This window comes from Puma concolor, chromosome B1 (assembly GCF_028749965.1).
Source record: "Puma concolor isolate L17-30 chromosome B1, mPumCon1.1.hap2, whole genome shotgun sequence".
In the NCBI taxonomy this organism is placed as follows: Eukaryota; Metazoa; Chordata; class Mammalia; order Carnivora; family Felidae; genus Puma; species Puma concolor.
In genome coordinates this window covers 188,932,263-189,004,351 of record NC_141670.1, presented here as the reverse complement: position 1 = coordinate 189,004,351, position 72,089 = coordinate 188,932,263, and the positions used below count along the sequence as shown (strand labels likewise).

Sequence of the window (72,089 nt, the reverse complement as noted above, 5' to 3'; positions counted from 1 at the left end):
CTTGCTTCTGTCCTCCACTCTGCCGAGAATACTTCCACCTGCCTATCATTAGATTTCTCCTTGTATGCATTAAGGTTCTAATTTCTCTGGTACAGACTTCCCATTCTATCTGTGTAAGAAGCGGAGACTCAGGATTAAGGAGACGACGTAAGTTCACACAGTTGGTGAAGCACGAGGGCTAGGGCACAGAAGGGTTGTTTCCATAGCATCACAAGGTCTATGATTTGTAGCATCCTAGCATCTTTTGCTCCAAGGTTTTAAATAGAGTACATTATCCATCACCTGTGCCAGACAATGCATACCTGGGTCAACATAAGAAACAAGAAAAGTTAGTGGAAATCCATTAGATTATAGTTACCAGCAAATGAGAGGCAAACAAAGAGCTGTCTGCTCTATTTATGTCTTCCCAAGTATGCTGAACGAAGTCGATGGAAGAAAACTCCAAAGCAGTTGGTTAACACAAAAATAGCCTAAAAGTGCATAATATGTGATAATTCATAATGTAAAAGGATACATTTGCAGGGTATGCAAAAATATTGGATGATTAAATTCCTATTCAACTACGAAGTGATTTGCAAAATAGTATGAAAAGCATAATCTTGGGGTGATTTTCTTTTTTCCTTAAATACTCAACATAACCCCATTGATTTTAAAATGTAAAACTTTCCTGTTAAGGGAAATTCCTGTTAAGGGAAATTCCTGTTAAAGGAAAGCATACCCATGGGCATCTCAGAGAACATTCAGCAGTATTTTTAATTTAAAGAGTAGTACAGTTACACAATATAAAATCAGTATCCATTGGTTATTAAAATGTTCCATTCTGGTTTGATGTTTATAGAACTTGGTCGGCATTTTTCATTTACTTTATTTGAAGATCTGAATAGGTGACTAGAAACTATAGGAACTTGTTTAGGAAGTACATCTTAGCATAATAAGTTAAATTTAATGAGTTGCCAATAAGGATATTTTTTTTTTGTCTCCCATGTAATTGAAGTGCCCTAGTTTCATAAATGGCTTAGAAAATAATAAAGCAGAACATTTTTATGACTTGACATTTAAGAAAAAAAAATCTGTTTCTCTAGAAAATAGGAATAAGAGGATTAAGGGGAATATTATAGGAAACAAAAAGAGATTTCCTGATAATTTTGTTCTCTAAGACATAAAAGAAAACTTCACTATACAAATATTTCTCCTTCACTTAAAGTTCTTTGGGTTGGAAAACACCTCAGAATACATACATAACTATATATAGTCTCTCTCCTTATTTGCATGTGTATACATACATATGCTATGTATTCTATATTACATGTAAGTATATGTAAATAGCATATATAAAAATTAAAACCACATATATAAATAAAATATTTCTATATGTGTTCCTCTTTCTCATTTTTAATATATAGAATCAAGTTAATCCTTATTGGAATATCTCCTCTGAGGGCAAAAAATTCATCATTTCCTGGAAGTGCTTATAGACACTTCCATCTACTCATTTATACCTCCATTTATTTGATAAGCATTTATCAGCATCTGTTATTGGGTACTTCAGATAACACACACACACACACACACACACACACACACACACCAACAACAACAACTTACAGTTCCTGTCTTCAAGGAAAACAGAGCTACTATGGGAAGGCATATATAACAATGTGAATGCAGGGCACCTGAATGGCTCAGTCAGTTAAACATCTGACTCCTGATTTTGACTCAGGTCATGATCTCATGGGTCATGGGATTGAGCCCTAGGTCGGGCTCTGTGCTGACGGCACAGGGTCTGCTTGGGATTCTCTCTCTCCCTCTCTTTCTGCCTGCCCCCCCCCCCGACCCATGCTTTCTCTCTCTCTCTCTCAAAATAAATAAATAACATTACAAAAATGTGAATGCAATAATATATATTATTTGAGAAAAATGCTACTGAAGTAGGGAGAATACAGTTGGAGGTGGAGTAGACAAAATAGAATCTTGTAAGGAAAGCTCACCTTCTGGAAGAATCTCAAAAGATGACATAATAGACCAAGTAGGCTTTTCAGGAAAAAGGCTTGGAGTCTTGGCACTGTGTGGGGCATGACAATTGCAAGGCCTGCCCCATGATTTGAATTTAAAATAAAACGCTTAAATATAGGTGAAGTTAAATGATTAAAAACAAAGAATGAGCAAACATATTGTCAAGTAAGTGTAAATATCAAGTAAACAGAGTTCACACAATTAATAGTCAAATAAAGTTCAAGGCAAAAAAGCATTTTACAAGCCAAAATAGCTCTTTACAGAAATGATGAATTACTGTAATACAAATTCACAATAATATAAATGTCTAATACTTAATAAAGTTGTCTCAACATTTGTATGAGAGGTTAAAATACATGAATGTGAGTTAACGTACTTACCTGTGTCTTTGACAAATCTTGCTAGCAAAAGTTAATCTGGATATGAAAGTCATGAATTTATACTATATACTGTATATACTCCATATTATTCTGTTATATAGTAATTGATATTGTATTTATATAATTCTTTATATATTACTATATATTATTTTATCATATGATGGAGTTATTATTTTATTATATAATACGATAGAATTTTTGAAAAATTTTTTAATGCTTATTTTTGAGAGAGAGAGAGAGAAAGAGAGACAGAGCATGAGCAGGGGAAGAGCAGAGAGAGAAGGAGACACAGAATCTGAAACAGGCTCCAGGCTCTGAGCTGTCAGCACAGGGCCTGATGTGGGGCTCGAACTCACAAACTGTGAGATCATGACCTGAGCCGAAGCCGGATGCTCAACGGACTGAGCCACCCAGGCGCCCCTAATATGATAGTATTTTTACGTCATATGATAGAATTACATACCACACATTCCAACCTACAAAGAGAAAATATACCTTGTTAAGCACCACAGATCTTTTATAAACTGAACAAAAATTAAGAAAAAACAATTCAACAAATTTCAGAAGTTAGTTAATGGGTCATATTACCTGAAAATAATACAATGAAACTAGGTATTATTAAGAAAACTTTATGTTTATAAAAAATGCTTGGAAAATAAACAAAAATATCATAAGGAACTTTGAGGTCAAAGCAGAAATTAAATTTGTCATAGCATTTATATAGAATACAATGTGAGAGTACCACATGTTACCTTAATGGAATACAGCCAAATCTCCACCTAGATGAGAATTTATGACTCTAAATGCACATATTTTATGCAAGAAATACTAGGTGTGAAAGAATTCAACATGCAACTCAAGTATTCACAACAAACTAAAACAAACATTAAATGAGTAAAGCAGGATAAAGGAATTAAAAATAAGAAATACAAACAGAAACGCATGAATTAGAAACCCAAAAGGTAGCAGAATGGAAACATAAATATGAAGATGATTAAAAAAATAGTCAAACTTGGCAATGTCAATTGAAAGAGAGGAAATAAACTTGGAAGAAATCACAACTATGAAACATTATGAATAAAAGAGGATTAGATTAAAATTATAGGCAGTATTATTTTTAATGTAAAATCACTATGAATTAAAAATTGGAAACATTGGGGGCGCCTGGGTGACTTGGTTGGTTAAGCGTCCGACTTCGGCTCGGGTCATGATCTCACGGCCAGTGAGTTCGAGCCCCGCGTCGGGCTCTGTGCTGACCGCTCAGAGCCTACAGCCTGTTTCAGATTCTGTGTCTCCCCCTCTCTCTGACCCTCCCCTGTTCATGCTCTGTCTCTCTCTGTCTCAAAAATAAATAAACATTAAAAAAAAATTGGAAACATTGTCATAGAATGTGAAAATACATTAATTATCAAAACTAACTTAAGACAGGAAAATCACATGAAGACATAAAACAAGTATAAAATTTAAAAAGACAAACCAAACATATCTCCACAAAATGTGGCCAGGGAAGCATGATTCAGATGAATTTGTGGGAAAGATATGTCAGGATCATTCTTATGCTATTTAGACTGATTCAGAACATAGAAAATAGTTTATGAAGTGGAGAAAAGATTGATCCCAAAACCCTCAAAATACCATGCTGCAACCTTGTTTAGGATTACAGGTGTGAAAATCTTCAAGGCAACACCATCAATTTTGGCCTCATATAATGTTAAAGATGTAATATAAGATGATGAAATGGACTGGGTCTGAAAAATTCAAGGGCTTATCTTACACCGCTTACATTGTATTGCTTCTATTACATTGTTTATATAATATTACATTGCTTGTATTAATACATCATATGCATATATAATCAGTTGTTCAAAAAATATTTTGAAAGTTGCTCAAAACACACTTGATAAAAATTAAATGTTCACTTATGAACATTTTGAATAGAGACTACTTTTTTATACATTAAAGAATCATATCAAAAGCATTTTATTAAATAGTGAGACAACATAAAGAGAAATGGATGCACAGATATTGGCAAAGAAGAAAAAAATAATTATGTATTAATGATATTATATCCCTAGACAAATGAATAGAATCAAGTGAAAAACAATTACCAACAGATTGAAACGCTTTTAGAATTATTAGAGGGGTGCCTGGGTGGCTCAGCTGGTTGAGCGTCCGACCTCAGCTCAGGTCATGATCTCACGGTTTGTGGGTTTGAGCCCCACATCGGGCTCTGTGCTGACACCTCAGAGCCTGGAGTCTGCTTCGAATTCAGTGTCTCCCTCTCTGCTCCTCCCCCGCTCATGCTCTGTCTCTTGCTCTCTCAAAAATAAATAAACATGAAAAAAAAAATTTTAAGTATTATTGGAATAATTTAGTGGTAAGGTACATTTTTGTTTTGTGATTTCAATGTGACTGCACCACACTCAATATTTAAATCTGTTTATTTACATTTCCAAGAGAATCTCATCCTTTCAATTTCTTAAATTCTACATAATTCTAGTTGATTCCACTTCATTTGCTTTCTTTTCCTATTAATCCTCTATCTCATTAGAAAGCTGTGTTACAACATCAACCTTTTTGCCTGCTCTTTTATTCTTTGCACCTGATCTTAATTACAACGTGGTCCTTCCTAAAGGGTTCCATTTTCTTAAGTGGCAGGTGCTGTAAAACTCTCCTGCAAAAGATCTCAAGGTACGAATTCAGTATCCAGCTCACTCCAACATGCTTCGTATGACCTCTATGTGTTCATCTCCATAAAGAAAAAACGAAACAAAATAAAACCTAAACCTGCTACTTCAAAACACATGCCATCTGGCTAAATCATTCTATACTCCTCTTCCTGGTTATCATCCACAAACATCTGGGTTAATCCTCTTATTCAACTACAGACTTTGGCCCTTAGTTCACAATGCCTTTCCATCTGAAATCCTACTGTGGTCCAGGGTGACTTTTACACGACAGAGAGAATGCATCCAATATTGGCCAAAAGCCACAACATGGCTATTACTTGGACTTCCTCCTTTTCAGGGAAAACCTTCTCTCTGAAATAAATAGCTCAGCGCCTTCACTCTCTCTCCTTGACCTCCCATTCTTTCAGCTCCTGAGCTCAACTCTTTTTAGATCTCTTCTTCCACCTAGTTGGAGCACCCAAGTCTGTGACTGTAACTGGCTGTACATTCAAATCACCCTGGGAGCATTAAGAAAGTGTGGATGCCTTTTGTCCCATCAAAGATCAATTGTTTCAGAATCTCTGAACTTTGGTATTAAGCAGCCTATGTACAGTGCAGGCAGGTTAAAGAACCACTGCCCTGGGGTTCTTCTGTCTCTACTTCCATTTCTCTCTTCACTGTATTTCCTATCCAGCTTGGATTCCAACTGCCATCCTGTAAATTTGCTCATTTGTCAGTAACTCCCTCTTCTGGGTCCCTTTTGTTGTTCCCACCTGGCAAAGTTTAACCCCCATTGAAAACTAATGCCCTGAGCTTTTTAAACACTGCTAGAGGGAACACACACAATCTTGCACACTGGTATCATCACTAATTTGTAGGCACCAATTTACATAGCTGCTCTGTGGTCTTACTGTGTCCACAATAAGCTCTTTTTTCCCCCTTTTCTCTTTGGTACTGTGATAAACCATCTCCATTTTTTTTTCAAATCTCTAACCCCATCACCTCACTCATCTTTTATGGATGTCCTTAAATGACAACTTGACAGTAAGAACAGAATCCTTTATATGGAAACTCCTGAACTACTACAACCTCAATAATATGCTTCTGTACAAGATTGCCTCTTTCCTTCTATTGCAATGTAAGAAGTGTCCTTCTTCCTATCCAAGGCTCGCCTCTCAACTTGTTTCCAGAGTCCCTCTGGCTCGTTTTCAAAGGTTTTGCTTTGAAACTTATCCATAGATAATTTGTCTAAGGGAGCAGTTGCAGCTTGGATTTGACTATGGCTCCTCACTAATTGCTTGAATGACCAATAAGCATTTGACCTAATATCTTCATACTCTTTTTTACCTGTAAAATGGGGGATAGAAATATTCTTATTGCATAGAGTGGTGGCGAGAATCGAAAAAGTTAATATTTATACACGTTGGAAGAATAAGGACAATAACAGTGGTTGATAAACTATCCCCTCATTCCTATATACTTAATTTCTATGACCATATTCACTTCTTCTAATCAGAATCTACACACACCCTTTAGAAAAAAAATATCATCTTCACGTTCTCCTTCAGTAACCAGCATATTTTTCTCTTCGCATTCACAGCCAAACATATCAGAAAAGTCTGAATTTTGTCTCCACATCTGTTTCTCCTTTTCACTCCACAACCTTCTGAAATCTGGATTCAACTTCCCCCACTCTGCTGAACCTGCTCTTGTCAATGTCAGCAATGATGGCCTTGTAGTTAAATCCAATAAATAATTTCCAGGCCTTATCTACCTGAACACTTGGCAGAGTTTGACACTATTGACTGCTCCTTCTTTCTTGAAATGCCCTCTTCTTATGACTTATCTCTTACTGCACTCTCCTTGTTTGCCTTATACTTCTCTGACCGTTTCATTTTCGTCTCTTTTGTGAGCTTCTCTTTCTCCTTGGTCTACCCTTTAATTATTGGCAATCTTCAGAATTCTGCCCTAAGCCCTTTTACCTTCTTATTTTAAAAAATCCCCCAGCTAATATTTTCTGTGTCCAGGGCATCAATTTCCATCTATAACATGATGGATCCCACCCTATCAATCTCCAGCTCAGAGGAGGAAATACAGGGCAATGTTTAAGAACATGAATTCTAGAGATTGTAGACCTATGTTCAAGGTTTGTATTCCTACTCTGCTAGTTACTACATATGCGATGGAGAAATCACTTCACTTATCTAAGCTTCGGATCACTTCTTTGTAAAATAACGATATGAATTATTTGCTTTATACACTGTATGATAAAACAGGTATACATTGCTTAGGAGACTTGTTTATGTATAAAAAATATTTAATATATTTTATCTATTGCTGATTACCTCTATCTTTAGATCTTTCTATTAGCCTGTATGACAGCTGGCTATTTGGCACAACCATTTGATTGCCCATGAAGTCCCCGAATGCCAAATCTTAATATATCTTCCCTAGCCCCCTTCTCTTTGTATATTAGGTGACATAGTGACCCAATAAGAAGTTCATTCCCAACACTATCCTCTTATTTGATATCTTTTTCATATCTGTGCATTTGTAGTTATGTCACCCTTTCAATTTCTAATACTGTTTATTTTTTCTCCTTTTTCTTTTGATGATTCCTCCCAGAGATTTATTTGTCTTCAAAGAGCCAACTTTTATGTGTTTCAAAATAATTTTATAATTGTTTTGCATTTATTGATTCTGTTCTTAAGTTTATTGTGTCCTTTCTTTTTTTGACAAAGTTTCTATTCCATATTCTTTAGTCTCACACTTAACTCATTAATATTCAGCTCTTCTTTTTTTAATAGGAGAACAAGTAAATTGCCTTCTAAATAAGTTTTTTTTGTAAATTAAAAAAAAGTTTATGTATTTTTGAGAGAGGGATGGAGGGCAAGTGGGGGAGGAACAGAGAGAGACAGGGAGACAAGAATCTGAGGCAGGCTCCAGGCTCCATTCTGTCAGCCCGGAGCCCAATGTAGGGCTTGAACTCAAGAACCATGAGATCACAACCTGAGCTGAAGTTGGACACTTAACCAACTGAGCCATCCAGGCACCCCTCTAAATAAGTTTTAATAGTTTTGTCATTTAGTCATAACAGTATCAGAATAATACATGAATTATTTATGGGTGTGTGTGTGTGTGTGTGTCTAATATATTTTTTTCAGTTAGTGGCCTTTCTTATATTGACCATAGTTTGAAATTTGTTAAATCCTACATTATTATCCTGTATATAATTTTTATAAATGCTTTATATGTTTGCAAAGAGTTCATATCCTCTTATTCTTGGGTGCAGGACTCCATAGAAGCTTATTATCTCTAGATTAATAATTTTGTTCAAATTTTCTACATTTTTATTTATTACCTTTCCCAGATTAATTTGTCAAAAATTGAGAAATGTTAAATTTGCCACAAGGATGAAGGATTTATTAACTTTTATCAGTAACTTTATCAGCATTATATTTATTCTGAGATAGTTTTATTTGGAGCATATGAATATATCATTATTAGAGATCCTGATATATTGAGCCTCTTATCAATATGTGAATACAATTTACATTCCTAAAAGTATTTTAGGATATATTTTTATTTTAAGATATATTATATTATATTTTAAGATATATTTTTCTCCTATTAAAATAGTTATGTCAGCTTGCTTTTGGTATTTGTTTTGCATATCTTTTCCATCATTTTACTTTAAGCCTTCCCATGTCTTTTATTTTACGCCTTGTCTCTATAAACACAATATAGTTCAAATTAAAATCTCTGTTTCATGATAAGTATAATACATGTATCTTTGTATGATATATTATGTCTGTTTCTACTCTTCCTAATTTTTGTTTTTCTTTTACCATCTTTCTTACTATTTTAAAATTTGAGTTCATATTTTCTTTTTTTATAAGACTTTATCTTTTATCATTCAAATTTATTTTTAGAAAGTCCAAACTAAAATAATGTCTTCATTTCCTTCATAACAATTTAACAGCCATGGGACCCAATAAATTGATCGTTCTCCTAACTTGCATAATTTGTGCATGTCATGTTTTAGTTTCACTTTCCCTCCTCCTTCAATATATTCTTTAAAATTTTATTTAATCCAGTTTCTTGTGTTGACTTCTCTGTTTTATTCATCGGCACATGGTTATTTTACACTCTTCTTGAAAGATAAATTTTGCTGGCTATACCATTCTAAGTTAACAGTTTACCTTGCCACTTAAAAAATTTTTTTAATGTTTATTTATTTTTGACAGAGGGAGACAGAGCATAAGCAGGGAAGAGGCAGAGAGAGAGAGGGAGACACAGACTCTGAAGCAGCTTCCAGGCTCTGAGCTGTCAGCACAGAGCCCAATGCGGGGCTCGAACTCCCAGACCACGAGATCATGACCTGAGCCGAAGTCGGATGCTCAACCAACTGAGCCACCCAGGCACCCCTACCTTGACACTTTAAAGATATCTTACAACTACCTTCTGGCTTCCACTGATGTTCTAATTATTCATTTGTCAATCATCTGTTCTTTCTCTTTGGCTGCATTTTAATTATTTAAATTATTTTTATTTTATGGTTATAAAAGAATTATATTCTACTTTTTAAGTTGAAGATAATTTAATGTAGGAGTCACTAGAATAAAGAATAAAAGATGGATCACCACGATGGACAATGGGTCTGGAATCAGAAGTCCAGGATTTGGGTCCCTGCTATGTCATTTCTTAGCTGTGTGATGTTGAACAAATCACAAAACCTCTTACGTCCCAGAATCCCCCTTGTTCAAGGGAACAATATCAACCTTAAACAATTGTCAAGAGAACTGAATGAGACAGATGCAGAAACAAGGAACTCCGTGCCTAGTTCAGAGAAGTACTCAAGAGATTATGCCAAGTCAAGAAAAGTCCACTTATTATAAACCTCTAATTTGGATTGAGAGTTGTGCACTGTTCATGAGCTGTTAGAGTTGTCGAAGTCCAGGGAAGCAGTCTGATAAAGTTATATAAGTCAATCACCCAAAATAGCTAACATTGTTGTACACTTACAATGTCTCTTAGACCCTTTTTAAAGGTTTTTCATTGTCTTTATTCTTCTGTAATTTTACTGCAATTTGTTTCAGTTTCAATTTTATGTTTATCTTGTTTGAGGAGCAGGATGTTTCCTGGATTTGTGGATCTATATTTTCATCAATCCTGAAAAAACTATTACGACTTTAAATATTGTCTCTCTTCTATTCTTCTCTTCTGGAACTGACTTACAAGCATGCTAAAACTACTTGTATTATCCTTTATATCTTGTAGCCTCTCATTCATACTTCTGACTTTTTTTTTTTCCTCTTTTTGGCCCCTCTGGTTCCTATCAACTATTTTTGGATATATATTCTAGTTCACTAATTCTCTCTTCAACTCTAATCATTCTTTTTAATTTAGTCAATTGAAGTTTTTATTTCAACCACTATATGTTTAGTTTTAGAAGTTATGTAGTTAAAAATACATGTATCCAGGGACGGCTGGGTGGCTCAGTAGATTAAGCATCTGACTTTGGCTCCAGTCATGATCTCAGGATTTGTGAGTTCAAGCCCCACCCATGTCAGGCTCTGTGCTGACAGCTCAGAGCCTGGAGCCTGCTTCAGATTCTGTGTTTCCCTCTCTCTCTGTCCCTCTCCTACTCACACTCTGTCTCTCTCTCTCAAAAATAAGTAAATGTTTTAAAAATTAAAAAATATATCTGTTCATTTCTAATAAACTTTTAATTGAGAAATTTAAGACTGAAGTGTGTAGCTCATTATGTCTGAAGTGCATGCACTTCTATATTCAGTGCCTGAAATTTCCAACAGCTGCAGGGATTTTTAGTTTAATTTCTTGTTTTTGTCTTTCTGCTGATGCTCAGACATAAGGGATTGCTTTCTTTTGTTGAGTTATGTGTTTGTGGTTTGAACGTAATCAGTGACAGACCTATGAGCGTAAATTAAAAGCTGGAAAGTAGTGGGGCTAAAGAGCCAATGAAATTCAGAAATCTGGGAGCATTTCAGCCCTTTCTGAGGACCTAGGCTCAGCACTAGGAGCTCAAGTCCCTCTTCCCAACTTCTTAAAATCTCCTGATAGCATTACTGCTATCGCTGATTCCTCAGGGGATCAAAATCACTCATCTTCCAGCAGCTGATTTCCTCCTGGTCTTTTAGCCTTAGCCTCGTCTTCAGTCCCAATTTACACATGCTCTTTGTTTCTTTGTAGCTTCCTTCCTTAGTTCCTTGATTTCTGTGTTTCTGTCTTTCTTTTTAATAAGAAGAAATGGAGAATTTTGGAACTGTCTCTCCTCCTGAAAAACTACAGATGCCTCAAATATATTCATTGCAGGCTTTAGTTGTTTTTGCTGCATTCTGACTCTTTCTTCCTTAATCCCCAGATCCAATCAACTATGTATTTATATCAATTCATCTTCCAAACAAATGAACAAACAAAAAGTCAAAAGCCATGAACCTCTAACATCTACCGTTTCTCCCCTTACGTACTGCCCATATTCCTGTAAAGATTACCACCATCTCCCACCTGGATTGTTTTAACAGTCCCCTAATTTACTTCCTGTTTCCAATCTGGTTTACATCCAATCCATTTTCTTCCATGCAATTAGAGTCCTCTTACTAAGGTGCAAGTCTAAACATATATATTTACTACTTAAAACCATCTAACATCCTCTCTTTCAGACACAAGTTTTTCATGGTTTTCTCCTGCGGTCCCAGATTAAATGACCGTTGCTTACATTCTGATGTTATTTCTTACCAGCACGCCCCCTGCCTCTCACATTCTGTACTACATTCAATATAAACCCTTCATCTTGTTTTCTTGTATTATGCATTCACTCTCTTCCCTTTTGACCTCTGGGTAAGCTATCCCCTCTTCCTGATATCGTCCTCCTTACAGATCACTAACCCCATCTCAGTTTCCCATTGCTGGTTAACTGCTCCCCTGAATAGACTCTATTCATCTTCCATGGCCGAACTTAGTCTTCTGTTACAGCACTTGCCACACTTTATAGTAATTTCTCTTTACTCGCATGCATTCCCAGTTAGACTATACATTCCATGAAGACAAGAGCTCTCTACTTCATTTATTCTTGTGTACCAGATACTTAGTCAAGTGCCTTGCCTTTGGGCACTGGATAAATATTTATTGAATGAACGAATGAATGAAAGTAAGGATAGTTGCACAAATAGCAAGAGAGGAGCTCTGAAAAGAAACAGAAATGAAATTTCCAGTTACAACCACAGAGTCTCTAATTCTTACTTCTTTCTTTATCAAATATAGATTCTTTATCAAATAATCTCCATAAAGATTTCTTAAATAAATGCCTTGCATGTAATAAGGGTTCATTATTTTATTCAAGAAACAAAATATTCCCTGGTTACAATTGGTGATATCCCTGCATTTCTCTAGATAAAGCTTATAATAAAAATGAAATGGTGAAAACCCTTGGTTACTTGATGTATTGAAATATTTTTTCCTTATCATTCAAATATAGCATAGTCACCATTATTTTATCTTAGGTCTGTTTTCACACAAATTATCCTAATTGGTATTTGAATCCTATGATTCTCACTTAGCCAGAGTCCAGCTTAGCCACAATTTCCCACATTCTATACCACCCACTGTCTCTATCCATTTTGTGCTGTCAGAGGCACATCAAGCAGCCTCTGAGTGTAATCACATCAAAATCGATTTTCATGGCTGAGAGAAAAATAATGGAAATTTCTCTAATGTAGTAAATGTATGTGTTCCTTTTGGTTAACCAAAATAGACTATATATCAGACCTGTCAAAATTAAGTTTTCTTGATTCAGTGCTCTCGCACCGACTTGTATACAAATTATAAAGGCATGCCGTGGAGCACCATGACGCAATCTTCCTGCTTCCCCGGTCTGCTTCTGCATGTCTCTCAAATGAATAATCTCACCAACTTATCAAGCTACAACCTGATGTACAGTCTGAATCCCCAAGCGACCTGCTCCATGTTAAGATAGAACCTTAAGCTTATTCTGTTTAGATCAATTAATTCTCCTATTAAGAGATGTGCCCAAACAGTAGCCACGGTGACATTTGGAAGGGCTCAGGACCAAATTCAAATACCATCTTTTTGGACTTTTTCCAGAACCTAATTTTTCTTTCCTATAATCATTTGTCCCAAGGATCACATGCTTAGGCTTTTATTAGTGTTCAGTTCTCTGAAACCATTCGAGGTGATCAACCATGTTCAAATTATAATATCGAAGGGGTGGCCATCCTGCATATATTTTTTTATATCATGTTCTCTCAAAGCAGATATATCTTGAAAACACTTAGGACATATCCCTTTTTGGTTTCGTGGTAGGTGTAGTCATAGCTGCATGATGATGTTGGGAGTGAATTTTAATCTGAATGATGCAGGTTAACAGTCTACCTTATTTTGTGTATAACAATCTTCTACTAAATTTTGAGTAGCAAAATAATTTTTAAAAGATGGCTTATAATAATTGGTAGTGTTTGCATTACAAAGGATGGAAAAAGGATTCGATATGTTAAAAAACTGACTCATGATATATTTCTGAAAGTTGCTGACCAATCAACCAAATCTTTTATTAGCATCTAGCAGCCATTTATAACCAGCAAGAGGTAAACCAAAAATTTCTTTGAGTTTAGTACCCCTAATGTATTATGCTGAAATTCCAGGTTTTTATTTCTTTTGCCTAAAAGAGGCAAGAATGAAGGTACACTAAAATGTGCATCTTATAAAAAAATGCCAAGATGTGTTCCAAAGAAACTTCAAGCATTGTGGATAATCTCATAAAAACAAAACAAAACAAAACAAAACAAAACAAAACAAAGCTTTTCTACCATCTATCCTGTTAAAAGCATGGTTTATTTCATAGTTCTATTTTCTTGAGTTTAAACTAATTCTTTTGAGGCTCATATGAGAGTAAAATCAATTCTTAGAGTTTGGTAGTCATGACCAGTAATGAGAAATTAGTTTGCATGTTTGGTAATGGAAACCTTTTTAAAAGCCAGATTGCTGTTTTTAAACTCTTGGGATTTTTGAATAAGGTGACATGGGAACATATATAAGTAGTCAGTGACGGTGTTGTTTATTTAACATTCAAATTTATGAATCTTCAATCATGTGATTGTACAATTAATATTTAGTAAGAGTTGTTTTGTTTTGTTTGTTTTTAAATAGCAGACAACGTGGCATAAAAAACATGAGACTTAGCATCGAGAGTTTTGTGTTTCAACTTACGCTTTTTAAATCTGGCGCATCAACCAAACAACTCTTACCAGTGCACAAACCCCTTTCCAGAGCTTCTTTTTAAAACTTAAAAAAAAAAAACCCACAAATTTCTTGAGCTTTAATTCTATATGTAGTTAATAAAATATATCTTATTTGTTTTTATATCTTTAAAAAAACCTTTAATTAATTAATTAAGTTTTTTTGGCCTTTCTTTGAAACTTCTTTGAGGAATTTAGGATTTTAAACACCTGATGGCAGAACTTTTATTTTACATGTATAATAATTAACTGTAGACGGAAATAAAACCTGAATGAAATTTGATAACATTCTCCTTCAAAGATCAATGAAAATGTTGTAAAAGGCTAAGCTAACCTAAACAGGGTGATAAGCAATCCATTCTTACTCCTTAACAGACCTTCAGTTCCAGACATCCCCACTTCTGGGTGGCATGCCTGATGTAATGCACATTAGCACAATTGATAGGAGAATTGATCCAGTACAAAGGCGAGAAGGAAGAACTGACAGAGGAAGGTTTCCTTCTGGTAACCTTCTTAAAGGTTTCAATTAAATTTGAAAAATATAATTTCCTAGCTAGTATTTAACAGTAGAAATTGCTTTACCTGCCCAGGTGTCATAATGAAAAATGTCCCTTGTGATCTACAAATACTTTCTAACTAGGGTAGTTACATAAATTATTAGTAAACCACCATTATAGCATAATTCTTTTGTGATGTTTATTTTTGAGAGAGATAGAGACAGAGCATGAGCGGGGGTTAGAGAGAGAGGGAGACACAGAATCCGAAGCAGGCTCCAGGCTCTGAGCTGTCAGCACAGAGCCCCACACCGGGCTCGAACTCACAGACTGAGAGATCATGACCTGAGCCAAAGTTGGACACTCAACTGACTGAGGCACCCATGTGCCCTTATAGCTAATTATTTTACTTGTAGATCCTTTGGTGGATGCAGGGATATATATTTCAGTCCAAGTGGCCCAATCATACACTAAAGCTCTGGCAATCCCTGGAAAACTACTATGTGAGTTCAATACATCAGCATTATAAAATGGATCATATGCGTTTTATGCATTTAGTGAAGTTGTTAAGTGACCATTTACTCATTCATTTACAAATATTTATTGGACATTTACTCCTGCAAGCTCAGTGCTAGGTGCTCTCATTTAAATTCTATATTAATTTTACAATGGGGAGAGTTGGGGATATTTCTGGTGTTTGCTACCTAAGTTCAAATTCCATTTTCATCAATGATTTATAATATTAAATTGGACAAATTACTTAACCTTCCTGTGTCCCTCTTTTCCCATATATAAAATGGGACAACAAGAGTGTGAAAAGTCACGGGAACTCTGTGATGATTAAATATAATAATGCATTCAAGTGTTTCTCATGGCAAAGTGTTATACACAGTAACTACTATTATTTTCTTCATTTTATATATCCCAAACTGGGGCTATGAAAGGAAAACACCTTGCTTATGGGCAAATAGTAATAAGTGGAGAAGTGCGGATATAGATTCTATTTCTGTAAGTTGAAAGTCTCTACTCTTATCTTTTTAAAAATTATTTTTATCAACATAACACCTATGCATCATTTTCAAAAGTTAAGTGGTACTGTAAGACTTAAAATGAATGCAAACGACAGCAACATTTTTCCTTTTCCTCTTCACTCTTAATTCCAAAAGCATGGTAATATTCCTCTTTTTTGATTTATTAACTTTGGACATTATTTATTGCCTTGCTATTATGAAATAGGAAGACAACACCCAAATGTCCCCACCATCTACTTTGCATTCTTTCCTTCTCCCAATGCAGTTTTATCAAAATTGTTCAGATAAAGCAATTTTCAGTGTTTACATATAAGTAATTATTTTTTACTCCTGAGCCAAGTCAAGCACTATATTTCAATTACCTTTCCTGTGCAATATTTTGGTTTTTTTTTTTCTGGATTTAAATAATTTTCTTGAATTAATTTTGCTTAACTTTCTATGTCCCTATCATTAATTTTTCCATTAAATCTTCAAAAAATATCAAACCACTTTCAAAACCTCTTTTCTATGTGTTCTAAAACATTACGTCATCTGTTTGTTTCTCCATTCTCCCTGGAGACATCATTCCTAAAGTCCCCATTCTTCCACCCCTTTCTCAAATTATATCTCAGGCCTGCTGTGCTGCTCACCTCTCTTCATGGAGGATCCATGCTTTCCTTGATTCAGTATCTTCTTTCTCAGTTACCTTCTTGTTTTGATGGAACATAATTTGAGATGCCTAAAAATAGTCCCCTAAAAAGAAGGTGACTGGTGATAAATAGTTTGAAACTTACCGTTGAAAATTGTTGTGTACTCTCAAATTTGATTGATAGATGTCTAGAGATAGAATTCTCTGTTGACAAAGAAAAACATATTATTTTCAAGATTTTTAAAGCATTACTCCACTGTTGTTTGGTTTATAGTTTTGAGATGTCAATTGCCATTCTGTTTCTCCATCCTTTAGGTAAGACTTGTTTGTTTTCTCCATGGGAGTATTTGGATCTTAATTTATTTTAGTGTGAGAAATTTTATGATAATAAGCCTTAGTGTGGGTGATTTTTTTCCTTCTCATTATTCTGCACAGAATTGAAGTGGGACTTTAATTCTGAAAGATTTCCTTGCATTATTTCTTTGGTGATTTCCTTTTTTTTTTTTTTTAATTTCCCCTGTTCTCTTTTCCTGGAATTTATATTAGTCAGATGATGGACCTACTCATTTATCATTTATCATTTAAGAATCTCCTTTCTTACCTATTTTTGGAAAATCTTGGCCTTTTGATTCTATTTTCTTGAAGATTTCTGTTGAGGCCAAAAGGTATATAAAAATATTACTCAGTGACACTAATCCCCTGGGAAATGCAGATCAAAGCCACAAGGAGATTATCACTTTACACCATTAGTATGGTTATTACTTAAAAAAGGCAGCAAGTATTAGTGAAATCAGAACCCTTGAACACTGTTTTGGGGAATGAAAAATGGTGTTCCTACTAAGGAAAACAGTATGGAGGCTCCTCAAAAAACTAAGAGTAGATTTGCCCTATGGTCCGGAAATACCACTTCTAGGTATTTTTCCAGAATAATTGAAATCAGGATCTCAAGAGATATTAACTTTCTCATGCTCACTACAGCACTATTCACAATATCTGAGATGTAGAAATATGTGTCTATTCATGGATAAATGAATAAAGAAAATGTGACATGTACATATATGTGTACATATATATATGTGTGTACGTGTATACATATAGATATATATGTTTATATATGATGGAATATTATTCTGCTTTAAAAAAGAAAGAAATCCTATAATATGACAACATAGATGGCCTTTGAAGACATTATGCTAAGTGAAATAAAGCAATCACAGAAGAACAAATACTTCATGATTCCACTTATATGAGGTATCTAAAATAGTCAAACTCATAGAATTAAAAAAATAAAATGGTGGTTGCCAAATGGGGAGAAAGAAATTGGGAGTTGCTAATTAATGTGTATAAAATTTCAATTATGAAAGATAAATAAGTTCTAGAGACCTGTTGTATAACATTGTATCTCTAGATAATAATGCTGTATTGCACATTACAATAGGTAATTTGTAGGTATTTCATGAAGAACATAGGTTAAGCATACTTACCACAGTAATAAGAAAAGATTTCTGTTGAATTTTTAACTGAAACTATCCTGTAAAATCATTTTTTGTACTCTAATTATTCCCTTTTCACTTTTTTTTTAAATTTCCTTTTTCTATAAGTTTATCCTCATTTCAAGAATGTAATATCTTCTTAAACTCTTTAAGGTTGAAAATTTGTGTGTTTTAAGATTTATTCAGACAGACAAGAGGAAGATGGCGGCGTAGGAGGACGCTGGGCTCACCGCGCGTCCTGCTGATCACTTAGATTCCACCTACACCTGCCTAAATAACCCAGAAAACCACCAGAGGATTAGCAGAACGGAGTCGCCGGAGCCAAGCGCAGACGAGAGGCCCACGGAAGAGGGTAGGAAGGGCGGCGAGGCGGTGCGCGCTCCACGGACTGGCGGGAGGGAGCCGGGGCGGAGGGGCGGCTCGCCGGCCAAGCAGAGCCCCCGAGTCTGGCTTGCAAAAAGCGGAGGGGCCTGACGGACTGTGTTCCAACAGCAAGCGCAACTTAGCGTCTGGGAAGTCATAAGTTAACAGCTCTGCTCAGAAAGCGGGAAGGCTGGAGGACAAAGGGAAGGAGAGCTGCTGAGCCCCCGGACGACAGAGCTCAGTTTGGTGGGGAACAAAGGCGCTCGCCAGTGCCATCTCCCCCGCCCATCCCCCAGCCAAAATCCCAAAGAGAACCAGTTCCTGCCAGGGAACTTGCTCGCTCTGCGCAAACACCCAACTCTGCGCTTCTGCGGAGCCAAACCTCCGGCAGCAGATCTGACTCCCTTCTGCTGCCACAGGGCCCCTCCTGAAGTGGATCCCCTAAGGAGAAGCAAGCTAAGCCTGCCCCTCCTGCCCCTGTGCACCTTGCCTACCCACCCCAGCTAAGACGCCAGATCCCCAGCATCACAAGCCTGGCAGTGTGCAAGTAGCCCAGACAGACCACCCCACCCCACAGTGAATCCCGCCCCTAGGAGAGGGGAAGAGAAGGCACGCACCAGTCTGACTGTGGCCCCAGCGGTGGGCTGGGAGCAGACATCAGGTCTGACTGCGGCTCCGCCCACCAACTCCAGTTATACACCACAGCACAGGGGAAGTGCCCTGCAGGTCCTCACCACGCCAGGGACTATCCAAAATGACCAAGCGGAAGAATTCCCCTCAGAAGAATCTCCAGGAAATAACAACAGCTAATGAGCTGATCAAAAAGGATTTAAATAATATAACAGAAAGTGAATTTAGAATAATAGTCATAAAATTAATCGCTGGGCTTGAAAACAGTATAGCGGACAGCAGAGAATCTCTTGCTACAGAGATCAAGGGACTAAGGAACAGTCACGAGGAGCTGAAAAACGCTTTAAACGAAATGCATAACAAAATGGAAACCACCACGGCTCGGATTGAAGAGGCAGAGGAGAGAATAGGTGAACTAGAAGATAAAGTTATGGAAAAAGAGGAAGCTGAGAAAAAGAGGGATAAAAAAATCCAGGAATATGAGGGGAAAATTAGAGAACTAAGTGATACACTAAAAAGAAATAATATACGCATAATTGGTATCCCAGAGGAGGAAGAGAGAGGGAAAGGTGCTGAAGGGGTACTTGAAGAAATAATAGCTGAGAACTTCCCTGAACTGGGGAAGGAAAAAGGCATTGAAATCCAAGAGGCACAGAGAACTCCCTTCAGACGTAACTTGAATCGATCTTCTGCACGACATATCATAGTGAAACTGGCAAAATACAAGGATAAAGAGAAAATTCTGAAAGCAGCAAGGGGTAAACGTGCCCTCACATATAAAGGGAGACCTATAAGACTCGTGACTGATCTCTCTTTTGAAACTTGGCAGGCCAGAAAGAATTGGCACGAGATTTTCAGTGTGCTAGACAGAAAAAATATGCAGCCGAGAATCCTTTATCCAGCAAGTCTGTCATTTAGAATAGAAGGAGAGATAAAGGTTTTCCCAAACAAACAAAAACTGAAGGAATTTGTCACCACTAAACCAGCCCTACAAGAGATCCTAAGGGGGACCCTGTGAGACAAAGTACCAGAGACATCACTACAAGCATAAAACATACAGACATCACAATGACTCTAAACCCATATCTTTCTATAATAACACTGAATGTAAATGGATTAAATGCGCCAACCAAAAGACATAGGGTATCAGAATGGATAAAAAAACAAGACCCATCTATTTGCTGTCTACAAGAGACTCATTTTAGACCTGAGGACACCTTTAGATTGAGAGTGAGGGGATGGAGAACTATTTATCATGCTACTGGAAGCCAAAAGAAAGCTGGAGTAGCCATACTTATATCAGACAAACTAGACTTTAAATTAAAGGCTGTAACAAGAGATGAAGAAGGACATTATATAATAGTGACAGGGTCTATCCATCAGGAAGAGCTAACAATTATAAATGTCTATGCGCCGAATACCGGAGCGCCCAAATATATAAAACAATTACTCATAAACACAAGCAACCTTATTGATAAGAATGTGGTAATTGCAGGGGACTTTAACACCCCACTTACAGAAATGGATAGATCATCTAGACACACGATCAATAAAGAAACAAGGGCCCTGAATGAGACATTGGATCAGATGGACTTGACAGATATATTTAGAACTCTGCATCCCAAAGCAACAGAATATACTTTCTTCTCGAGTGCACATGGAACATTCTCCAAGATAGATCATATACTGGGTCACAAAACAGCCCTTCATAAGTTTACAAGAATTGAAATCATACCATGCATACTTTCAGACCACAACGCTATGAAGCTTGAAATCAACCACAGAAAAAAGTCTGGAAAACCTCCAAAAGCATGGAGGTTAAAGAACACCCTACTAACGAATGAGTGGGTCAACCAGGCAATTAGAGAAGAAATTAAAAAATATATGGAAACAAACGAAAATGAAAATACAACAATCCAAACGCTTTGGGACGCAGCAAAGGCAGTCCTGAGAGGAAAATACATTGCAATCCAGGCCTATCTCAAGAAACAAGAAAAATCCCAAATACAAAATCTAACAGCACACCTAAAGGAACTAGAAGCAGAACAGCAAAGGCAGCCTAAACCCAGCAGAAGAAGAGAAATAATAAAGATCAGAGCAGAAATAAACAATATAGAATCTAAAAAAACTGTAGAGCAGATCAATGAAACCAAGAGTTGGTTTTTTGAAAAAATAAACAAAATTGACAAACCTTTAGCCAGGCTTCTCAAAAAGAAAAGGGAGACGACCCAAATAGATAAAATCATGAATGAAAATGGAATTATTACAACCAATCCCTCAGAGATACAAACAATTATCAGGGAATACTATGAAAAATTATATGCCAACAAATTGGACAACCTAGAAGAAATGGACAAATTCCTGAACACCCACACTCTTCCAAAACTCAATCAGGAGGAAATAGAAAGCTTGAACAGACCCATCACCAGCGAAGAAATTGAATCGGTTATCAAAAATCTCCCAACAAATAAGAGTCCAGGACCAGATGGCTTCCCAGGGGAGTTCTACCAGACGTTTAAAGCAGAGATAATACCTATCCTTCTCAAGCTATTCCAAGAAATAGAAAGGGAAGGAAAACTTCCAGACTCATTCTATGAAGCCAGTATTACTTTGATTCCTAAACCAGACAGAGACCCAGTAAAAAAAGAGAACTACCGGCCAATATCCCTGATGAATATGGATGCAAAAATTCTCAATAAGATACTAGCAAATCGAATTCAACGGCATATAAAAAGAATTATTCACCATGATCAAGTGGGATTCATTCCTGGGATGCAGGGCTGGTTCAACATTCGCAAATCAATCAACGTGATACATCACATTAACAACAAAAAAGAGAAGAACCATATGATCCTGTCAATCGATGCAGAAAAGGCCTTTGACAAAATCCAGCACCCTTTCTTAATAAAAACTCTTGAGAAAGTCGGGATAGAAGGAACATACTTAAAGATCATAAAAGCCATTTATGAAAAGCCCACAGCTAACATCATCCTCAACGGGGAAAAACTGAGAGCTTTTTCCCTGAGATCAGGAACACGACAGGGATGCCCACTCTCACCGCTGTTGTTTAACATAGTGCTGGAAGTTCTAGCATCAGCAATCAGACAACAAAAGGAAATCAAAGGCGTCAAAATTGGCAAAGATGAAGTCAAGCTTTCGCTCTTTGCAGATGACATGATATTATACATGGAAAATCCGATAGACTCCACCAAAAGTCTGCTAGAACTGATACATGAATTCAGCAAAGTTGCAGGATACAAAATCAATGTACAGAAATCAGTTGCATTCTTATACACTAACAATGAAGCAACAGAAAGACAAATAAAGAAACTGATCCCATTCACAATTGCACCAAGAAGCATAAAATACATAGGAATCAATCTAACCAAAGATGTAAAGGATCTGTATGCTGAAAACTATAGAAAGCTTATGAAGGTAATTGAAGAAGATTGAAAGAAATGGAAAGACATTCCCTGCTCATGGATTGGAAGAATAAATATTGTCAAAATGTCAATACTACCCAAAGCTATCTACACATTCAATGCAATCCCAATCAAAATTGCACCAGCATTCTTCTCGAAACTAGAACAAGCAATCCTAAAATTCATATGGAACCACAAAAGGCCCCGAATAGCCAAAGTAATTTTGAAGAAGAAGACCAAAGCAGGAGGCATCACAACCCCAGACTTTAGCCTCTACTACAAAGCTGTCATCATCAAGACAGCATGGTATTGGCACCAAAACAGACACATAGACCAATGGAATAGAATAGAAACCCCGGAACTAGACCCACAAACGTACGGCCAACTCATCTTTGACAAAGCAGGAAAGAACATCCAATGGAAAAAAGACAGTCTCTTTAACAAATGGTGCTGGGAGAACTGGACAGCAACATGCAGAAGGTTGAAACTAGACCACTTTCTCACACCATTCACAAAAATAAACTCAAAATGGATAAAGGACCTGAATGTGAGACAGGAAACCATCAAAACCTTAGAGGAGAAAGCAGGAAAAGACCTCTCTGACCTCAGCCGTAGCAATCTCTTCCTCGACACATCCCCAAAGGCAAGGGAATTAAAAGCAAAAGTGAATTACTGGGACCTTATGAAGATAAAAAGCTTCTGCACAGCAAAGGAAACAACCAACAAAACTAAAAGGCAACCAACGGAATGGGAAAAGATATTTGCAAATGACATATCGGACAAAGGGCTAGTATCCAAAATCTATAAAGAGCTCACCAAACTCCACACCCGAAAAGCAAATAACCCAGTGAAGAAATGGGCAGAAAACATGAATAGACACTTCTCTAAAGAAGATATCCGGATGGCCAACAGGCACATGAAAAGATGTTCAGCGTCGCTCCTTATCAGGGAAATACAAATCAAAACCACACTCAGATATCACCTCACGCCAGTCAGAGTGGCCAAAATGAACAAATCAGGAGACTATAGATGCTGGAGAGGATGTGGAGAAACGGGAACCCTCTTGCACTGTTGGTGGGAATGCAAATTGGTGCAGCCGCTCTGGAAAGCAGTGTGGAGGTTCCTCAGAAAATTAAAAATAGACCTACCCTATGACCCAGCAATAGCACTGCTAGGAATTTATCCAAGGGACACAGGAGTACTGATGCATAGGGGCACTTGTACCCCAATGTTCATAGCAGCACTCTCAACAATAGCCAAATTATGGAAAGAGCCTAAATGTCCATCAACTGATGAATGGATAAAGAAATTGTGGTTTATATACACAATGGAGTACTACGTGGCAATGAGAAAAAATGAAATATGGCCTTTTGTAGCAACGTGGATGGAACTGGAGAGTGTGATGCTAAGTGAAATAAGCCATACAGAGAAAGACAGATACCATATGGTTTCACTCTTATGTGGATCCCGAGAAACTTAAGAGAAACCCATGGGGGAGGGGAACAGAAAAAAAAAAAAAAGAGGTTAGAGTGGGAGAGAGCCAAAGCATAAGAGACTGTTGAGAACTGAGAACAAAGTAAGGGTTGATGGGGGGTGGGAGGGAGGAGAGGGTGGGTGATGGGTACTGAGGAGGGCACCTTTTGGGATGAGCACTGGGTGTTGTATGGAAACCAATTTGACAATAAATTTCATATATAAATAAAAAAAAAAAAAAAAAAAAAAAAAAAAAAAAAAAGATTTATTCAGATCTCTGCTTGTCCCTATTTGTGGCGAATTCCCTCTGGTATTTGCTTCAATCTCCTTTTTTTCATGCTGAACCTTCCCATATATGTCTGATGATTCTTGACTACTGTCTCATACTTAAAATTAAAGCACTAAAGAGATGATTGGAAGCTCTGTGTGCAAGACTTCACTATAGGGTGATTGGGTTGGCGTCATAGCACTCTTTGTCCCAACATATTTAAATGTCCATTTCTGCACATCTTTCTGTTCACTCTTGAAGCCATTACTTGCTTAGAAGTCAACCTCCTATTTCCAGAGAAGATCATCATCTGTAAAGGTAGAGGGAAAAGGATGAAGAATAAATTTCCTTGTCAAAGTTCTTGGAACTAACAAGAAGAAAGATGAGGATCTTAGGTTCTATGTGTAGACTCTTTAAAAATATCTCTATTTTCAATAATGTGCTTCTTATTTGCCAGACCTTGAGAATCTTGGCTTAATGTCTCCACATAGCAAGTTATGTCCTGCCAGGAGTGAAAGGGATGCTAACTCTGTTATGGCAGATGAGGAAAGAATCTCATGAACTAACTGCTCTTTAATTCAAACTTTCAACCAGTTACAGATATTAAAGAAAGCTTTAATGTAGCTGATGCTTCAAATTCCTAAACTTTCTAAAGTTCTACAACATGGATTTTTTGGCCTCTTTTTTGATATTTCAACTGTAGATAATTACCATACTTACTGATTCTAAGATAAATTTTTTTCTCATTTTAATATTTTTGAATGTGGGGAACCATATTACATTCAACTGCACTGTGGAAGATTGTCTTTTCCAAAAATAGCTATAATAATATCTTCTTCGAACATGCTGTTTTTTTCACCGTGACCTTACCATTCTTCCAAGAAGGTAATGAATATATGTCTTTTCCCATTGAAGCTGGTTGAACCTTTGTGGCTGCCTTGTTCAACAGTATGGAGTGAAAGTGAGACTATGTGACTTGAAGATAGATCTCAAATAGCAATATGGCTCTGTCCGGCTATCTCTCTTGGGATATTTGTTCTTGTAAATACCTTGTATGCTCTGAGGAAGCCCAGGCTACATGTATAGGTTGCATATACATGTTCCAGCCAATAGGCCCACTTAAAGTCCCAGATGACAACTAACAGTAATCATCATCCATGTGAGTGAAGAAGCCTTTGAGATGATGCCAGACCTAGCAACTATGTGGTCTCAACGGCATGATATTTCCTGATCCAGCCCGGTATAGGCAGCCCATAAAACTGTGAGAGATAATAATGAAATTATTATTGTTGATCTAAGCCTCTAAATTTGGGGTGGTTTGTTACATAACAATAGATAAGTAAACATTCATAATCATAAATTTATAATTATATTTGGCAGTGAGTTTTTTCTTTCTCAATGAAACAAACTAATGGTGCATCTTATAATAGATGGAAATTCAGGTTAAAAAATATATTAGTATTCTACTTTCTCTGTCTTGTTAACTCTTCTTTTGTTTTCTATGTTCCAAAAATTTGTTGTCCTATCTCGATTACTGATCCTTCCCCTGGAGATTTTATACCCTTCCTTTCTTTTCATTATAGTGAGATTATTAGAAGAAGTGGTGTTGTATGTTCAATCTGCTATGTATTGTTCTGTATATAAGGTTCTAAATCTACAGATGTAGTTTCAGCACTAATCATAAAAACAGTGTTATAGGGTTTTGGTTTGTTGGTTTGTTTGTTTGATTTTGCATTATTATCCAGGTTTTAGTTCTTTATTTTAGTGTTACAATTTAATGTCATTAAAACAATTCAGTGAAGATACTCTGCACAAATAATAGAAATATAACCAAAAAATGGACCAGAATTACTTGTGGGGTGACAATAAAGAAGTCAGCATAACTTTCTGATCCTTAGTTTTCATAAGCACAAAGTAGAAATGTTAGTTCGAACAGGAATTTCTGGTGATAATTTCATGAGATAATACATAGAAAACTTATACCTACTACATAATATATCTCTAATAAATATTGGCTCAATATGAATGGACACAATATAATTTTCTTCATTATCTTGAATGGAGCAGAGATAAATTAAATTCTAAAAAGCATAAATTATTTCTGACCTATTAATCATGTTGAGTTTTTCATAATATTTTATACATTAATCTCTCACCATGAATGTATTTAAGCATAGATTTGGTTTTTTGTCTTCCTGACATCTGTTTCCTTTTCTTCTGGTAACAGAAGCTCAAATTCCCTCATTGGCTAGTCTTGGTAAACTGACCAATCCCGTGGCTCAGCTTTCCCATTGGCAAAGGGTACATAAATGATTCAAAGTAAGCCATAACTAAGTTCTCTACCAGGAATTTGAATATTAAACTGAGCAATCCAGAGATTAAAAATGGTCAGATTTCACTCATCCCAAGGCCAGCACTTTGAACAAACTGCCCATTAATTCTTGTTGCTTGGATTCCTGGAACTGCCTTATCTGTCCTTACTGGTATGTTTCTTCAACTATTCCTTTGAATTACTGAGCAATTCTATATTCTTCCTAATAAATTTCCAGTTTTGCTAAAATTAATCAGAATTTGTTTCTGTTGCATGGACCCAAAGACTATCAATTGATACATTGATATTCTGAGAATTCATTTTTTTTTTATTTAAAAAAAAATTCAACGTTTATTTATTTTTGAGACAGAGAGAGACAGAGCATGAACGGGGAAGGGTCAGAGAGAGAGGGAGACACAGAATCTGAAACAGGCTCCAGGCTCTGAGCTGTCAGCACAGAGCCCGATGCCGGGCTCGAACTCACGGACCGCGAGATGGTGACCTGAGCCGAAGTCGGATGCTTAACCAACTGAGCCACCCAGGTGCCCCCTGAGAATTCATTTTTAACAAAAAGATAAGCCATATTTGAAGATAGATCTGACTTGATATAGATGAGGGTAGTTTAACCAGCTTTTATAATTTTCCATGTCCTTTCCACAAAATATCTCCTTATTCTCAGAATAGGCTGTTCTTACGTACATTAAAGCCAAGATTATTCACTTTCCATATCTTTAAGATTTCAACAAACACAAGGATACATAAGGATGTATTTGAGAATATATGAAAGTAAAGTCGAAAATAGAGTAAGATCAAATGGCTATAACTTGAAAGCAAGATTTATTTCAAATATGTTAAGATAAACAAAATTGCCTTCACAGGACAGGTAAACATCTTAAGTACACTTATCTGGAATTCCGGTTGGAGAATTTGCTGTACTTTAAGTCAGCTGATAATTTAAAATTTACACATCACTTGGAGGTTTTCTCCTTCGACAACATTTAACTGGTATGGTGGTAAACTGAAGCAGTTCCTTTGTGAGCTGTTGCTTAAGTAAAACACAGGAGACACATTCATGGGATGGGCCTCTCTACACTTTGCCAAATTGTAATTATCCATAAACAAAGACCGGAAACCCAGAAAAAAAAATCTATTCGTCTTGCCATGCCTTCATAAAGCCCTTCCTTGGATTATTTCGATTGCTACCCAGAGTCATATTATTACCAGCTGATGGGTGTGGCACAGATGGCTCAAAGCAGAGAGGTTTGTACTATTTCTTCGTGCCTTTTCTTACAGAGTTTTGGTGGCTCTCAGTTTTTTTTTTTTTTTTTTAATTTCTCGTGTAATTGTTTCACTGTTCTTGTTGTTGATTTTACTTAATTAGTCACGATGTGGTTATGTGTATAGGGCCCTTGCCTGGCTCTCATTGAACTCATGGTAACTGAAGATGGCTCTGTTTACTACTCTTCGGCTGTTTGTTTGAAAGATGCCCTGAACCATTTGGGTTTCATCACGTGGCAGGAAGCTGGCCCTGAGTTCTGAGATTTTCGGCCTGGTATCTGAGCATTTGTGCATATAGTATCTTTGGCTTTCTAAGGCTTTTGCAGCTTTGGTCTTTTCTCTTATCCTCCCTCCCATTTTCTCCCTTTCTCCACATTCCCTGCTCATTCACATGTGTGTTGTCTTGCTCTCTCTGTCTACACACACACACACACACACACACACACACACACACAGGTTTTCACCATTCATGGCCTTTTTGATCATTATGTATGAGAGAAGTCCAGTAATAAACAGCAAAGCTATTACCCCAAACTCTCCTACTTAAGATTACCTTCCGATTTTTATGTTTGCTATTTGTTTGTTTTCTTTTCCACGCTCTCATGATCCTTATGAATTCCTTTGCACTGCTGCAAATTTTCAGTTTGCCTAGGAATTTGCGGAAAATCGTAACAGAAGCTTCAGGCCTCTCCTACCTTCATGAATCCACAGAAGGTGTTAGGGAAACTTCAGTGAGTCCATGTTTGCCCCATTCCCGTGATCTTTGGTAGAAATTTTCCAATGCCAGCTAGCGATTCAGACTGCTTTCTCTCTCCACAGACTTTCAGCTCTTTTACACTTTAAGAATCAATTTTAGGCCCTAGGATTATTTTATTTCACCTTCCTGAAAGTTTCATTTAATATACTCTGCTTTTTAAACTTTATATGTATTCAAAAGTTCATAGGCAATGAATCTGTAGATCATGTGCGTATACAGTATTTCCATGTAGTTTCCACCATATCCTTTATATGTGAGTGTCAGAATTATATTTCAGAGTAAGGACCAAAGGGGCTTTTAGGAGAATGGTATTTCATTAACTTACCTTCTGGCATTTTAACTGTTATCAGCTGTACAGTTTAGTTTTATTACAACAGACATTATTGTGATAACTTTTCCTACTTTATCTTTGCAATTTATTGGAGCAGTTAATTTCTCAAAAAGTAAGAGCATTTTTTCTCATTAGAAATGCCTTCATGGCCTCTTTGATACATGTTCCTTGCTATTTAGAAGAACTGCTGATAAGTGATTTTGACTTGTATCCTCAATAATGTGAGATGTTTAACAGAAACTTGGCAGACCACTTAGGGGCTGAGGCCATTTCTTAAAACCAGCCCCAACTGATTCATTTCTGTCCCATTACTGCCACCAACATTCAGAAAGTTCCCATATAGCAACGGCCAGCCAAATATACTTAAGAACTTCCTAAGGACAAAGTTTTTACTTTGTTTAATGAATCATTTTTTCCTCTAAAATTATTGTTTCTCCTTTTAGTTATATAACTCCAGTATTTGACAGCATTGAGCTTTAAGGACAGAATCTATTAGCTCAAAGTAAGTGAGAGAGATTTCAATTATCCAATAAATATGTGCTCTGTGTAACTCCAAACCACGCAACTCAATCATCCAAATTATCTTCTTTGACCAAATGAGCCAGCAAAAGCCACTCTCCCTTTCTCTTTGTCACATTAAAACTACTCCATCTGTACAAATTTTGTATTTGGCCTCTCTTTTGTACCTTTCTCTATTTTCTAATATTTTCCTCTCTTTTGGACTTTGATGTTCTTGTGTGTGTGTGTGTGTGTGTGTGTGTGTGTGTGTGTGTGTGTGTTTGGTTTTGGTTTTTGGGGTTTTTTTGTCCAGAGTGTTTTGGGTATTTTTTTCCTCACAGAGCTCTATGGAGATAAAGGAGGAACATTTACATCTGAAAACATGACCCAAAGGTGGCAGCCATCAGGGAGTCTAGTAAGTGGTAGATAGGAAGCAAAGAATAAACAAGAATCTAGTGATATGAATAGGACAGGAAAAGGAAAGAAAAGGTTGATAGTGGCTGAGATGAAAAGATGAGACTATTTTAATCACCTAAATATTAGAGCTGCTTGTAGACATGACTCTTCAAATTTCTGTTTTTTCTCTTTCTACAGGGAGCACTTGTCTTAAAAATCCACAGAGTGGCCCACATTCAGAGCTTCAAGATTCCATCCCTTACCTTCTGGGCTTATAAACAATGTCCAGTTGGGTAAGTCAATGGTAATTAACTATATGATATTAACAACAACTCCAACATTCCTGGATGTCTACCATAGGCCTACAGAGCTTAAGGTATTTTCCATACATCATTTTATTCATTCCCTTCTGCTGTCCTTTAAGGTAATCATTGTCCCTGGTTTGTCATCAGGGAAACTAAGGTGAGAGAGATAAGGTAACATTTTCAAGATTACACAGGCACTTTGTCACCTTTAGGTCTTTGGATTTAGGTCTTTAAGATGGTTTCTGTACCTCTTCTATTCTCTTTGGCATATGTCCAATGATGTGGGAAGCAAACACAAAAGGAAATGGTAGATAAAATTAAATTTCCTTATAACCTGCAGCCCACTGACAAATACTTGAGGCAGGCAGGGTAGTACTTTTCTCCAGGAACTCCCTATTGTCTTAATGTCAATGCTTTGCTAGAGGGAAAAACAACCTTAGCTTGACAATAACTAGGCCTCCGCCTCTGCCTTCATATCCTGTGAGTCTTCTTTAGTATATGAAACTCCCTTTGGAAACTTCCGCTTGACTTTATCTCCCCCAACTCCCAAGTATATAACCAGTCTCTCCTTGGTCTGGTCTGGGGCAGCTCTTTCTGCCCACAGGTCCTGTCCCTGTCTTTAATAAAATTACCTTTTTGCACCCAAGACATCTCAAGAATTCCTTCTTGCCCATGGGCTCTGGACCCCTACCACCACCATTTTAAAACCCCATCATCCACTATCCACCAAAATTCTACCCAAGATTGTACTCGATGCTTTCCAATTGAACAAAAATAATACAAAGCTTGGGTGCTCTGCTTAATTGAAGTTATAACTTACCTTTATTTCATTGAAAACTCACTTTAGGCTGTCACTCATATTTGTAATGCAAAGCCCACCTATCAGTAACATTATACCTTTTTTTCTAATCTAAAGGTTTGGTATTCGGGTAAACTTTATATCTATTACAGTGCTACCTCCAAGGCACTGGGTGATAAATAAGACCCATAGAGTCCTGCTTCAACTAGCTTACACACTAAGATCCCAATGCAGAGAAATGACAGAACCTGAAGTAAGTCATCAGCTGAGCACCGGTGAGTTTTGTGGGCTTTTTCAAAAGAGATGAGCTTCAAGAATGCTTCTTGAATATTAAGCAGGAAACAAACTTGGCCTTCGGGAAGGCAAGAAACAACACCAAAAACTGAGTTTGCTTGACACAGAAAAAAATTCAGGAGGACAATGGAAAGAAAATATAGAAAATCAGAAGGGTTAGAAAAGAAAGAATCCAAGAAGCACCCCATTTATGCAAGGCAATGCAAATGGGGTACTGCAGGCTTAGGAAGAATGAATGATTGATTGGCAGAATGGAAGACAAAAGCAGCCTTGATAGCCTTATTCTGAATTGCTAATGAAAGGGCCCTATGACCTCCAAAGCCAGAACATTCCTAAGTGGCTCCTACACTGATGCTGCCTGAGTATTGGGAGGAAGAGTAAGGTGTGCTTCAGCCTCTGATTCCACACTTCAAACCATGGGGCACTTGGACAAATCTTTATATCTTCTGAAGTTTTGAAGGTCAACGCTGGAAGGCTCTTTAAGGATTTGTCTAGTAAGACTCCATCATTTAGTAAGCAGGGAAACTAAGTTTCATGAGGTGAAGTGTCTTGATTGACATCACAATGGGGGTGGCTTTTAAAATGGAGCACTTTACCATTTAAGCTACTAAGCTGCGATAACAAAGAATTTCTAAAACTTACTGACTCAGTTAACACTCCAGGGAAGGGAGATCACAAGATCACCTGGGGACCCCACCTCCTTCAACGTAGAACTTTCAAAACTAATCTCATCTTTACCATGTCTAACCAATGGGAAGTACAATGTTGAACTTTACCTGAGTCCCATGATTCTGGAAAAGAGTGAAGGTTAAGAAATCTCTCCATTCTTTTGTGTTCTGAGAAATGGCTTACTCAAAGAGTCACCCTTTCCAATACGATTTCCATACGACCCATGAACACCCCTTTGTTTACCTATGGCAGGGCTAGTACAAAATCTAATGTCTTATTCCTTGCCTCATTGATAATTAGTTGAATTGCTTATTCTCAGTGATCAATTAGAACAAAATATTTGCTAATCAAACTTTGGTTGAGTTTCTCTCCTCCTGTAGCCCCTGGCCCTTTTGACCCCATCCTCAGTTTCAATCTGTATACATCTTACTGCTGGGAATAGGCTGGCCTCAGAGGTAAACATTCTTTACTCTGCTATCAAATCATAAACCCTTGTATCCCACGTGGTTCCTTTTAGCTCTGGGGTTTGTCACATAGCTCTATGATCTACGTCAAATTTTACCTTCATTATGTATCAACTTCCTCATTTAAGAATAATGATAAAAGTACAATCTGCCTCACAGAGTTTGGGGAAATACTAAATAAGAAAATGCAGGTAGAAGGCTTAGTCTACTACCTTTGTACAGTAATCACCACCAACGATAGTTTTCCACATACTAGAACAAGGCATAGTATTTTGATATCCATTGTATTTCAAACTTCTCATAGTGACATGGTAACAATAGAGTAAGGTTACTATTATTATCATTTTACATAAAGGGGATCTGAGACTCACTAAGATTAAGGAATTTGTCTCGTATCAGAGTAGTAGGGTATTTGGGATTCAGAATTTGGTTTCTCCGACTATAATCTCCATCTCTGTCATCTCCTTCATGTTACAGAATGCACTTTCCTAACTTGCAGAGTACATTATATAATGAACATCCCCTGATTTTAAGGGAGAAAACACTGTTTTATTGACACAGTTTACTCAAATGAAATATAAAGATGCACTTCTCTAATAATGCGTGCAAAAGTAAGAAATATCTTATTTTCCCAAAATAAGTTGTTGAGTAACAAATGTTCCACTGGAGTTTTTGAACCTGTTATGCTTGGTCAACCAGACCAATGTCCATGGCATGAAGTAGTCCAAAAAGATGTGCTGAATGTGTTGAAAGGAAGGAGGAAAATAGGGCAGGACTTTTGGGAAAATGACAATCAAATAGACCACAGAATGGTTGGAAATGATGTTAATGAAAAGGTATACTTCTGTTTTGTTCTCAGATTCATGATGACTGCAGCCTTTCTTTAAATTCCAACTCTGTTCTTATCCACTTCAATTCTATCTAACTTGAGGGAAAGGAACAGCATGTTAAAATGGTTTCGTGGGGGATTTGGGGCTGCCTTTTTAATGAAATTAAGGGGAAAAGTCAGGAATCAGTACTCTAGGGGACTTAAAAATCAAACTTCAGCTGACTTAGAAGAGATAAATATTTAAACTCTAAATATCCTATAGAGCTCTTTGATGGTATCTTTAGGATCATGGTAAGATTGTGGCACTACAACAGTAAACATAAATTGAAAAGAGATGATAATTTGAATGTTGAAAAATATTTCTAATTAACCATGTATACATGATCAGCATTAGATTATAGGATTCATGATGGTAGGAAAAATTTTGTATTCAAGTCTGTCTCCATCCATTCATCCATCCATCATCCGTCTATGCATTCACTGGTTCATTCAGCAATCATTTACAGAACCCCTATTATATCTGTGCCATTGGCTAAATGGAACATAGGAATGAGAACATAATTTCTTCCTTCAAAATGCTACAGTCCAGGGGCGATTGGGTGGCTCAGTTGGTTAAGCATTTGACTTCAGCTCATGTCATGATGTTGCAGTTGTCGAGTTCGAGCCTTGCGTTGGGCTCTGTGCTGACACATCGGAGCCTGGAGATTTCTTCAGATTCTGTATCTCTCTCTCTCTGCCCCTCCGTGCTCGCACACTCTCTCTCTCTCCTTCAAAATAAATAAACATTAATTTTTTTTTTAAAAGTTAAAAAAAACACAAAATCCTGCAGTCTACTCGAGGATACTTACACACACAACACCCAGTGACAGAAACAAACTGTAAATGTGTTATAAGGAGGTACAGGAAAATTAGGATAAGTATTTAGGAAAAATGATTAATTATGATGAAAGAATTACGTAAGGCAAATGCTTAGTACTGTGGGTTCCGTGGTGCTGATAAACAACAAATAATTACGAAATAATTGAGTGAATGAACGAACACTAAAAGCCATACTCATTCAAGGTGCTGATTTCAGGCTTGACTGAATTATTCATATTTGGTATATTTTTAAAAGTCAGACCAGATGATTTCCAGGTCTATGAAGAGAGCCAATTCAATTCAACAGAATTTGCTTTCATAAGGTCCTTGTTCATAATGCTTCATTGGTTCTCCTGGAAGTTGACTGATGGTCAGACCCTCTCTGTAGGATGAAACAGTCAGGAACCCTGTGCACATAACTGAAGTTATTAAGAATGTATGTGGTTGGAAAGCAAATAACCCTGCATCAAGTCCCCAAAACGTATTTTCCCTTGGGAGCCTTTTCATATACTGACCTTCTTACCCAGTAAACCTACACACATATACACACACATGCAATACACACAGTTTGAAGCCACTTTGTATGGGAAGTTTGTGGTGGTTGTTGTTCTTATTGTTGTTATTGTTGTTGTTGTTTATCCCCAAACTAGAGAAGGTATTCCTCCTAGGTGGTATCCTGTACTTCTTCTCTTATAGTATTGGTGACACTATTCAGTTTTATGTTTAACTTTCTTAATGTTTATTTATTTTTGACAGAGAGACAGAGCATGAGCGGGGGAGGGGCAGAGAGAGAGGGAGACACACAGAATCCGAAGCAGGCTCCAGGCTCCGAGCTGTCAGCACAGAGCCCGATGCCGGGCTCGAACTCACAGACAGTGAGATCATGACCTGAGCCAAAGTCGGATGCTCAACCGACTGAGCCACCCAGGCGCCCCTAGGTTTAACTTTCTGGATTATAAATTCTTTGAAAGCACGGAGTGAGTCATTTTTACCATTATATTCCCATTGCCTCGTATAGGTCTTGGCACATGATAACAAGAAAATAATTATTCATCAATGGAGTAGCAACAACAAAAAAAAGAATGAATAAATGAGTGTAATGTGTTGCTAGACTGATCTTCCCTAAGAGAGCTCTGACCATTTAGACTTCCACTATGAAACTCTACTGAATTCTTTTTTTAAAAATTTTTTCGCAATGTTTATTTATTTTTTAGAGAGACAGAGACAGAGTGAGATTCGGGGAGGGCAGGGAAAGAGGGAGACACAGAATCCAAAGTAGGCTCCAGGCTATGAACTGTCAGCACAGAGCCCGCCGCAGGGCTTGAACTCACAAACCATGAAATCATGACCTGAGCCAAAGTCGGAGCTTAACCGACTGAGCCACCCAGGTGCCCCAAAACTCTCTACTGATTTCTAAATACAATTTAAACTCCTTGGAATGACACTAAAGATCTTTTGTAATCTACTCCACATTATTGCTCATTCATACGTCAAAAATTCCAGCAACACTGGCATCCTGAAACATTCTTGAAGACATTACACATCACCATTTCTCCTGGGTCTCAAATTTATCTGACTGTTGAAACTTTACCCACTTTCCAAACCCAGCAGAGCTGTTTCTTCCTTTAAGGAGACTCTCTGACCCCTCTCTCCTCTAACTCAACCCCAAATTCTAAGAATTGTTTTCTTTCTTTTACACTGTCTTACCACAAACCACCATAAATTATATTTGGATTTTCAGTGCATATTTCATCTCCCTTTAAGACTGCAAGTTCCCACGGGGCACCTGGGTGGCTCAGTCGATTAAGTGTCTGACTTCGGCTCAGGTCATGATTTCATGGTTCATGGGTTCGAGCCCCGTATCGGGCTCTGTGCTGAACTCTTGCTCAGAGCCTGGGCTTGCTTCAGATTCTGTGCCTCCTTCTCTCTCTGCCCCTCCTCCATTTGCACTCCGTCTCACTCTGTATTTCAAAAATAAATAAATGTAAAAAAAAAAAAGACTGTGAGTTCCTGGAGGGCAGGGGCTATATCTTTTTTATCCTTATAATCACCACACTGAAAGGTAAATTTGATTTTATCATTGTGTAAAGGATCAGCAAACTTTTCAAATAGATGGAGTTTATAATATCTTTTGATTCATTGTGCAAGTGGCCACAGATTAATGTACAAGAGTGTCCATTAATCCATCCTAAATACATTTTATGTCTTCACAGGTAGATCTTCCTTATTCAAGTCTACTCTAAAAATATAGCTAATAGTATCAAGTCCCATAATTCTTGAGAGAATCAAAAGAGATGATGCTTCTAAAGTATTTAGCAAATTCCTGGTATATAGTAATTAGTAATTAAATATTATTTCTACTTATTACTATCTTTATTCTTATTATTACCATCTCATCAACATCAATTATATTACGATGCATTTCGGCTGACATTTCAAAGAGAATTTGAGCATGATCACATTGGCTTTTCAATCTTTTCATTTTATATTAATTTTTTCAAAGACTCCTATGTTGTATGAAGTTATTATTGGCAAATCCAGGCCCCCATGTCTTACTAGGGGAACTGTATGATTCTTGACTCCATAATGCTTGGGAGATGCATGCTTCACTGAAGTGCCATTGATTTTCAACTAAAGTGAAATGCTTTCATTTAATGCTTTCTTAAGAGAATTACAGCGGAGGTTGAAGAGAGTTTGGCTTCAGAGAAATCCATTATTAATTTTACATGGCAAAATTGGGATTTATATATCGAAATTTAAATTCAAAGGTCCCTTATAGCTGCTAAATCAAAATGTTGTTCTAAAATTCTTTGTCTTTTCTTTCTATGAAATGAAAAGGCTGTTTTGTCCTAGACTTTTAAATCACCTGCTTCACTCAAACAAGTCTTAGTATTTGCTCTGAGGTAGTACAACCTCTTTGTTTAGCATATTGGGTACAACCTCAGATTTCTCATCTACATCATTTTTTTCTGAAGAATCTTAAAGAGCTTTTTATCAGCTTAAAAAAATCCTTATCTCTAGCCCTCCCTTCATGGTAAGAGACACATTAAGTTAAGCCAGACATAGAAATACATTCATAGTCTACCTTGAGTGGGCCCCATTAATTCAGTTTGTCTTAACTAAACACTAGCCTTAACTCCAATGACTTTCACCTTGAAGGTTTCTAACATGAACTGGTACATCCTCAGAAGTATGCTGAAGAAACTTCAGTCCAATGCAGCCCCTTTAAACTACGAAGAAAGGACTTTAAGAACATTATAGCTTTAAAACAAAAACCAAAACTTACCCTTCTCTCTTCATTGGCTCAAACAATAAGGACTACAATGCCACAAAGCTGCATTTTTCATTGTTGGGCTCTCTCTAAATAATAGGAATTTTTCTTTAAAAAGATTGAAGTAGAATGTGATATATTTTGTCCATGTCTGCATAGCTGAAAGGCAGAAGGAATTTTGCTCAGACTACTCTCTCCCTTCTTAGTCCCCCCAAATTTTCCCTTGGGCTAAATCAAGCATAGAAAAATTTTGCTTAAATGCATTTTTTAAAGGAAAAGTCATAATCAATTGGGAAAAAAAGGCATCTGATAATGAAAATGGTTTTTTCAAGCATAGCGATAACATTTGCTGCTGTGCATTCTATAAAAAGCCTTTAGATTCCTATAACAGGGACAGTAGTATTGCTTTGCTTCCTGCTGCTGATTATAATTTTAAAGATGGAAAATCTAGATGTTCTATTTTGTCCTATGAAACAATCTCTGACTCTGTGGTCAGCCTGGTGTCATATTTATCTGGGACCGAAATTTTCCTAGGCAACAAGAAAATGTGCATCATTCAATTCTTCAAATATTACTATGCAACTTCTATTCTTGGTTCTGGGATACAGTCATTAAAACATTCTGGCTACTTAGAGGTTGTATATGTAGGTAAACGGTTAAAATATCATGTGGTTAGAGTTACATTTGATGTTATTCCCAGAGCTATGGGGATGTGAAGAAAAGAGATCCGCATCCATCTTGAAAAGGAATTTCAATCTTGTAGAGTCTTCTAAAAGATAGAACTCTTGGCCATGGTTATTCATTGCCTTCCTGCCTAGAATGCAGGATGATTAGACTGGATGATGCTTTGGGGGGTTAAAAAAAAAAGTTGTCTTATAGAGTCAGCAGGCTGCTTGCTTTGCATGCCTCAATAAATTTGGATCTGAAGGCAATTTTAAATGGCAGCACCAAAATATTCTGAGCCAAGGTGGCATCACCTGGCATTAGGCTTTAATGATCAAAGATCAGTAGCACAGGAGAGAGGTTATATGCATGTTTTAGGATTCAGACATTTTGTTTCCAATCCTGTGTAACCCAAGTTAGCAGTTACTTAGGCCAGTTACTTAACCTCTATACAAGACTCAGTTTTCTCATCTATGAAATGCAGATTATATCATCTACTTTAAACAAATAGTGAAAATTGAAAAAGATTGAATACATGTGAAGCTTTACATAGTATCTGGCACATAGTAAGTCATTAATATATGGTAGCTAATGTTATTCTGACATCATCATATATTTATAGTACTTTATACTTTACAGAGCATATCTACTTATGTTTATTTATTCAGTTTTTACCACAACCTGTTTAAGTATTATTATTCCCAGATTATAGATGAGTAGAGCAGAGGTCAAGGATAAATAACCAGCAGGAATAACCACACCACTAGAAGGCTGTAAAGAGGGAACTGAGTTTAGTCTTTGATGGCTGTATTGGGTCATGCTCTTTCCTCCCAGGATGTCAAAGCTGAGCCTGTGTGGATGATGACCAAAAAGGGAAACACAGGCTTACAGTAGAGATTATCCTTGTCTTTCCTCACCATTATTTTTTTTTTCATTAAAAAAGTTGAAGCCTGACTCATGACAAAAGGTAGGGATGGGTCTTTTTTTTTTTTTTTTTTTTAAGTAAGTCATAAGTATTAATGCAACAGCTTTTAGTAAATTACTGTTATTTAAAATTCTTTCTATGTACCTCCAGGATGTGTAATAGCTTGCCTCATTTATGTTTTTTCTTATTCGTTCATTCTCAATGGACAAAAATTCTAATTCATTCAGTCTCTCCTGACACATTGTACTTGGCAGGTAATTCGTAATAAGCTTTAATTTTGAAAATGAACATTTGTCATCTGGGACCGTCATTTAGATAGTTTAAAAACACTGAACCCGCTGTGCAAACATCTGGAAAACTTGATGATAGGGGATTGTTTGTTGCAGTCAACATGTCTACCAAGTAAATGACAGAATCAGACATAGAAAGGTCTGTTGTCAGAGATCACCAATAATGATGATTTGTCTAAGAAGAGCTGTTGGTGGAGATAAAAAAGAAAAAAAGTCACTTTCCAACAATTTGGCAAGTCCATTTGCTATTTTGGGCTACTTTCTAATTGATGCTTTAAACCTATGATCCAGTGTACTGTTAAATAGGAAATCCATACACAGAGACTTATAACCATGTGAAGATAGACATCTGAGGTAAATTTAGAGATGCGAAAATTAATGCAAAATGCCATACTTTGAAAGTAAATCCTTTGGGAATTGTCAAATGCCAGTCAGTTCCTTGTCTAAGTCAGCATTCTTATGAAGATGATAAAACCAGGAACAGGGTTCTAAGAATTTAGACCACAGTTTCTTTGGCAATATATGCAGATAATTAGGAAAGTAACTTGAAGGAAAATTATGATTTTAGTTTTAAAATATGATAATCTATTCATCTGTAAAAAAAAATTTATATCACAGGACCTAAAGCCTTCTTGTTCACCATTTTCTCTGATAAGCTTCATTCTTAAGAAGACTGAAAACTTTAGGGAGATTCATGAGGAAGATTCTGAACTTGAAATACATCAGTATCAGAGACTAGTTTTCATAGTAATTGAAAGAGGTCAACAATGCCACTGCAAAGCATCCTGGGACTTACCTTGGAATGGGAGACTAGGTGGGCAGCAGAATCTTACAGGAGCATGTCCAATATATCCTTGTAAAATAAACTTGATGTACCTAAATTATGACTGTTTTAAGTTGTGGAGAGAGACAGACATTTAAAAAGTTATTTTAAAAATTACACCATGCAACTGCTCCCGTAGAGGCACAGTTAAAACACTAAGGACAGAGTGTCCAACTGCCAAGTGGAATTATAATCTTCATTGAGGAGCTGGCATTTTGACTTGATCTTGAAGAAGGCATAGGAATTTTCCTGGTGAAGGGTTTTTCTAGGAAAGTGGATAGTATATACAAACGCTGTAGGAAATGATTTGAGGACCGGGGAAGTTTTCTCTGGATGTGAGTCCAGTGGGATTACTTGGTCTCTACTAGTTTCTTTTGGTAGTAAGTCCAAATTTTAGGGAATCAATGACTCAAGGGAATTTCTTTATTAGTTATCATTGTGTGTGTGTTTGATGGAATGTGCATAGAAGAGGGATGTTTTTGCCATTTCTCAGAGGCAAAATCTACCCCAGATTGGAGTAGTCAATGTAAAATTGTGAAAACAAATGTGGGAGATAGGGAGAATAAAAGTGGAAAGACAAAGGAAAGAGTTATACCTTTGAAAATAGATATGTTCTGTACCTTATCCCTTTAAAAATGCTGGAATAGTCACCCCTTCAGAAGAATTAATGTATTTTCCAATGGAAGAGGTTTTTGCAAATGTTAATTCATCACTCCATTTTCATAAACAAGGAAACCGAGGTCCAGAGAAGTTGAAGGGCTTGTTCCAAACCACAGCTATTTGCAGGTATAAAGGGGAATAGAACCCAAATGCTTTGGCTCTTGGTACAAAATTCTTTCCTTTAAACCAATACAGCTTTTAGGCAAATAACCACCATATGAATTCATTGCTCAGCCAATGTTTATCGATTGCACTACAGTGGCTCCACATTGTGTTGGGTTCTACAAGGAATGAAAAATAAAAAAGAATATATGATACGGAAACAATGCATTAAAATACTAGAAAAATAAGGTGATAAGCAATATAAAATGAAACCCTGTATTAATAATTGCTATTGTAGAACCTGATGTTACCAAATGTTCCTTCAGGTAAAGGTGGATACCTGAGAATCACCGCCTTGATTTTTAGGTCATCTGACATAAAAAGTAGATTTCTATTGCCTATGATCATTATAGTTGATTTGCTGTGTCTTCTTAGAGCCTCGACTGAGAAGGATTTTGCTTTTGTTTGATGTCAACAGGAAGGAACGCCATGTTCAATTAGTAACGACTGCCATGGCGTAGTAATGGCAGTCAGGCTGGGCTTTCTCACTCACGGTTGAGATATTCCAGGATATCTCCAAATAGTTTTAAGAGAAGCATCAAAGACATAGCCAGCATAGTAACAAACATCTTACACTGTATTGTCTTCAAAGATCAAAGGTTTTTCCAAACTAAAGGCACGAAACTGAAGCAGAAAACCATACTTCTTACTCCAGAGAATGACTAGATGCCAGAAGATTATGTAAGCATCACTAATGCGCTCACATGGGGAGATATTGCTGCCAATTGTATTTCCAACCTGACTATATTACTCAGATCTTAAGATGATGTCACCCTGTGTGTATGTGTATAACTTATGATATGAGACCAGGAAAGCAAAAGAAAAGATCTAAGCTGATCTGAATAGAAGCTTTGGCATCTGTATGCCACTCACCTGAATCATTTTTAAATCGGACTGTCCTTCAATCTTACGATTCAATCTAATAGCTAAATAGCTAAATACATTTTGTCAATGCCATGGGTACTCTCAAAGTCTTCTAAAAGATGTTCTGGGCTCACGACGGCTGAATTAAAAGACATTCACTTGTGGTGGCTTTAAACCACATAGGATGACTCATCATATCAGTTACGTCTACTTGTGCTGAAGTTTGTCTTGAGTAACTATTGTGTTAAGTGCTTTCCATAAGTAGCATTCATGCAAATCTATTTTTTTCCAGATCATTAAGGCACTTTAACACAAAGGGGTAGAACTGTACCTTGTAGCCACATCCTGGGTTTGTTTCTCTATAGGAAGATTGCTTTGTGCCTGAAAGCTATACAGGATATTTAAAGACTTGAACAAATGATTAAAATTACCCACATTTATTTTTCCTGGCAGCCGCAGCCCTGTGCTTTACCTGTCATTCAACTCATCTAAAAGCCAAAGAGAAGCACTGAGTCAGAGTAGAAATCCTGTCACATGACATCACCCTCCCCTCCAATCTCCTTTTTAAGATCTCCTGCAATTGTCATTTACATTAAAGCTCTGTACTCTGGCTGCAGGTAGAGAATTGCTCTTTTGTTGAGAGTTTAATTTCTTGTTCCCAGTCAGAAAACAAAGATTTTGCCAGACATGGATCTGCTTTCGAAAGCATTTCATTGCTAGGACTTTCTAAACAGGAGAAGAAAGCCGGAAAGCAAAGCACTCCTTGAAATGTTAGTACAATATAAAGTTGTCCTTAGGGAAATGAACAACTTGGCTCTCAGGTTCTTTTGGAGTCCCAAGTTTAAGAATTTAACAGCACCCACACTTATGACATCAAACGAGACTTGGGGAGCAAATGGCAGCAGCTCAATAAATTCTACAAACATTTTGTAGAGCACGAATAGGCCAGGTTCTGGACAGGCACCACGGATATGAAATTCAGTTAGACCACGTCTCAGGCTTCATGGAGCCCAGGGGCTGGTAGGAACAACTTATGTGTCAGTGATTATAGCAGAAGTACACTCTGAGTATACTTGGAAGGAATTGAAGGGCAGTTCAGAGTAGGACAAAGCAAAGGAAATAGAACGTTCTTCTCAACCCTCATCATATTCAAGTCTATTTTGATCACATAAGTATAGACAGTGAAGTGCAGAGAAATTAGTAGGGCCCTGTAACAAGTGAACAGTCAAATCATTTCTTATCTGTATGATGTTGAGTTGGGAAAAGGCTAGACAAGAACTAGAGGATACTTTCTTTGTTTCTTCAAAACAGAGCCCATTGTCTTAGGACCATGGAAGATATCAGGGCTTAGCTGAAAATGTGGTCCATATTTTAGCTTAGGCATGCATCTTGTTAAGTTACATAATCTGTCATTTTGTTTGAATTTATTTTGTAGTGATTACGCATATCCTCATTTCTTCAATCTTGCTAATAATTTACTTTATTGGATTACAAAACAACAAATGCATATTTTTCTTGAGATGTTCAGACAATATAGAATAGTTCAAAGAAGGAAATTAAAGTAATCCATAACCCTACCATCTCACTATGCAGACTCACTATTAACATTTGAAGCATTTCCTTCCATAATTTTTTATAATCTACTTTATTTTTATAAAATCGATCATGTCATGATTTGTTATTCAACTTGATCTTTATTGATAGAAGTATTCATGCTTATAATTTGTTTGACCAACCTTATGTGGTTGACTATTACTGTTCCTTTTTTTTTTTCAGATTTATTTGCCGACATTATCATTCTTCATGAAAGAAGGAGAACTGATACAGCATTGCCAATCAAAAGAAAGGAGCTGATTTGATGCATTCCAGAAAAAAAGCTACAAAAAACCTTCATAAAACCCTCAAACAATGGCAATATACTTGAAGCCAAGGTCCATGTCCTATATTTTATATTCTCTGCGATGGAAAGTACAGACCAAGCAGGCCATGGAGGAGCTCATCTAAATTACTTAGAGTTTTCAGGAAAAAAAATTATGGGATATGAAATGAACTACTTAGCACTCACTATGCTAAACCTCCTTTGTAATTCAAGTGCATGTCATGCTGAAAACACGACAATGATTTTACTATGAAAATAGAATAAAATCTAAGTGTTTCAAGAGGGGAAATAATATTAACAATGATGATGATCAGATAGCAGCAGTTATTGAGTGCTTTTATGTGTAAGGCTTTGTGATGTATATGTATTAACTTATTTACCTACTACAACCTGTTGTTCTTATCCTCAGATAGTAACTGGAGAAACAGACTCAGGAAGAACAAGTAATTTTCTTAAGGTCACATAGTAGGTAGTAAAGGGGTGGAGTGCTCATAATTCACTCCATCCAGATCTTACTGTCTTTTAGGTCTTAAATCCAATGTTGCCACCACCCTCTGTCATAGACACCTTTTATTACAAGAGCTATTTTCCTCAAAGTAATTATCACTGATACTACTATTTTCTCCCTAATTTGTTTATCACCTTTCTGCTTGACTAAAATACAAGCTTTTTAAAAGCATGGCCCTTATCTATTATGCTTATTACTATATCCTCAGCACCTTGGAGATTATCTAATGACTAGCCAATGATCCATAAATACCTTGTAGAAAGAAATAACACGTGGAATAAAGGGCATGGTGTCTCTCCTCAAAGAATCATCAGCCTAGTCAATTCTAAGATATGCGCAGAAGTTGAATTTGGTAAATGGTGTTTTTGAGAGTCTCTGAGAATCGCAGTTCTCTCAACTTTGAGAGAGAATCTGTCTCTCTCAAAGGGGAGACAGAGTTCATATCCCTCTATGGGTACTTAGAAAAGGGCCCAGGCAGAAGCCATGATTAAGCAGGGCCCTGGACATTTAAATTGCTTGAAAGAATATCTTTAACTTTGTCCCCGTTATTTAAGCTTGGCCCTGGTGATTCAAGAAATGAAAGAGCTCCCCTTCAAAGAGAGAGTGAGGAAACCCCATAGCCTTGATAAAAACCCATCAAATGAGATGCTAACGCCCCACATTGATCACACTCAGAAAACCTGACTGAAGATGTTTATCCTAATCCTCCAATCCAGACACTTCCTGAGATATGGTCAGGAGGGCTAATTACTCCAATACATAAAAACGGAAATGCTCTCAGCCCAAACAGCCGGAGAGATCTCCATTAGCGGCAACAGCAGTAAACCCTGATGCTTCATCCTTGGTGAAAGAATAAAGCAATGTCGGACCAGTGACAGCAACATCTATAAAATCCAAATTGGATTCCTCCCTTGAAAATGAGCCACAGACTTCATCTCTCCCCCGATTGCCGCATATTAACAAACATGTAAAAAAAATACAACCGGGAGAAGAGATTTGCCTTGCTTTATTAGACTTTAAAATCACCCTGGACTCAATCTGGCTACAGAAGTGAAGCCACAACAGCTACAAAGGGAATGGATGGAAAAACAAATGACGTATTTAAGTTTCTATATCAATCCATCAATTGAAGGATGAAAATAAGCATAAACGGATGCTTTCAAGCGGGAAAGTGAGACAAGGACTCACATCTCATAGCTTAATAGATACTAGGATGAGTTGCTCCCAGGGCTGGAGCCATGCCCAAGCTCAGGGTCTCTGATAAACCAAAGAGAACAGGACTATTGAGACATCACATTGGGCTGGATTTCTTTGTGGCATTTAGATCATTCACGGGGGGGGGGGGGGGGGCTAAAGGAAAGAGGTTAGTCACACGTTAGTGACCCACCTCTCTGGATCTATCTGCAGAGCAGTTCTTAGACCGTTTTATTGATGGTCTGATAGAGTGCTGATTGATAATAACACACAATATAGAAAACAACATGCCTGGTTGATCATTGGAATGTGAATGCCAAGGAATAAAGAATTGCAATGTACTTAATTCCATTATTTTTTTTTCTGTTACCAGAAATATATGACACAGTTCTAGCCTTGAAAGAGCATACAGTCTTTTAGTAAAGAAAAATATAGATGTGCAAATCTTAACAATCTCTTTAATCTTCTTAACAAAGAGATCCTTGATATTTCTGAGGAATGCTTCCAGAGTGTTTCTCCAAATCAGGAATACCACTGGAGCATATAAAGCTGCCCAATTCACTTGAACCTAATGGAATAGCTCTGAGCTGCAGTTTCTTAAATCCGAAGTTGCACAAAACCTGCGTGGCACCACCATAAAATGAACCATGTGATCGATGTGCCAAAGTTTGGACTACAGGTTCTTATTTGTGTCCCTTAATGCCTTATGATTTGAAGCAGAGTTTTTAAAAATCTAGATTGGATGAAAAAGGCTGCCCTGTGCTCACAAAGTATAACAGTTAATATGTACTTAGCCACCTTATACTTAGCCTTCCCGGACAAATGCTTTCATGATGACAATTTCATTCCAGTACAGGTCTGATTTGTTTTCAATGAGCACTTATTTTGCAGCCTATGCTCCTTCACCTCAGTGTACATCTTAAGTCTAAGTAGAAACACCAGGAGCAACATGAATTCAGTTAAAAAATACCAAACTCCTGCTACCTTCCAGGTATTGAAAGGAATACGCAGACAAACACTTCTGCTCTTACAGAAATGTCGCTCCACTGGGGGAGAGCCAGCTTTTAAACAAGTAAATAAGGAAATAAACAAGAATTTCACAGAGTGATAAATGCTTAACTGAGACACAGAATACATGACATGTTAGAGAATGACCAGAAGGTTGTTTTTATGAATAGATACTAGGATGGTCAGAGAAGACTTTTCTAAGAAGCTGACATTAAGATCTGAATTACCAGGTGGATTGAGCCATCTTCAAAGGAAGGATAAGAGCATTTGAGGCTAAGAGAAGAGCGAGTGCAGAGACCCAATGGAGGGACAGACTTTAACTTCCTGTGCAGAAGAAACAAGTCCAGTGAGAGAAGGGGAAGAAAGGCATGACAGAGAGTTAAGGATTTAAGCAGGGATTTATACAGGGGTCCTTCAGAGCTTTAATCAGAATAAGGAGACCGGGTTATACTTTAAGTGAGACGAGAAGCCATTGGAGATTTTTACACAGGGAAATTACGTGATCTGACTCATAATTTTAAAGACTCTCTCTGACTTGTATGTCGAGAATACACAGCATGGATGCAAAAGTGGAAGGCAGCCATTGCAGTGGTCCAGGAAAGAGATAATGAAGGCTTGGACGAGGGTGAAAATGGCAGATTTGGTGATAAGGAGTCATATTCAGGATATATCCCAGAGGTAGAACACAGGAATTCCTGGTGACTTCACATTATCAAAAAGTTTTTTTAATATTAAATGTTAAGTCAAATTCTACATGTCATAAGGGTTCAACTCTTAGAAATTTATCTAAATTGGGCTAGTACAGAGCGATTGTATATGAATAAAAATATTCATCAGTTTCAAGGTTAAAAAATGGGAAATCAAATGAGGAATTTTTAGATATCCATCCATCAAGATGAAGGTACTTTGATAGATTGTGGGTAAAATTTTATACAGTTAATACTGGTGGCATGAGTTTGCATTTATCGATGGGAGAGTATATCAGTGGTATATTGTTGGGTGAAAACAGTAGGTTAAATAACAGTATGTGTATATTAAAAATAATGGAAGAAATTTGAATATATACAAAACATGCAGTATGTCCACAGAAAAATGTGGAAGGAAATATACAAAACTATTTCTTACTGAATTTTTTATGAGTGCATGTTAATTTATCGTTAAAAATAACAACAATAACTATATTTCTCTTGGGAAAAAATGGGGGTTCAGTACCTACATTAGTACCTTCATTACCCACGGCTTTGTTTAAACTATTTGTTCAGACTTTTGATTATCTAAGTGTGAATTCTTTGTCAATTTAAGTTTTCCTAGTTTCCATGTGTCTGCTAAGTAGTTAGTAATTTGTCGCCGGATACCAATGCCCTTAAGAGCATGTTTTAAAAACAGAAGTACCAACAAAACACTCTCTGACAAGACTCTTCAATGATATTTAATGGTAAAAAAAGTGAGCACTAAGTTTTTATTTCTTCGGTAGGACACCTTATGTTTTCTACAAGAGACTTTTCCCAGATTGGGGCCCCCAAAGATCGTCATCTGTGAACATTTGGACTTTTGTCGAGCAGCCTATGCCATAACTAACTTTGCTTTTCTGACATTGTCAAATTATACCAAAAGCATGCTGTCCACAAACCTTTATACCATTTAATACTTTGCTACTCAACAACATACAGAAATAGAATGTTATAAATACTAATTATTTATATTACAATATTAAATTATTCCTGGTATTTTACAAAAGTCCTTGTGATTATTATCCTCAAACTATAACGAATTATTTTCTGGGATCCTTTAATTTATTCATTAATATAGTCTCTGATTTTCTTCCTTCCATTATTTTACACCTTCCTTCCTTCCTAGTTTTCCTCCTTCTTCCCTTCCTCACTAAGTGTTCAATCACTCATTTATGTATTCATTTGATAGAGATTTATTGAGTCTTATAGTGTACCAAACATTGCTAAATGTTGATGTTACAAAATGAGTATGGCAGAAAATTTTTCCTCAAGGAACCTAGAACCCATCAAATGCATAAGACAGAAACATAAAGCTGTAACAACAACCATGATGATGGTATAATTTATTAATGTTGATGCTGATTTTTTAAAACATAAAACAGGAGGGGCGCCTGGGTGGCGCAGTCGGTTAAGCGTCCGACTTCAGCCAGGTCACGATCTCGCGGCCCGTGAGTTCGAGCCCCGCGTCGGGCTCTGGGCTGATGGCTCAGAGCCTGGAGCCTGTTTCCGATTCTGTGTCTCCCTCTCTCTCTGCCCCTCCCCCGTTCATGCTCTGTCTCTCTCTGTCCCAAAAATAAACGTTAAAAAAAAAAAAAGAAAAAAAAAAAAAGAAAAGCAAAAACATAAAACAGGAAATCTTAAAAAAAAAAAAAAAAAAAAAGAAGAAGAAGAAGAGGAATTTTCCCTTCATGGACCTGCATCCTAGATCTTTAGAACTATGGTCAGTATACTCTGGATTCAGCGCATTGGTGTAAAAATTTGAGAATTTCAGGGCGCCTGGTGGCTCAGTTGGTTAAGTGTCCAACTTCGGCTCAGGTCATGGTCTCACGGTTTGTGAATTCCAGCCCCTTGTTGGGCTCTGTACTGACAGCTCAAAACCTGGAGCCTGCTTCGGATTCTGTGCCTCCCTCCTTCTTTGCCCCTCCCCTGCTCATGCTCTGTCTCGATCTGTCTGTCTCTCTCTCTCTCAAAAACAAATAAACATTAAAAACATTTTTTAAAATTTTTTAAGAAGTTCCCTTAGGATGGCACCTGCATAGTGTCTAAAAAGCTGAATGGTCATCATCCAGGCAATGGTGTTGCACAGACCAGAGGCAGGGGAGATAGGAGGCATTCAGATGAAACAACATTTCCAGCAAAGGTAGAGTACTAAGAAATAGCTTGGCACCTTCAGAGGTTACTGACACAGAGGACAGAAGGAAGCAAAGTGAAGGTTAAAAAATGGGTGGGATAACTAGAAAGGGTATTAGAAATCATTCCCAAGACCAGACAAGGCTCCTCCGGAACATACAGGAATCTCACTTTCTTCTCACGGCTTCTCCTGTCACACACCAAGGAGTTCCTGGCTACCCAATGTTGCTGCTACTCTCATAACTGGAAAGTGACTCAGAAAATCTTTTAACTGGGTAATTAGATGCTCAAGTTTATTAATCAATATTGCAGAGGCCATTTATGCCTGGAGACTTAGGGAACAGTGCCTGAAGTTTATTGCTCTTAGGGTTTTAGTTTCAGTCTCAGATTCAGGCAAGGGACACTGCCCTGGCTCCAACGTTTAAGGACCTCTTCTTTGGCTGTCCCAGGGTCATACTTTTCTCCATGAAGTGAGACATCCTAAGAGGTGTCCAAGGGACGGACAACTGTTTGCAGGAAATGGGGCTGCATAGGATCTGTGTGGATGAAGTGTAGAGATATGTCTGGGTTGTCAACATGTAAACATATGGGGTCCTTAGCTATAAAAGATGGACCCAGGGTTGAGAAAAGAAGGGGTAGGTTGTTTCTGGACATGAGATGTGTTGCCAGAGGCCAGTGGCAGAAGGGGCTCATTTCTGGTGTAGAATTCTCAGAAGTCTATGATCTTGACATTTGAACCAGGACTTAGAAGTTATTACGAAGGTATGTCCATTACGGGGAAGATGGATTCAGTGGTGTGCTAGAGTCAGTTTACAAAGTCTCAGGTGAATTGACTGCTGTCATCTTATCCCAGTGCCATGTTCAGTGGTATCATGTCGGTTGCTTGAAACTGGAATATTTACACCATAGAAATCAGCAAATGCTATAAATCAGCATCCCCACCTCTTCCCTGCCCCCTTCAGAGTCTCAGCTGTTAAACATTTATTCTCACGCCATTGTACTAAATATGCTTTATTATAGTCTTGTGAGTTTAGCATACAACTTTTAAACATTTAGACATGTGGTACATAAGTCTCTATTTAGGCTCTGCAAGTGTTCGGGGTAAGATCACCTAGGGTTAAGGCTAGGCTTTTGCTTAGCTGCTTAAACCCACTGGTAAATACATGGTTATCTCCGACTAGACAGAAAAAGGGTGAAAAATATGTCCTGATACTCTATGCTGACCAGAAGTCTATGATAAGACTCACCCTCCATTTCTTCTATTCCTATAATTTAGCCACATAGGATTATTGGAAGGTTGTCAGAATATGGCATATTGAAAGAATGAATAATCAGATTATGTTTTTATGGATTTAGACCCCTCCTCCTTTTGAGACATGAAAAGAAGCTGACCTTTTGAACTCTCTAAAACTCAGAGGTAACCAGGGCCCGATTATAAGATTTTAAGGGGTATGGTACACCGTGATAAGAAGCTTATTTTGTACGGGGTGCATTCTGGAAGTCTTAATATAAATCTAGATATCTCCCGAGCTATAGTCTATGATTCATATTTCTATTTTGAGTCCCAGGAACATTTTTTTTCCTAATATCTTGAAACTCAAAACTAACCAAACCTAGGATAATCTGTCCATAGTTGGTTTTCTGTATTTTGAAATATATTTTTATAAATGTCTAGGAAAGTCATTAAAAATGATAATTCTCTTCTCCTAGTCCCAGAGATTCTGATTTAGCAGGTATGAATGAGGTCCCGAAATTTGAATTTTAAACAAATTTCCCAGTTATTTTTGATGAACATGGTCTATGGACAGTACCTTGAAAATGTTAACTCAATCAAAAGTATCTGACTAATATCAAATTATTGGAAGTCCTCTCAGTTATTTGGTATTATAGAAAAAAATTGCCCTAAATACATAGGTTTTGGCCAACTCACACAGATACCACAGTTCATAACACATGAAATGAATTGGGTTCCCCCCAATTCATATGTTGAAAGTCCAACTCCTAATGTGACTATATTTGGAGATAAAACCTTTAAGAGGAGATAAAGGTCAAATGAAACGCCTTTATAAAAAGAGAAAAAAAGTACCAGGAGTGTGGGCACAGAAAGAAAAGGCCATGTGAGGACACAGTGAGAGGTAGCCGCCTGTAAGCCAGCAAGAGAGGTCTCACCAAAAACCAATCCTGCTGGCACCTTGATCTTGGGACTTTCAGTCTCCAGAATTCAGAAAATAAATTTCTGTTGTTTCAGCCACCCAGGCTGTGGTCGTCTGTATGGCAGCCTGAGCGGACTACTGCAATAGAATAAATTATTTTTTTTTAAAGTGGCAAGTGGCCAATAAAGTCAATGCGTGTCTTCAGTATGATGAAAATATTTTCTCCAGAAGCTGGATTCCATTACTATAAGAAGACCAACATTTAATTTCATCATGCTCTGGGAAGAGGACCGTTCTGATTGGCCAAACCAAGTACTCTGACTTTAAGGTTCGCATGTGGACATTTCCAAGCACTGACTCTTTGACTCCTGTTTCTTTGCTCCCATAATTTTTCCTCTGGAAGATTCGTTGTTTCTTTATCCTTTTTACATATAATCGGCAGGGTTACAGTTTGGTTTTATTGACTAGAGACCCGCTATATTGTTCTAAGATGACTTGGCATGTTTCTATTCAAATACATTCTATACATGTCAGTTGCTCGGTTCAATTTGCAGAGAAAGGTCTCATCTCCATGTACGTATTAGGCAGTCAGCAGCTTGGGGTAAGGAGAGGGGCTACCGTGTACCGGCCAGAGTAAATTTTCCTCCAATTTGGGCTTCCATAACAGATCAAAGAAAGGACATGGGAATGAATGATATAGAAAACCCTCTTTCTTAGGAAAATTGGTGACAGATAAAGTATTTTCTCAGTGGGCAGAATAGTTGATTAAGAAGCAAACGTCACCTCATGACCACAATGAGTAACTGAATGTTTATGCTTATTAAAATAGATGTACTGGCATGTGTAAGATGTGGTTCAGCATCCTCTTCTGAATTCAGATTATTTTTTCCCTAGTCACTTTTCTATTGTAAGTATCTATTATAAATAAGTTAGTTTTAAGTAAGCTATTTCTAAAAGCCCGAGGAAGTATATTTTTCACATTTCTTTTTATTTGCTATGGTAAAAAAGGAAACCTCTGTCTCAGTCACCGTGATTATTAAGTCATTTCTCCACAGGTTTCCAGGGACCCTCTGCTAACTAATTTCCATTTTCAGTTGCTGATGACTATATTCATTCAACTAGAGTGATGGAGTTTCTTTTCATTGGTTTTAAAATAGGGTCTTTTATGGAAGGCTTCTGCATATCACTGTTGAAAGTGCAGTATGCCATTTGTTTTTGTTAAAAGTTTCATTCAGGTCATACATGACTGAAGACGCCTGGATAGTGAGTTCTGCCCTGAATTCCTCGGGTTTATTACTGGGGAAATGTAGTCTTCAAGTATCACATAGAGTGAAGGGAAATCATATTTATTAAAAATAATTACCATTTCTCTATACTAAATTCTTTACACAAGGTACATTATACTATTATTCCCATTTTTCAGATGAATAAACTGAAAACCAAACAGGTGAAGTATAGTAGTTTGTGTATAGAATGGCATGAAAGGGGGAATTATACTAGCTTCCTCCATTGAGAAATGGAGATGCCATGGGGCGCCTGGGTGGCTCAGTCGGTTGAGCGTCCGACTTCGGCTCAGGTCATGATCTCACAGCTCGTGAGTTCGAGCCCCCCGTCAGGGTCAGTGCTGACAGCTCAGAGCCTGGAGCCTGCTTCAGATTCTGTGTCTCCCTCTCTCTCTGCCCCTAACCCACTCGCATTCTGTCTCTGTCTCTCTCAAAAATAAATCAACATTAAATTTTTTTTTTTTAAGAAATGGAGATGCCAGGCTTTAATCCCAGATCTATTTCATATAAATCTAGGGTGGTCAGTTTCTCAGGGCTTTCCATTTTAGCACTGAATCATGTATCCTTTTAGTTTTTCATCCTGTCAATCCTGGACAAACTGGGACAGTTGGTCACCTGACCAAATTCTAGGCTCTTTTCACAATACTAGATTGTGGTTCATGCAGTGGCTTTATCAAGAGATTTGCTAAATCAAATATTTGAAAAGAAAATATTAGTATGAAATAGATATTACTTCAAAATGTTAACCAGTTTTTTTCCTCCATGTTTGTTTGTATACAGTGGCCTTTCATACAATTAGTCGGGTATCCTGTTCTATGCTCATTGCTTTCAAGAGAGAGTGTTCAACAGGGGATAAGGAGTTGTTTCTTTGTTTATTTAAAGTTGAGTGTCTCTAAGCAATTGGAAAGTCTTTAAGAAACACGGTACATTTAATGGTATACCTGATGATGTATAAATATGAATTTATATTCCCAAAAGTGATGATGATGATGATGATGATGATAGCTAAAATATGTTGGGCACTTGTTATATTGCAGACCCACTTCTAAGTCTTTTACAAGAGTTGTCTTATAATTTCTGTATGAATTGTGTACCGTTTATTTATAGATGGGAAAACTGAGGCACAGAGAGCCATTCCAAGTTCACACATACACTAAATGCTAGATCCAGTATTCAACCTTAGGCAATCTGGCTTTAGACCCTATGCTTTTAGTACTACACCCTGCTGAATAGAAAATGATAACAATGGTTGCAGACAGAAAGGGTTGATTGCAGAGGAAGGAAGGATGAATTAGATGCCAGTATTTCCTTGAGAAAATGGCCAATAACTACTCAATCTTTCAGGGACCACACCTTAGAGGGAAGAGATTTAAAACAACAACAACAACAAGATATGTTTAGAAAGAATCTGAAACAAGAGTGGATTTGCGTTCCATTCCCAAGCAGACCCAAGATAAGACAAGATCCCAGAGTATAAAAATCATTGCATGGTTAGTCTAAGAGTTCATTCCTGAGATAACAGGGTATCAATTAGAATTTGGTTCATCTATCTGTAACAGAACTTCACAATAAGGGAGACTCAGACAAATAAGAGAGTTTTATTTGTTTGTTTGTTTGTTTGTTTACTCAAGAAGTCCAGTTATAGGAGCTCTCGCATCATCAGGTAACAAGTTTCTTTATCACCATTCTTATCATGTTTCTTATGCTCCAAAATGACTTCATGAGCAATTACATTCATATTTTTAAAAAGGAAGGAAGTAAAAAGATCAAAAGAACATGTCCCCTTTGAAAGTCCCATCCAACAACTTCCACATATATCTTAATTGGCCAAGATTTAGTCACATCACTACATTTGGTTGCAAGAATGGAAAGAAGTATAGTCTCTTGTTGGTCATATTGCTTCTCCTAAACAAAATAAAAGTTCTTTAACATAGATAAGGAGAAAATAAGTATTGTGCATGAACTGGAAGTTTCAATCAACTCCCCATAGTAGCAAAGGACAAAACCAGTAATTAAAGGAATCTAGTGGCCCAAAAGGGGCAGAAAAAGTGAAGGGGCTCACAGTTTCCAAGAAACAGCATGACCCAATAATATTGGAGGGATTCCTGAATGCCAGATGATCCAAAATTAGCAAAAACATATTCAGACTCAGAAGACCCTAAAGCGAAGAGGGAGGTACAACATAGCAGCAATCTGTATAACAGATAAAAATGAACACATTGAGAAATGATATTCCCTCATATGTGATACTGTGTAAGCACACCCATCATTAAATACCTCTTAAGTCCCTGAGAAATTGATACAATTCTAGAGAAAGTGTACAGGAGCCTCAGCTGGGCTGAAATTCATTTTATTCTGTCACAACCAAATGGGGTGGAGAGAGTCATTTCAATTTAAGAATAAAGGTAAATTTCTTTTGCATCTAGGATTGTAGACCAAGATTCATAAAAATTACAAGTGTAAGTGAAAGGAGGGATGCATCATTACATGTCAGTATCAAGATTGTGCTTAGAGCCAAATGAATATTCATGGAGCCCTTTGATACTGTTTGATTATATTTCAGCCTCTTCAGGCCCCATGAGTGTTACCTTAAGTAAGTACTTTGGCACATAAATAAACAATTTTATTATGAGTTAGAATGCATAGCTTTGAGTTCAATTGTGTTAGTTGAGCAGTTAAATTGTGTTGGTCTCCTGGAATTGCCATGACAAAGTACCACAGACTGGGTAGCTTAAACAACAGAAATTCATTTTCTCATAGTTTTGGAGACTAGAAATCTGAGATCAAGGTATTAGTAGCGTTGGTGTCTTCTGAGGCCTTTCTCCTTAACCTGTAGATGGCCGTCTTCTCCCCATGTCGTCACATGGTCTTTCCTCTAAGTGCTTCTGTGTTGTAATTTCCTTTCCTATAAGGACATCAATTATATTGGATTAAGGTCACTCTAATGACCTCATTTTAACTTAACTGCCTCTTTAAAAACCCTATGTCCAAAATATGGGCACATTCTGAGGTCCTGGAGGTTCAGACTTCAGTGCATGAATTTGAGGGGGACACAATTCAGTCCTTAACACCAACTTTGCACCAAAATGCTCCTGTGCTTATTACACTATCAGGTGGCATTTCATGACCATGGAAAGCCCCAGGATTATCTTTATCAGCAAGGATTATTGGCTGAGCACCCTCTATGTGCCCTCTGTTAGGAGGTGTAGGCTCATAAGACCCCAGTAATGTTCCGAGCCTCTCATTAACTGAGATTTCTGGATATTGAAATTCTGCACAAGGAAATTTTTCTACCTGCTCTCATTGAAATTTATTCTTCTATAGACGTAAGGAAGGACCCAAATACTTAAATTATAAATGAGCCCAGTACTTAAAAATAGCAAGTATGTAATAAGTATACATGATGTGAATAAATGTGAGGACAAAATATTGCTGTTAAAATCCCTCATAATTGAGTCTAGTTTATGATATTTAGTAGTTGTGTAGCCCTGGTTGCTCATGTTACATCTTCTCCTTAAAATGAGGATAAACAGGGGCACCTGGGTGGCTCAGTCAGTTTAACATTCAACTCTTGATTTCGGCTCAGGTCATGATCTCAGGGTTCATGCCATGGTTCTGACAGTGCAGAACCTGCTTGGGATTCTCTCTTTCTCTCTCTGCTCCTCCCCTGCTCATACTTTCTCTCTCAAAATAAATAAACTTTAAAAAAAATAATTAAATAAAAAATAAAATGAGGATAAATCATTATTTACACAACTTTGTTAAATAGCATGCCATATGCCACAGCCATTTTTGAGCTCTAATCATACTATACAGTAGTTCTTTTTGGAAACTATATTAATATTAATTATATATTATGATTTGTAGGGAAGAGAAACACCCTCCATTATTTCTATAAATGTTCCTTTCACTCACCAAAGAACCCCAATACATTAGAGACTTCTGCATAGGTCTGTCTTATATTACTGTCATCCTTCTTGGTGGGATTGAGAAGCACAAGAATGATATTCCTTTAGAGTCTATAGTGCCCACCAACTTCTATGTGTAAGATTCTCTCTTTGTCCAATTGATGTAGGGAATACTGGCTGAGGGCTTTCCTATTTCTGCTTTCTGAGTAATATACATACATTTTCAGGCTCCTGGAACATCAGAGGATTACTGGGGTAGGGGATAGAGAAGATGGCCTAGATCTAAAGAAATATTGAAAATGATCCTGTATCAGTTAGGTTTAGTTAGGTTATGCTGCTGGAACAAAATAATCCAAATCCTAGTGGCAAAAAAGAGTTTATTTCTTGCTCAAACTACATGTCCTACATAGTCAGACAGGAAAGGTTTTTCTTCTGTAGTCATTCTGGGATAGCCAAAGGGCCTTTCCTTTGACAAACGCATCCACCAAGAGTATGATGAATTGCATAAATTGCACACTGTATCTTAGTGTCTCTGCCAATATATGACATATGCCACTTCTGCTCACATTTCCTGCATTAAAGCAAATAAGATAATTATGCCTAACTCCTACCATGTGGCCTGGAAGAGAGATGGAAATAGTTGGTGAACAGTAATAATGTCTATTTCATTTAATCCCTTCCACAAGATGTTAATTCATTTCATCCCTTCCACAAGATGAAAGCCTACCATGCAACAAGAAATGGTTTAAGCACTGAGGATATAGAAATAAATAGATATATCTCTATCTTCATAAAGTTCTAATGTCCTAATGCTTATATAGTGTGTCATAGATATGCAGGCAATGGATAATATCAAAACAAGAAACATGGATAGAGATAGGAACATTTCTGATATTCTTACAGTACACTTAGGTAAATGTGACTGGAGAGTAGTGAGAAAGGTGGATGGTAGGAGGCAAGGCTAGAGAGGTAATGGGGAGAAGTACATATATAGGCTCTGGTTAAGCATTAGAAAGATTATTATTATGAGTGAGATAGGAATCCACTGTATGTTTTGCAGAAAGGATGACATCATCAAATTCATATTTTAATTTTTTTTTTTTAACGTTTATTTATTTTTTTGGGACAGAGAGAGACAGAGCATGAACGGGGGAGGGGCAGAGAGAGAGGGAGACACAGAATCGGAAACAGGCTCCAGGCTCTGAGCCATCAGCCCAGAGCCCGACGCGGGGCTCGAACTCACGGACCGCGAGATCGTGACCTGGCTGAAGTCGGGCGCTTAACCGACTGCGCCACCAAGGCGCCCCCAAATTCATATTTTAAAGGGTTAAGTCTTGTAAGAGAAGCAGAGTGACCAGTTAGATTCTCATTATTCAGGTGAGAAAGGATGAGAACATGGACCAAGGTAGGAACATTGGAAGTGAAAAGAAGAGATTAGATTCTGGATATTTGAAGATAAGCCCAATCACATTTGTTAAGGCTTAGCTTTCAAATAAGGATTTTAATTGAGTCTCGGTATAAAAAAGTAAAGGCTGACAAAAAGACACTGCTGTGATCTAAGAAAACTTGAATGGTGTGGATGGGGGGTTCTCCTTTGGTAGTAGGAGAAATGAAGACAATCTAAATGTTTATTTTCTCCTTCACTTCTCCACTTCTTTGTACTCCCATATCATTGTTACTTCTATTTTAATCATTAAGTTTTATTGCATTACCTCACTTCTTCCACAGCTGAACAGAGAATAACAGAGACAGAAGCTATTTCTTTCCTTCTCTATTAACTTTGCTTATAACGGAGTATGTGGTCAATAGAAGACATTAAATGAAGAGAATACTAAAAGTGGAATTAGAGAGAAAAAAGATATCACATTGTTGATTCTTGGTTCATTATGAAATATGGTAGAATGCTTTGGTTACTCTGTGTTCCTATTCATGGTTATAGTGTAACTATTCTATGAACAATTGGTATACTTTAAAGGTATACTTTAAATACTTTAAAGGAACTATATAGGTCCTTTAAAGTATTAGATTAGTTGCTAATATCTACCTGTTTTCTTCAATTCATAGCTAAACCCTCGGAGGGGGGGTGTGCAAAATAAAGAGCCCAGGAAAATCACACAATTCTATTTATCCTAGGAATGTTTCTGGATGTAAATAAGTAAAAACAGATCCATTATGTAATCCCAGCATGCCAGGGCACAATTTTAGTCTTGAGCGACATACCTTACTTCTAGGTTATGTACTAGTACATATACCCAGGAACTATTTTTCCCACAAATATTGTGGTATACTTACTATGTACCAGAGACTATGGTAGATACTAGGGTTACAGACATGAACAATCCAGACACTGGCCAAGTAAATTATAAGTATTTTTCATGTTACCAAAGTGAGTGTAGAGAAATTTATAGGAATCCAAAATACGGTTCAGGTAATAAAGAGTGATGAATTTGTGAAGTTCCTAGACCAACTTCTGATTGAAAGTCTATACCAGGAGTTCACAAACTATAGCTTGTGAGTCAGTTGCACATTTTTGTAAATATATTTTTATTGAAACACATCTTTGTCCATTTTTGAAATTTTTCTCTATGGGTACTTTCCTACCATGATGGCAGAGTTGAGTAGTTGTGATAGAAACTAAAGACTCACAAGACTGAAGTGTTACTATCTGGCTCTTTAAGAAAATGTTTGCTTCGGATACCTGGGTGACTCAGTCCGTTGAGCGGCCAACTTCAGCTCAGGTCATGATCTTGCAGTTAGTGGGTTTGAGCCTCACATTGGTCTTGCTGCTGTCAGCTTGTCAGTGCAAAGCCCACTTCAGATTCTCTGTCCCCCTCTCCCTGCCCCTATTCCTGCTTATGCTCTCTCAAAAAAATAAATAGAAAGAAAGAAAGAGAGAGAGAGAGAGAGAGAAAGAGAGAGAAGAAAGAAAGAAAGAAAGAAAGAAAGAAAGAAAGAAAGAGGGAGAGAAAGAAAGAAAGAAAATGTCTCCACACTTTTGGTCTATGTAATGGTAATAACAACCACAAAAATGCCCATAACTTTTAAGCGTGACATGCACAGAAAAAAATGTTCTTCCTAGTTCTATTGCATAGGGTTGGCATTGGCAACAAAATCTTTATCTTTATCTGATTTGGCCCATGAAAGCAAGTCCAACGAATAAGAGCACTTCTCTAGGCTGGCCTACAGGATGCCAGCATAATCCTGATGCATTATTTTTATACAAGGTCAAAAGAGCTTTTCTAAATATGTGCCAGTCGGTCTACCCCTCATTCGAAATTGTGAAAAGGAACCATACAGAAGCTATCTTGAGACCCAAGTGTTGATTTATTGGCTTTGGCAAGTCTTGAGCTCATGTTTACCTTGTCATGACAATAAAGTTATTGATATTGAAATAGAATCAAATTGACAGAAACCAAGAACTACAGCTAAACTGACCCAAGTACATTTTTTATTTATAGGATTCAGCAGAGTGTATTATATTGGCATTTAATGAAGGTCAAAAATGTCTCCAAAAAGAGAGACAACCTAAAATGGAACAACAACTTGACCAGCAGTTGTCTACTCATTAGGGTTTTACATAGAGAGTGCTATTGATGGTATGGCGTGACTCAATGACACAGTGACTATTATCATTGGACAAAGAACAATCCCCTCCAAAAGAAAATAGTATTTGCCCAAATATAGGATTTTTTAAAGAAAATGTCAATGACCACATTTGCACTCCATTATTTTCAGATTTCTAAAGAAGAAATTCTATTTTCCTTCCCACACAAGTTTTATATCCTTATTTTTTTTTAAATTTTCGATAAATTTGAATTCTTGTATTCCCTTTCAGTATTCAACCACATTTACTGAATACTCATCAGCATAATGGGCATATTATATGAGAAATCTCAGTAGGAGTGGGAAGATAGGCCCCATGTCTTTAAAGATACAACCTTAAAAGAGAGAGAACAAATTATAAAATATTTTGCAAAGCAGACAATAAAACAGTATACAGATAAACTCACATGACATGTTCGCAAAGCATGTAAAAATGTGGGGTTCCTTGGCATATTGGGCTGATTATCGGTTAATGCTGCTCAGAAGACGTTTGGTGGGAGCGAGCTTCATATGGAATTTGGAAGGAAGTTACGAAATTTGCAAGAGACCATAGATCAAGGGTCCATAAGCTACAGTCCACGTCTGGCTTGCTGGCTTTGTTTTTGTAAATAAAGCTTTATTGGAACACAGTCATGTCCATTTGCTTACGTATCGTCAATTGCTGTTTCAGGCTACCAGAGCAGAATTGAGTGGTTGCAACAGGGTTGGTATAGCTGGCAAACCTAAAATGATTTACAATATGGTCATTTCAGATGGCCGTGAAATGTCCTGACGCTCTACCTTAGAGGAGTAAGGAGCTAGAGGCAGAGACGCTGACTAGTAAGAAGCGCTTATATTATCATTTGTAAAATGATTGCGACATGGCTATTTATATCTATTTGGCTTCTTTTAGCTATTTCTGGCACAAGAATGGATATAAATTAAAATTAACATATAAGATGATAATCATAACTGTTTGAGCCTGGGTTTTCTTACTTGAAAAACAGAAATGATATCACCTGCAAACAGATCGTTGAGCGGATTATGTGGTGAAAACCTTTTTCTCATGAACTGTGGCAGGGTTATCATCCTGGAACCGGCCTCCCCACTGTCACTGAGTTGTAAATCTCAAGCTGTCATTTGGCTGAATCAGGATTTACTTGCAGAAATGTTTCTAACTTTTCCAAATGTTTTAGCACCTTCTTCTGAATGAGGAACTAGATTGTCCTCTCACATCATCCTTTAGGATTTTACTTCTGGACTCCTCACATTAGCCTAAGTGTGAATGGGAGTTTTAATCTGTGAAGGTCTCATTGTAAATGTAAAAGGGAATCTAGGACATTTGGCATTACTTGAAGTATGTCCTAAACCAATTTTAGGATTCTTTAGGAAACGAAAAACTCATATTTTGATCATCTTTTTTTTTCAGAATTTAAGGAGAGAAACCTTTAAGAGGACTACATTATCCACAAAAATATTCTAAGTACTGCCATGCTATAAAGTCCAGCTGTGAAACTAGTCCTACCTCATGTATAATGCACTAAATACCAAGCTGCAGAATTTAAAGTAATTTTAAGAATTATGGGTGGAGATGAACACATTTCTCTTTAAAGGTTCTACTAAGTTGAAACTCATGCAAATATGCTGTAGACATTTACATTCTTACATTGGAATCCTCCAACCCCTAAGATCTGAAATGTGCTGCATGTTTCCAAGTACTCTCACATTATTGGTTTTATCCCTTAAACTGGTTTGGGGTACAGGTGAGAGTAGTTCTTCCTTTTTTTTTTCCTTCTAGAAAGGTTGAGGTTTAGCAGGTTAAGGGACTAATTTAGATCCAAATCAGAATTGCCATTAATGCTCAAGTCTTTGCCAATGATTCTGCCAATGATTCTGTTTTGGGGAAGGCAAGTTTCACATTGCATAAAAACTTTCTGAATGTCTAAATCTATATCTATATATCTCTATTAAGAGAGGGAGAGGGAAAGAAAGAGAGAGAAATCACATTCACTCTATGCTATGCTAATGATTATGCTGAGTATCCTTTAAAAGGATATTTCATGGATTATGCTTCTTTTTTGCAGTCACAGCAGATGTAGGACTCAATGCTTGTGTTGAAGAGGATGTTACGCGTTCCTCAATTCATGGAAACTTCAAGCCTGGAAAACGGAGGACTCTGGTTAATATCTCTAGAGACCCACAGGGATTGTCATGCTCCATAAAATTGTTTATGCATTTGTATATAGTGCGTGATCATCCTGTCTTGGCAAGAGGACACAAGTTAAGCACCTTCCATATGCAGCAGGGAAATCCCCTTCGGCAAGGAAGTCTACCTGTTGGCAAGCACAAATTATGCTAGCTTTAGTTTTACTATGTCAAAAGGAACATTCACCATGCTTAATGAGGGGCATTGGATTAATGCTGGGTGTTTTTAGCAAGTGAAGGAATGTTCAGGTGCTTGGGAAAACAAGTCACCTGGAGGGTACAGTGAAGGTCACTTACTCATTGAAAAATCAATTATTTTCGTGGCAGCAAATAGAGTCTCTAATGGGCATATGGGGAGTGCATGTGCATGCACATACACATGTATGTTGAACACAAACACATATTTTATTTACTTACTTATCTATTTAAATTCAATAGATACTTACTTATCTATTTAAATTCAAATTAGGTAGCACACAGTATAGTATTGGTTTCAGGAGCAGAACCCAGTGATTCATCACTTACATATAATACCAACAGTGCTCATCCCAACAACTGCCCTCCTTAGTACCCATCACCCACTTAGCCCCTCTAGCAACCCTCAGTTTGTTCTCTGTATTTAAGAGTCTCTTAGGGTTTACTTCCCTCTCTGAAAAAAAATATATTTCAGTTACTTTTATTGCCACTCATGTTTAATTTATAAAGCTGAGAGAGCAACACTATCTTGCCATGATGACCAGTCAATTATTCAAGTAGTCTTTTCCTCCATTTCAAAGAGGAAGGCCTGAGAACATGGTTCTGTCTGGATATATCCCAAGAACCCCCACTTTGTGTGCCAATTTGATTGTTCTGCCTATTAATTTTTATACATTTACTGTGGAGTGTTCTAAATTGGCAACTAACATGGAGCCAACAACAAGCCATTGATTTCATGTTCAAGACATTCTTATTTTATAGACTCAGGGAATATAGGAAATAGTCTTGTCTTAGAGAACATTTTTGAAAGTACCTATAAGGGGAATTTTATGGTCAAATTCCAAAACTGACTTAAAGATATATTTATGTTCAGAAAAATTCATTTCTTTGACCAGCCTTCCATGATGCCTATAATTTCCACCCTGAGCATCATCATCCCTTTAGGTTGTAGAATTCCTTAGAATGGCTAAAAGGATGTGTCTTGTATAAAACGAAGACACTAGGAGTTGTGTCTTTGTGGACACTATTGGGTAAATTGGTGTATCTAAATAGTCTGTTCGGTAAAGAAATTGCACTGGGCCTGTAAGTTTTGATTGATAGTAGAGAGGATGTATTTATTCAACCACTTATTTATTCAAGCATTCCCTATTTCTTTATTGAACATGATTTATTGATTTTCCACTGTGGAGGTTGAATGTCCATAGGAGATGCTAACTGCTAATCTTAGGTCTAGTGAATTCAGTGGCACCATATGAGGCATCCCAGTGCACAAAGCACAGAAAAGTCTAAAGTCAGGAATGGAATGTTGAGAATCACGAAACAAGAAATTGTATCGAAGGGTCAAGGTCAAGTCTCACCACCGTCTTTCCTGTGGTTTATTCTGACCACCGCTTGGGATAGCCGAAGTGGCATAGGAGACTGTTGAATGTCTTGGGACAACTTCCATGGTCGTGGGGCACCCAGTAGAGCACTGTTGCCTGCCCAGGAATGTACACAGGGCTTTTTGCATGGTAGATCTCTGCTATGGGCCTCTAATATCCCATTAGTGTTCTAAGTTAGAGAACCTGAGCCAGAATCTTAACATTGAAGCCAATAAAATGATTCTTTAAAGAAAAAAAAAGATGCTGAGAAAATGAACATAACTTTAAAGCAAGTACAGAGGTCCTAAGTCAAAGCCAAGATCCTCACAGTGACCTACAAGGTTCTCATGATTCATATGTTCCACCCTCGCACACTCCCTATACCTCTTTGGACTCAGCTGTCTCCACTCATTACAGAATAAACACTATGAAGACAGGAGATGAGGTGTTCATAGTACCTAGTACTGTGTCTGGCAAAGAGTAGGCACTCAGAACACGCTTCTTTAGAGCACTGTGTGAACAGTGAATACGTTTAACCTCTCTCTCTAACTGCTTAATTTTCAGAGCCTCAGATCCCTTGTTTATGTAGATGAGAACCACACTGCCCATCTTCCAGAGAGGCTAAGAGGATAAAAAAGAAAAATATACATAAAAGATCTGGCATGTGTGTCCTACATGAAGTCAGTGCTCAATAAATTTTTGTTTTGCTTCCTATGCTCTTTTCTTCTCTATGTGTAATAATAGCAGCTAATATTTACTGTACTGTTACCATATGCCAGGCTCAATGCTGAACGCTTTATAAGCATTGTCTTCATTGAATTTTCTCAGGCCTGTGAGCTAGGAACTATTACTACTCCCATTTTATAAATGAAGATTAGAAAAGTTCATTTTTCCAAGATCACACAGTCAGTAAACAGCCAAATCAGGATGCAAATTAGGTATACCTGCCACCATAATCCCATCCTTTGCCTTAGCAAATACAGTAGGAAATACTTAATTGCACTCCTGAGCTTGAGTTATTGTTCATGCTCCAATAGCTGGTGTATATAGGTGTCCCTTATGACACCATAGTCCATTTACATGTTTGTTTATTTAAGCTCAAGATAGCTTAAAAAGCCTGGCTCCCTTGACAAGTTTGTCTGGACCATCTTCATAAAACTTTATCCCTGACTCTAAAGGATTGATGTGAAGGTTTTCACAATATAGAAAATAGATTTGGGTCACCCGGGTGGCTCAGTTATTCAAGCATCCAACTCTTGGTTTTGGCTCAGGTCATGATCTCATGTTTCGTGAGATCAAGCCCCGCGTCAGGCTCTGGGCTGACAGCAAGAAGTCTGCTTGGAAGTCTCTCTCTCCACCCCTCCCCAATCATGCTTTCTCTGTCTCCCTCTTTCTCGCAAAATAAATTAATTAATTGAAAAAAGATTTTAAAAATATATAAAATAGATTTTTCATCTATGATTGATCACTTACTTGCAAGGAGCTGTAATATAAAATTATATTTATACATATTATTTTGATTATAGCATATTTTTGAATTCTCAAATCAACCTTATTACATAGATATTATTATCCCCATTTTACCAACAAGATCATTGGAGAGGTATGCTAGAAAGTACCCAAGCCCTTAAGAAACTATGGAATCTGAGTATCAGCAACTGATTTTCATAGGAGTTAACATAACTCAAAAACCTACTTCGGTCTGATTCTAATGCCTGTGCTCTTAACTATTATATTAAACTATAAAGTACTATATAAATGTGAGGATTTATTATACCTTTTCTTATACCATTATTCCACACGGAAATTTCTGCTCTTGGAATGCCTTCATAAGAACTTTAAGTTCCCATCTACAGGAACCCTCTTTGCAATCAATTATTCAAGGAACTGAGTTGACAGTTGCTCTCACAAGTATCCAAAAATGAAGGCCAAAAATGACTTTGGCATAATAACCCAAATACTCACCAAGTGTCTATCTGACCACTTTGGCTGAATGGAGAGGTGCTTAGCTGTAAAGTAATAGGCAGTTCAGATAAAACATTTAAATGTGCTGTCTAAAACCCAAAGTTGGCAATCTTCCCAAAGGGGTGTGCCAAGGTCCTGACCTCTTCCTGGGCAGAGGGGAAGGTTGCAGACTCTTCTCTCATTGTTGATGTTCTCAATTGCCAAGAGTGCATGCTTGCCAGCTTCCAAATCAACTTCTGGTCGAGATTTGAGATGGAGACCACTTCTGTGGAGCGAATTAGGCATCTGGAGAAACAGCATTAATTTTGTTAAGCTTCTCAAAAAAAAAAAAAAAAAGTTAGGAGCACTTGAACATCCCCTACGCTGCGTATATGATCCGTCTGCGGCACCGTCGAGCCAAGGTTATCCTTCTCTTAAAAAATTTTCCCAGCAGAGTTGGAAGACTTCTTGCTTCTCCTGCATGATTATTTTCTATGTTCCAATCATTTTCATTGTTCCTGTTCTTTTCCATGTTTGCTAGCAACGCCAGCCATATTCTGTGAGTTTAGAACCATTCAAATTCCTTTTGTAGCTTAGTACGACTCCTAAACATATTCATCATTGTCTGTTTCCGTTTGCAACACATGTCACCTTTATGGGATATGTCCACTTGCATAGATGCCGGCTTTCCTTCCCAATCCCATAGGTACTTCCACACTGTGTCTCATGGCCCCGCCACTGGACGGTATTACCTCTTTGGGGTTCACCGACAGCAAGATCAAAGGCATGATGAGATGACATAAAGCTGTAAGCCACCAGATTCATGACAGCATCCCAACGTTTGGCAGGAGGGCATCGTTAATATTTGAGAAGATTCCCCGCTTTTGGCAAGAATTCTGCCCACAGCTTTCCAATTAGCATGCTTTATGGCTGGAGAGAAGTTGGTTTCTCAATTGTAAGTACCTTGTCTGACTGAAATCTTATTCTGCCAGATAAATTACAAAGGAATTTGTACAATTTTACCCAGACTCCAACTTAACCACAAGATTAATATGAAAACAGGGCCCTCCCTCAAGTCTCCTTTCAGTTCTTCTGAGAATTTCCTTCATTATGACTTCCAAAAGCTCTGCTTTGCTAATGGAACATTAAATGGTATTCTTACCAGGAGGTGCAGGATGGAGGTTTCAACTAAATCTTCTCAGAAGAAAGATCTAGATTGTGACATTGCATTAGGGAATGCAAGCGAATCACTTACCATGACACATCGTTCTTAGTTTCTGCTTGCTATGAGTTGAAATATAATGAATAGAAGTTGAGCTGAGCAGGACTAAGACTTAACTTCATACACAAAATCTTAACAGTGTCTCTTCAGGTTTATAATTCACACCTCTGGGGAAAATCCCCAAGCATCAATAGGGAATTTTTCTAGTGGTATTATACTGTTTGAAAATATTTTAAATCTGTGTCTGCGTCTCAGCAAGGTCCTATTTGGAATGGCTTGTGGTTCAGGGATGTTCTTGACTTCTTGTTGCATGAAGGGTCCCAAACATCTCCCATTAGAAAGGATCTAGTCTTATTTAATGTGACTTTTTGCCACCAATCTGTTTTTACTGAAAACCTAGGGGCTAACACTTCAGTTAATCTAAATTTGCAACATGTTGGTAGAAAACATTATTTCCCTTGTGATATTTATGGTTTGATTAAAAAATCAGAAGCAAAAGAATTTTTCTGCATTAACACTGTGTACACACACACAAAATCTCCCGAGGTGCCCATCAAAACAAGTATCCATCATTCTTTGATTAACAGCTTTAACACATATGTATCATGCTTTGAAATTGAGATATTATATGTAATAGCTCATTTAATTTTCCAGTTAAACTTGAATATAGGTAAAGTAGTTGTTATTCATATAAAACACATAAAAACCTCAAAGTATATACAGTTCATCATAATTATCATATTGTGTTTCCACTGATACTTTATCATTAATAATTATGATAATAATATAACTTTTTTCACATGAGAAAATAAGGTGTCTTATGGTAATAGTAAGCAAGCCAATATCTCTTTGACAGACATGATGCCGAAGTATGATTTTATTTCTAGACTATTTCCAACCTTTCAGTTATAAATCCTTCGAAGTCAGGACAAGTTAGGCTTTCTCTCCACGCACAAAACCTAAGGAGACTCCAAAAAAACTCAGCAATCAAGATAAATAACATTTTACAATGATATTTAAAAAGCAAAAAGTATAGTACAGCTGCTACAGAAAACAGTATCCAGGTTTCTGAAAAAGTTAAAATGGAACCATGGTCCAGCCATCCCACTTCTGGCTATATATCCGAGGGAATTTAAATCAGGATCTCAGAGCGGTAACTACCCTCTCACGTTCATTGCAGTTATTTATAATGGCCAAGATATGGAAACCACCTGTCTGTCAATGGATGAATGGATAAAGATGTACTCATATATAACATATATGCATATGTATTTATACTTATAATACACACACATATGAGTAGGCACAATGGAATGTTACTCAGTCCTGAGAAAGAAGGAAATCCTGCCATTTGTAACATACATAGAACTTAAGAAAATTATGTTAAGTGAAATAAATCAGACAAAAACAAATACTCTATGAAATTACTTGTACTGTATGTAGACTCTAAAGAAGCCAAACTCATAGAAACAGAGACTAGAATGGTGGTTACCATATGTTGGGGGTGGTGAAAATGGAGAGATGTTGGTCAAAGGGTACAAATGTCCAGTATTAAGATGAATAACTTCCGGGGATCTAATGTACAGCATAGTGACTATAATTAATAATACTGTAGTATATACTTGAAAGTTGTTAAGACAATAGATCTTAAATGTTCTCACCATAAAAAAGAAGAGGTGGGGGCGCCTGAGTGGCTCAGTCGGATGAGCGTCTGACTTCGGCTCTGGTCATGATCTTGTGGTTGAGAGTTCGAGCCCTGCGTCGGACTCTGCTGACAGCTCGGAGCCTGGTGCCTCGGATTGTGTCTCCCTCTCTCTCTGCCCCTCCCCCGCTAGTGCTCTGTCTCTCTCAAAAATAAATAAACGTTAAAAACAAATTAAACCTATTAAGTGTTAATTCACTTTAATATGTGATTTTCTCTCTTCACCCACATATTAAGCTACAAGCAGTAAGGAATTCTGAGTGTACTTCCCTATTGCAGTAGATTGCTGATCATTGAGAACTATTTAGCTCTATGTAAAACTACATTTGGACAAAAAGAAGAACCATCCCTCCTCTTAAGAGGCTATTTATCAAAATGGAAGAGTCACAGAGGCAGCAAGATACAGAGAAAAGAGCAGTAATTATATTATTTGTTCTACCTATGTGACCCCAGGTAAGTTACTTAACTTCTCCGGTCTTCCATTTCCTTATATGTGATATAACCATTTTAATATTCAGCTGTTAGAGGACTGTGAAAATTAAATGAGATAACCAATGTGTAATGCTCAATCTACTGCAGTCATTGAGGAATTTTTTTCCCCTTCTTTCTTAGTAATATCCTATCTCATTTTTTGATAACTTAAGCTTTTTTACTTCAAGATCCCAACCAAGTAGGCGATCATGCTTGTCTACACAGGAGCTTTGCAATATGTGTACTCGAGGGTTAGCTCTGCTTCCCCCACCTTTCCTGACCCTGAGCTACATCCCTTCCTTGGCTGTCTAACCCGGGGCATACACCAGATGGCAGTGTCCCATTGAGGACAGGGTCCTCCTGGCCTTTCAGCTCACTGACCAAGTGGCCAGTTGCTTGGCCATATCTCTATGCATGTTACAGGTCAATAGCATTAGCCTTGGGGCCTAGTTGATGTTCAATGTAAAAATAAACACTGGAAAATCTCTGTACACATTCTATTCCCCTTCGACTGCAAAGCATTTCATCTACAAGGTCAACTGGAAGAGGTGCATATGTGCTATTGTAGTGAACATATACTTCCAATAGGTTTTTGTCAATATTTACATTTCAATGCTCTTTAATCAGAACATAATCATCCCTACAGCATATCTGACACATATTGTGAGGCACCAGGGCTACAGACACGAGTAATCCTGGTCTATTACCTTCAAGTAGTTACTGTTTAGTGGAAAAGACAGAGTACCATGTGGTCATTGTTATGTTGTTTAACACAGATGACTTTACAATTTTGATCAATAGATGTATCTCTCTTGGAGTTAATGCATTTCATGGATTTTACTAAGCTGACCGGCCTTCAGCTCAGAGCTCTCAAATCTCATGGATGCATAGAGTTCTCCATTTAAAATGTGATGAACATTTCTGTCTTGCTGTAATCCATTGTGATTCTGAAAGCTTTTATCATATTCACCTTTCAATACTAAAAGTGGTCTATCTAATAGTTGTTGTTTCGTCTATTAATTTATCTTACAAAAATTTGCCACAGGATGCCAAGTACTACGCTTGGAGAAATATAAATATAAGTGAACTATAGTGCTTAGCCCCAAAGGCTGTGAGTCTAATAAAAGGTTAATAATCGGTTAGAAATTGAGGTTATGCCAGGTGAGTGTGGTGCAAGTACGTGAGAGTGTGTGTGTGTGTGTGTGTGTGTGTGTGTGTGTTGTCCTTGGTGTGTGAATGTGTTTGTTGAAACTAAGGACCACTCTCTGTGCAGGACTCACAAAAACATACCCCAGCTGGGATTGGCAAACTAGAAAATAATAACGAGTTAATTTCTTCTGGTCACATTTCTTTCCCTTTCTGCCCTATTCACTTCCTTCCTGTCTCTGTCCTAAGCCTCCCTGCCTCTGACCAGGAGCAGTCACCCTCCCGTGACCTCTAAGGACTCACAGGAATCTGATTTTCCTACAGACCTGCCAGCTGGGGCCTTGGGAATCTGATCTACTCTTGGACCTTTCACAGGCTCAGCTGTGGCATTTCAGAGTAGGCGCCACACAGATCCCTGCCCCATTTGTGTCCCGATATGCGTAAGGACACTGCCCACGGCATTCCAAAGATCTCAGAGACCCTCTCTGCCCCTGGGGCGGCTTGCTGCCTTCAGGAATCTTGCTGCTATTACTACAGGAAGCTCGGCAGGGAGGCAGATCATTGGGTTGGTTGGCTAAGTGGAGTCCCCAACGTGCCTATCAGAGCTGTGCATGACTGACATCGCACTTCAAATTCAGCAGCATAATTATCTGAGATTGAAATGAAAAGGGATTATTAAGCCCTCTGTTCTCCTTTCTCAAAGTGTTGGTGTCGTGCTATCTCCTCTGTAAAAGAGGGAAGAAAATAAATAGTCCCTGAATTCCTTACTTATCTGTGGCATATTGGAACGGCCATCTGCTTTTTTTCTTGCTTTCTTTCTTATTATTTTTTTGGCTGTTGGTGATGCATTGGGGAGCATGGTAGTGACTCTCTGTTCCTTCCTATGATTCTCAAGGTCTGAGACCGAGCCTGGGAATCTGCATTGAAAAAGTGCACCATGTTTTTTCTGACACAGCCTAAATGGAAACCGCTGCCTAAAGTTTCCTCCTAACATAATATACTGTGATTATTATTTCTAGAATACAAAAAAGTAGGTGCATGATACATGGTTAGATAAGAAGATATCTTATCTTGGGTCTGCTGACACCTGGTCAGCTGGCCACTCTGCATCCTGCATGAGGCCAGCTTGTGTTTCAAATGACAATTGTGGTACACGTGGAAAAGGCAGACGGGTGCTTACAAAGATTCCACAGGGTTCTAAATAAATGAATGAATGAATAAGTAAATAAATAAATAAATAAAAGCCATTGTTCAAAGCTGCAGAAGGAGAACCAGAGAAAAACCAGGTGTGACTTTGGAAATGAGATGATAAAATAATACAAATTTCTAAAGACGAAGGGAGGTACTAAAGAATGAAATGGGGGGCGTAGGCCCTTACCTGAACCAGGGTCCGAGTATTGTGAGGAGCTGTCATGTTCATTCTGTAAAGCCAGTCTTGGGACCTGAGCCACTACCAGACAGGGCAGGCTCTGGGGAAGGATGACAGTCCCAAGGAGGGAAGGAGAGCAGCGAGGGAGGGTCGCACGGGTGCAGGTGTTCTAAAGATAGCAGTGAGGTCTAGCATGACCCACTGCTGTCATCTAGAAACGTCTATTTCTGGGTCACTGTAGAGACGACAGAAAGCCAGAGAGGATGATCATGGCTACTAGTCAGCGAACACCTGTGCTGTACCAGGCGCAGGCCTCTTGCCGGCACATTCCTTGCAACAGTGGAAATGGTTTCCCGTGAAGAGAGTGAAGCTTGCTCTCTGGGACCCTCACTTGCCTGGGCCCCATCCGGGGTCCCGGGAGGGGCCTTAGAAATGTGTCCACACAATTGTTTATAAATGTGCTTATAAAATTCACAAAGTAGAATATTGTTTTCTATTTTTATTTATCCAGA

At 37.5% G+C, this 72,089-nt stretch overlaps 1 long non-coding RNA gene across 1 annotated transcript; it reads right to left on the bottom strand.

Annotated features, from left to right (window-relative positions):
* Positions 1 to 59,687: 59,687 nt before the first annotated feature.
* LOC147582076 (uncharacterized) lies at positions 59,688 to 71,706 on the bottom strand. Its single transcript, XR_015250551.1, has 3 exons — positions 71,587 to 71,706; positions 65,829 to 65,973; positions 59,688 to 62,121 (listed from the first exon to the last, which is right to left on the bottom strand). It is a non-coding gene; the product is annotated as an uncharacterized LOC147582076 (long non-coding RNA).
* Between the last annotated feature and the right edge of the window lie 383 nt (positions 71,707 to 72,089).